This window comes from Hordeum vulgare, chromosome 6H, assembly GCF_904849725.1.
Source record: "Hordeum vulgare subsp. vulgare chromosome 6H, MorexV3_pseudomolecules_assembly, whole genome shotgun sequence".
In the NCBI taxonomy this organism is placed as follows: Eukaryota; Viridiplantae; Streptophyta; class Magnoliopsida; order Poales; family Poaceae; genus Hordeum; species Hordeum vulgare.
Window position 1 is genome coordinate 192,398,544 of NC_058523.1, and position 72,089 is coordinate 192,470,632.

Consider the following 72,089-nt stretch of genomic DNA (forward strand, 5'->3'; position numbering starts at 1 on the left):
CCCGAGCTCGTCTTCCTCCTACAAACCGGAGCAGGAGCGTGCCTCTATTCCTCGCCTCGTCATCGTCACTTAGCTACGTCCCCCAACATTGTCGTCGTGTCCAAGGTAGTGGGGGTACCATCCTCTCCTCCCCCTTTCCTTCCTTGTCGCATTAGCCGTCCGTAGGTCTCGCACTCGCCGCTCCATCAGCGTGATCTCAGTGATCCAGCCATAAATGGAGTGTCCGCGTACTATTTCTTTTCTGCTTTTGTTGTTGCTCCCCGCGCGCCATGTAGTTGTTCCTCGCGCATAGGCCTTTGGAGCGCACCCCCACAACGCCCCGCCGCACTCACCTCCCTGCCTCACGCGTCATCGCATGCCCCGAGCTGAGCAAGAGCTCGAGCTCGAGCGCCTCGGCCCCCCGCTAGCCTCCTGCGCATGCAGGTGCTCCACACCCCGGGAACGGGACCCCTAGGGATCCCACAACCCGCACCAGCAACCCCTGGTCGCATCCATCGTCATTCGGCTCATCGGCGTCGTCGTCTTCTTCTCTCTCTAGAAGAAGAAGGAGACCAGCCTCCGCTGGGGGCTAGCTCAAAAGAGGTCGAGCCCCCTTTAGTTCTAGTCCTCCCTCCTAGCCCAGTGGTAGCGCCCCTTTTCTCTGCCCTGGGAGACCTAGGTTCAAGTCCCCGTGGGCACAATTAATCCCCCCTTTTTTATCTTGTGCGCGTTGTGTTGCATAGAGGCAGGGCAGGTTTAACCTGCTTAATGCCCTACCTAGTGCAGACTACCCACTGTTAGTGCAGTGGCAGCAGAGCCCTGCGTGGAGGCACAGGTGGTGGGTTCGAACCCCCACCATGCCCCCTTTCAAATATTCTAGAAGAGCAATATGCCAAATCTGGTATATGCAAGTACAGCCCATGTTCTTGACATGAGCAGTTTTATGATTCAGGGCAGATTTTCTTTTCTGTTTTGTGATGTTTTTATGCATGGATATATAACAGTATAATATATGGTTTTGGGGTAGAAAAACCTCACGAATCAAATGGTGGCACTGGATTCCAGATTTGAGCAGTTCTGCATAAGTGTCACTTTGTGATGAGGTGGCACTTGTTTATCTATGTAGGATTGTTCATGTGTATATTTAGGAGTTGTGCATCCATGCATCATATTGATTGTTGCATTATAAATTGCTGGTGTTTATTTTTTGTTTGCTTCTTTTGGATAGCTACTGGGTTCGGAAACGAGTTCGAGGAGTCCGGTGAATTCATTCAGGAAGATCACGAGCGGTTCCACTCTGAAGATTGCACAGGCAAGATGATCGTGACCTTGACATCGTTTCTAGCTTTGTTATGCTTAGTTGATTCATTTCCGTCGTTATATCTACGCTGTCTACCACATGATATATAGGTCGTCAAACATTGCCATGAAACCTCAAACACCTCCCCTCCTAGCAAATATTGTTTGGCTAAGTTAGGCTTGCTCAACCATTATTATTAGCATTGCTAGTTGCAGGTGCCAGCTGGTCCATGTGATAACATGGGCATTTTATATCATCTTATTTAAATGTTATTTAACTAATGCACCTATATACTTAGTAAATAGCGGAAGGACTAGCCTTTTGCCAGGTGATTTGTTCTGATGTTGCCACCTTAGTTTCGGCTACCGGTGTTTTATTCCATAACTGGGCGCTCCTAACACGTTCGGGGTCGTTATGGGGACCCCCTTGGTAAATCGTTTAGTGTTAAGGATTGTCTGGCAAGACCCAACTTTGGTGTTAATTTGCTAACAACTTAATAAAAAGCATAGGGAATAGCTACCCCGAGGAACTTAATCAACCCCCCCCCCCTGGGCCAGTGCTCCTCATGAGTGTTGGTCCAACCCAGAGCAGCTTATTAACGCTCCCGGGGCAACTCGGTGTTTTGGCGTGGTGACCATCGCTCATTCGTCGTGTCCTCAAAACGAGATACGCGGCTCCTATCGGGAACGTCGACACGTCGGGAGGTCTTGCTCGACTTGTCTTAGCTTAGCGATATATCTTCTGCATTGGGATTCCAGTGAGACTTTGGGTCTTCTCGGAGTTGAGGTTTTCCTCTAAGGAATCCGACGAGATTGCGAATTTCGTGGTCGAGGATTACTATGCGGCCTGTGGTAATTTCTGATGGATTAGTTGGAGCACCCCTGCAGGGTTAAATCTTTCGGAAAGTCGTGCCCGCGGTTATGTGGCAAGCATGGATATTTTGTTAACATTCGGTTCTAGATAACTTAAATTAACTTAACTAAAACCTGTCAACTATGTGTGTAACTGTGACTGTTTCCTTCAGAGTTCCTTCTCTGATCGAGAATACGGTGGAGTTATGAATGATGTAAGTAGGTGTTTAGGATCACTTAGTGATTACTCTTAGTTAACGAACGTCTTGCGTAGACCACCATAACTTATTTGTGTTCTCCGTAAGTTAGCCATCATAAATCCTTAGGCTGCTGCAAACTCAAACACATACCCCATCCTTACCCAAGAACTTAGTTAGATTCGATGCCATGGTCATGAGATTGTTGAGTCCCTGTGGCTCATAGATTACTACAACCACCCATAGGTACAGGTACCCCAGATACAGATGCTTCTGAGGATACCCAGCTGAAGTGGGAGTTTGACAAGGACAGTGGCAGGCTGTACGTGACGTATCCCGAGGACTAGAGGCACTTGGCCGTGATCATGGCCTAGCAAGGAGGGATAGCATTAGTTTTTGTCGTTTATCTTGTCCGTAGTCGGACCCTGTTTTCAATGTGAATAATGAATAACTATGTACTCTGTAATTTAGCTTGTGGCGAGTGTAAGTCAGATCTTATTACTCTTCCATTTATCATGTAATGCAATCTTTATCCTGCTTGCGAAGCACTTAGATGCGACTCTTTCCCCTTTTGAGGCCTCGCCCCCAAATAAGGAAAGTGTCGCATCTTAGACGTTACACTCTTTTCTGCTTCCAAGCGAAGGGTCAGTACAAGGCACATGTTGACGCCAAGAAGGCGCACAGTCGTCATAAGATGATCATGCGAAAGATTGGCCTTGATGTCCAAAGCGTTTCAGAGGACAATATCACTGATGAGGAGGACTGGATGAAGGTCAAATGCGAGTGGACGGAGTGTGAGGAAGAGGTGTCTACTGAGGAAGTGTCTCCTGCTTCAGATGAGTCTGAAGGAGATGATGACGAGGCCTACTCAGATTCTCCGGTCTCCTCTTTTTGGTGCCTTGATGCCAAAGGGAGAGAAAGTATCTTAGATTTGCCTTGCTGAGTCACGAGTGTGTTTATTTGCATTTGTTTTCTCTATCTCATGAACTCATTTATTGCTTGTTTTGGTTTGTGTTCGCCCAAGACTTGTGTGAACTTATGCATGGTGTAAGACATATGCTACTCCATCTATCCTATTATGTCTTTACCTTTCTAGTGTGAGATCCCATGTCTCATATGCTTGCTTAACTGGTTTACTCTTATTTTGTTCACGCAAGTATATAGCCTTGTATATAAAATATAGGAGGGGTATTGTTTCTAGTGTGTGATCTTTGCATTTCAAAAGCGTATTCAAATAGAGCACACTCTAGGGATAGCCCGTCTATATTTTGTAGGTATTGGGAATGCCTAAGACTTCTTAGTTTATTCAATACACGATGAAAAAAATACATGTTGAATACTTTGTAAAAGTAGGCGATGCATAATTTTAAAATATATGGCCAACTTTTTTGTAAACGTGTTGAATATTTTTTTTCAATACACGATGGATCATTTGTAAACTACACATTGAACAGTAGTTAAAAATGTGATGGACATTTTTTATAACAAAAATGGACACTTTGTAAAAGAACGTGACAAACATTTTTAAAATGTGAGCCATACATTTTCTGCACCATGAACATTTTAACATATGTGAAAAAAAGAGATGAAATAACAGAAAACAAAAAGGAAACAAAATGAGAAAAAATAACAAAGAAATGGACATTTGTTGTAATGCCTTATAGTACAATACGGGGGAACTTTTTTTGTGGTTGCACACATGAACAATTTTTATGAAGAACATTTTTTAAAAACACATGAAGATTTTGTTACGCGCATGAACAAATTATTTTTGAAGCACATGGACTTTTCTTTTTCTATTTTGCAATAAAACTTTTAATATATTCATCTTCAATCATGATAGTATAATGAACACTAAAAATAACAAAAAATGCATCTAGATTCGTAGGCCACCTAGGAATGACTACAAGCACTAAAGCGAGCCGGTGGTGCACCCTCGTCATCATCCCTCCCTTGACGGAGCTGGACAAAAATTATTGTAGTAGACAATTTAAAAGTCGTCGTTCTAAGACCCGTTAGGACTAACGCATTAGAATAACAACCATCACCGACGAAGAGACACATAGATCAAGAACATCAAACTGAAGACACACGAACATCGACAAACAAAGACCGGATCTGAATAGATCCACCAAAGACAACCACCGATCGAATCATGTGAGACCCGCCGAAGACACGCCCACACACGCCCTCCGACGATGCTAGATGAACCACTTAGATGGGGTCTGGCCGGGGAAAAGCTTATCCCATTTTCAAAAAAGTCATCACCGTTTCATCTTCCTGAACAGGGCACAAGTCCTAACAAAACGAAAAGAAAAAACTAAAAACGAAACCTTCCGTCGGCAAGTGATAGAATCCACCACGTCTCCAATCTAAAATTGAACCTCCGGTCGTGTTAGGATCCACCATGTCTACATGGCCCTAGGACGAAGAGATGAGGTGGACCAGCCGGAGACAAAGGAACTTTAATTTTTTTGTAGGAGGCGACGGCAAACGCATGGACTATTCTTTTGGACAGTGGGAATATCTTTTAGCAAGAGTTGGACTAATAGCATGACAGGTTTAAGAACAATTGGCTCATATGAAAAAAAATCACATGTTCCATTCAAATAATTCTAGGCATAAATCCCTACATTCGTCCGGCAGTAATGGATAACTTAATTTCTCCACTCAAATAATTCTCGGCATAAATCCCAATGTTTGAAAAGCGGCTAGCAAGTTTAAATGGCACATCACGAGACGGTGTCGTTTTTTTGTTGTTGCTGATGTTTTAGCGTCTCACATGTAGCACACTGACATATCACTATGTGGACAAGATTGAACGTGTGAACAGCTTGGCAGGGCAGCATCATTAACATAGGCAAATACTATGCATAAATTGAGAATACTGTGTGTAGTAAAAAAGGTGTCAATGATATTATCAACCTTAAATTCCTCCTCCTCATCTTCCAAGAGATGTCGGTGCTCAAGATCAACCTCGACAAAAGTGAAGTGATGATCCTTGGCTATCCGCCCGACGAGGCCCAACTCATCGTCGACCGCCTTAACTGCCAGTTTGGGCACTTCCCCTACTCCTACTTGGGGATTCCCATTAGTGACTTGCGCCTCTCACTCGCTGACCTGAGGCCGACGGTGTCTAGGCTCCAACACCGGATTGAACCATGGCAGGGTCGATGGTTGTCCAAGGCGTCTAGAACCATGCTCATCAACTCCTCTCTGTCCAGCCTTCTCATTTTCGTGATGAGCTTCTACAGTCTCCATGAAATCTTGCATCACGAGATTGCCAAATACCAGTCCCTTTTTACTGGGCTGGAGAGGACGATAAGCAGAAATACCACATGGTGAGCTAGCCCGACATCTGCAAGCCCCACGACCAGGGCGGTCTAGGGATCATGTCGTCCAAGCGCATGAACATCGCCTTACTGACTAAGTGGCTTTGGAGGATCGCCAACGACAACGGTGGCCTCTGGCTCGACATCATTAGGAACAAGTACCTTTGGGGCCAGTCGCTCGCATTTTGCCAGCGTTCCGGCGGCTCTCAGTTCTGGCAATCGGTCATCCAGTTGCTCCCTGTCCTTCGCATTGGTTCTTCCATATTGATTGGATCCGGGTCCGCCACGCTGTTTTGGTTGGACCGTTTGGCTGGTGAATCGTCGTTCGCCACCCGATTCCCGGTTTGATTCGCCATCGTGGTGGAGACTAGGACCTCGATTGAGGTTGCGCTCCGGGATTTTGGGCACCTCGCGTTCCGTCGCCCTTTTGGGTCGCCCGAGCTCGCGGTCTGGGATGAGATGCTGCAGTGCATCGCCCTCAGCTCATCCGACGTCGATACTACCGTGGACCGCAAGTCTTGTGCCTGGAGCCCTCGGGCCACTTCTCCGTCCGGTCCTTGTACCGGGCCATCGTCCCATCAGCTACCCCGACGGCTCTCACTGACATGTGGGGCATTATGCTCCCCTGAAGATCAGGATATTCATGTGCCAATGGATTCGGGGCCGGGTTCCCTCTCGTGTGGAGGTGCTCCAATGCAATGGCCCGGGCGACGGGATCTGCCCTCTGTGCGACGTGCTCGAGGATTCCAATCACATCTTCTTCTCTTGCGTCACTGCTCAATTCCTGTGGAGTTGCTTTCGCGAAAGCAGTTGACGGTCAGTGGTGCCATACCAATGTACCCGACATGTTCACAGAGATTCAGTCCGCCCCCTCGTCGTCCCGCCACATTAGGTGGCCGACCATCGGGGTACTCACTGGATCATCTGAACTATTCACAATAAGCTTGTGATTCAGCATGTGCCCCTTTGACGTGCCACTAACGCAACGTTTAAAATGTATGGTTTTCTGCAGCTGCCACTTAGCCGTCCTTCCAATCGAGACGCCATCATCAACATCCTTCGTCTCATGGCTCTCTGCATGACGTCCCCGCTTCCTCCAGAGCACGATTAGTCTGTTATGGCTATCACACCACATCACATTCCCGATGTGCATCTATGTGTGTGTTGGACTTGCATGTGTTTAACTTCTATTGATCAGGACGAAAGCCTTTTTTGATAAAAAGAAAGCCTTTTTTGATAAAAAAGGTGTGAGATTAAAATACCTAGACGTAGAACTTAACTTGTCTACATACTTACATTTGTTAAGATATACTCCCCCCCCCCCCCCCCCCCCGCCCCGTTCCTAAATGTCCTAAATATTTGTCTTTTAACTTTGTTCCTAAATATTTGTCTTTTAAAATATTTAAATATGGACTACGTACAAAACAAAATGAATAAATCTATATTCTAAATTATATCTATATAATCTCTAAAAAGATAAATATTTAGAAACGAAGGGAGTAATAATTTGTTGTCGCCTATTCGAAACCCTTTGAATATATCAAATAAAAATTGCTTGACATGCCAAATGAAAAGGTTAAATCACATGGTGTGCAAACACACCCAAAATGGTTTGCTAGATTTATACGTTGAAACAAATCATAATTTACCATCATCGCTGAAAAACTAAGGTTGTCTCATTCAATATTTAAACGTTTCCATCTCATGTAAAGAATACACCCATTGATGTGCGGTTCACTTCCCGTCATTCTGTGTTCCCGATGCATCTTGTGGGGTTGCTCTTGAAATGGCAAGTCTCAGAAAAGAATTCTGAATTGCTGAGAGGATCTCAGTGAGTTTGCAGCTACAACAACTCAAGAAGGGAACCAAATTCTTGCCACTTCTTGGTGAGCCAAAAGAGAGTACAAACAGCACAAGCAGGAACTAATGCTTCTTTCGACTGCGTCCTGTGGGGACTGGTAGCAAGAAGGCAGTAAGAAGAAGCCCATCTGTGTCCATTAAATCTTAGAGCTGCCATATGCCAATGGAGCAACAGGACTAACAAGCCAGTGATTCCGGGCTGCCTGTGCACTGCTTGACCCCGGACGTTCGAGTACCCAGAGGGCCATACAACTGCAGATTGCCATCCGAGGCTTCTCAGTCATGGCTTACTCATGCTTCCCTTACTCATCCTTCCCGTTGTCGAAAACCCCAATATGATGTTTTCTCTTGTCAAAAACTGCCCTGAAGGATTGACCTTCATCGCGAAGTTGCTCACTGAATCGTCTTTTTGTTTCATTGTTTACTTTATCCTTCATGCCTGTGGAATTATCTTCAGCCAAGGGGTTGGAGACCTACAAACAATGATCATCAATATAGCAAACTCGCAGGAAGCAAAGACTTGGGACTAAATAAAATTGCCAAAGGGGGCCTCGGATAGGATAGATAAAACCCAACTAAAATAGAAGGCCTTTCAGAAAAATACTCCCTCTGTAAACGAATGTAGAACATTTTTGCAGTTTAAATTAAACTGCAAAAATGTCTTACATTTGTGTATAGAGGTTGTAGAAAGCAAGGGAATATATGCAAACAAGTGATTTGTACAAAATATTAGCAGGTATGTCAAAATATGCAGAGGATGAATAGCAGCAGAAAGTAAGGTGCTACTAACAGAACAGTGCAGTCATTTAACTGCCATAATGTTAGCAGTGGGTTAATACTAACCAAATTGTACCCTGATCCAGGTCCTATGATTAAAGATGAGGTGAATCTCCTTTTGGCTGCACCGATAGAAAATCCACCCTTTTCAAGCTGCAAAAGAAAGGAAGATTGAGCATAACAAAAAAGAAGTACATTATTTCCATTTTAAGCAAATAGTGTAACCCAGACTTGAGTGAAGGAGCATCACGTCGTGACTACAAAGAGGTAAACAACTGCACAGGTGCAGCCGATGTAACTTCTATTTTGGAATAATCAAAGTATCTACAAAGGTTCAGTAACTAAATACAAAGTATCCAACTAAAATCCATGTTTTTGTAGCTCAGAAACTAGAACTATATTTTAATAATGACGCAATTTTTCTTGCACTCCAGAGAAAAGTGCAGCCAAGGATCAAGCATAAGAGCCTGTTTGGGACTGCTCTGCTCCTTAAAATTCAGCTCTGCTCCAGAAAAGACAAGCCAAACGGGGTAGCTCCGCAAAAAAACTAGAATCTGTGGTACAACTTCAAAGTTTTGATGAAGCTCCTGAGAGGGTGCTCCAAAAAACTCTAGAAGCTGGAGTTGGGGGGAAATTACCCACCACTGCCACCAGTAAGTGGATACCCCTTCATTTCTTTCCCCTCAACCAATCAAATAGATTCTTCCCACCAAATTTTCTATTCTTAAAGTTGGAGCTAGATGGAAGCCAAACATTCTCTTGATAGTGCTATAGCTTCTGTATGAAACTGCTCCAAAGTGAATTTGATGAAGTGAAGCTGATTTTGGTGAATTGAAGCAGTCCCAAACAGGCCCTAAATAAAGCAATATGTTGAGCTTTCACTAAAGCAATTGTCATACCCGATCACCCCAAGTAAGTGTTTTTTGATGAGTGCCATATGTCTTGGACAGCCCAGAAAGAGTATGTGTACTTCCATCTGCATGCTTGGACTTCTCAGTATCGTCATCAAAATCTTTTGACCATTTGCTCTGTCCTAGCTCCTTAATGTCATCTAAGTCTTCTTCATCTGATGAGTCCCACTTGTCCCCTGGCATTAAGAAAACCAACCCAGAAGAAAGTATGCACTAAGATTCAGTAAAAATATAATGATAATAACATATATCGAGCTCAAGTGCGCCACCCTTGCCCATGTGGGAGGAGTTTGTCTGGCAGGGCAGAGGTTCCAACAACTATGTGGGCAGGAGACCCACAGTAGGTCAGGTTAGTTGGATCATAAGACTAAGTTGACAGATAACAAAAATGCCAGCATACTGACAAGGTGATGCCGTGATGGTGTTTGCTTCATTCCTATAAAGCCAGCTCTGGGTTGACATGATGTGGAATGACCATTCGACTACAGGGGTTTCTATCAACAGAAAAGAACATTCAACTACAGGAGTTTCTACACTTGGGGTGTATTTGGTTCGGGTCACAGGGTGAAATGCAACGGATCCATCCGCACCTAGGCCTCATCCTTGTGTTTGGTAGGAGTGGAGAACTAGAACCAACCTATTCCCCTGAATGGAATATTCAGCCCAGATGTGGAATGCACTCGTACCTCCAATTTGGAGAAATCACACGGAACGCCTCTCAGCTCTCACCTCTCCCCCGACTCACTCACCCCCAAACCCATCCCTGCACAGCGCCGCCACTCCCCCTCGATCTGCGACTGCGCCAGCCACTCCCTCATCTTTCCCTCTCCGGAGCCGCCTCTCCCTCACCTCCCTGTCATCTCTCCCTATCCCTCGATCTCTGGAGACGCCGCACTAAGGGCCGAAGATGGCAGCGGGGACTGCAAGGGAAGCAGGGGTGGTGGTCTAGCAGCGGCGTCGGAGCAACTGGGCTGGCTAGCGGCGGCGGAGGAGGAACAGCAGCAGCAGAGGAGCAGTGGCAGAGGCTCGTCGTGAGGCTGCGGCAATTTCGCCCTGCTGCTCGGCTCGGCGTGCAAGCTGCAGCGAGTACCTGAGTACTCTTCATGCATATGGTTACCCCGGCCCAGAGCTCGTCGTCACAGGCCCGTCGACAAGTCGCCGGCAGCCATCCGGAGCTCATTCCACCTGTCACCTGAAGGTAAACATGCCCTTCTGCCCCGTGTTTGTCTTATATTTATGATGCCATTGCATATGCAGATGATGTGCACATAACTGTATGCGAGTATATAGCCATGATGCAAAATTCAGTTTTATGTGTCTGGTCATGCTAGGATTGTTGCAAGAGTTGGTTACGTGAATTGTTAAAGATGAGCAATTTGTGTGAGTTCCAAATTTTGTGATGAATCCCAAAGCAAATTTGATGTTTCAAAGTTTGTAATGAGGAATGATGTGTCCTGTAATTGCGCATCGTTAGTTGTTTCTGATGCAAATGCAAGAGCAATGCTGTTGAAAATTGCAATAATATATTATTAAACATACTTTGCAGGGCTTCTTCAAAATTTTGATAAGCTTAAAGCATAAGATAAACTGTGGCCAAGGATATGTCATCAATATGTACTTCCTCCGTCTTTATTTACTTCGCATATTAACTTTGTCTCGAGTCGAACTTTGTAAATTTTGACCAAGTTTATATCTTTCCTACTTATAAAGGTTGGAGTTGGTGGTGAGTTCACATGTGGGACCACACAAATAAACAAATGTACTACCCACATGTGGGACTAGCAACCTTCCAAGAGATATAAATAAACAAATGTTACTTTTACTAGGTGTGAGACCTATCTCAAATAAACAAATACACTGCTATCCTAATATGGGAATAACATTCTTGTAAAAACACAAATTATAAATGCAAGTATGCCTCAAATTCAAAATCAAGGTCTTGATTTTAGGTTCTCCTCCCAACCAATTCTTTCGGTTCCATGTCATAGCAGAAGAGGGCAAACAAATTACAATTCAATGCGGCGACTCACGCCCATTCTCCTATGTTCCAAATTCAAAATGTATCTCACTATAAATATTACAATTCTTTCGGTTCCATGTCATAGCAGAAGAGGGCAAACAAATTACAATTCAATGCGGCGACTCACGCCCATTCTCCTATGTTCCAAATTCAAAATGTATCTCACTATAAATATTGTGAAGGACCTACTATGGTCGTTCGAGACTCTTTAGCAACTGCAACATGATCTTTTGTTATGTTCGCGCTCTCTTTTTAATGGTGAACCTTGCAACAGCCGCAAGACACCATCATCTTATGATGATCTCCTAAGCCAGTGGTAATTCCTTGTTTATTATGGCTTCGTAGCAACGCACGGGTATTGTGCTAGTATACAAAAAAATATTAACATCCACAATACCAAATCAATACCATTAGAATCATCACCCAATATATTAACTTCATGAAAATTTTGTTATTGTGGAAGTTCAGGTTGGTTTCGATAAACTTGGTCAAACTTTATAAAGTCTGACTTAGGTCAAAACGGAGTAAATAAAAATGGAGAGAGTACCTTGATCAGGTACATCATCTGCTGATTCAGGTATAGCCTTCTTTGAGCTTCCGGACTGGGTGTTAATTGCCGTATCATCGGCATCATCGGTATCCTCTGTGTCCATATCAACCTATTTGACATATAGAGTCATGAGAAAGTTGGTCTCTTCACAAATGACTGGTCCAATAGTTTTACCTCTTGTATAGAATGTTCATGAAGATTGTCACCATGGAATAAAGACTGAAGATAAAGGTGCAAATGATTAGAAACATCATTAACTATATGTATCTAATATAAGGTATTGCGAAACATAACAATACTATCAAGAGCATACATGTGTATCTAGTTGCAGATATAGTGGTGGAGCTTCCTCCCAGTCAGCTGCCATCTTTTTGATATCATCCAATGTAAACCCATGCACATTCCTAGCAGCACAGCCCTGTGTATTTCACAAGATATATAAGACATTCTACGACAAGGAATCTATTTTATCAGAATGTAGATCTCATACAACTACGTATATTTTCGACAAAACTACCGCAAAGCTACAGCACTAGGAGAAGTTTCACGAAAATGCACATACTTATCCTATCTATCATAAAACTGCATCTTCAAGGTGTACCTATTCTGCCTATGGACTACAGAAACATTCAAGTTGCACGCATTTGACTGAAAGCTTTCTACCTTGGCAACTACACCATATAGTTAACATATCATAAGCACCACAACTTCAGGTATGTATTTCATCTAAATCTGAGAATGGTTTTATCTAAACCGGGTATGCTGGGTCAGTTTTGCCTCATAGTTTTGTTTGGTTCAGGTATAAATTGGTCCAGTTTGAGAACAGGTGGGTTTAATTTGGTTTCTCGTGAGAAACGGCTGGGTATGGTCAGGTACGGGCACGGGCACGAACAGGTACAATTCCACCTTAGTTAAACCTACAGCTCTCACCTGGTTGGAAAACTGATTCGTAGGTCTCTCTCCCCAGATAGCTCTTAAAACAACCACAAGACGATAGGCCATGGCTCTCGCGCCCGCGACTGACGGCGCTTGAGAAGGCAGCGGCCTGTCGGGACAACGAATGCACAATACACCTATGGGACCGAGAGGATCCCTTACGGTTCGGCGGGGGGAGAGGGCTGCGCCAAGAGCAGAGCTAACAGTCAAGCGCGAGGGAGATCTACCCAGGTTCAGGCCGCTCGGAAGCGTAATACCCTACTCCTGCCTTGTGTGTATATTTGATGTCTTCTAGAGTTCGAGCTACAGGAGCGTTACGCCAAGCACAACTGCTACGTACTGAGGCTCTGAAACCCTAGAGGTTGTGTATGGGAAGCTATGCCAGTTCTGGGGGTGGCTAGCTGCGGAATGACTAAGTGCCGAAGTGCATGCCCTGGCCCTCCTTTTATAGGTCAAAGGGGTCACCAACGGTGGCAGCACAGGACACCCACGGGGTGCACAGTGAAACAGTGCACCCACGGGACGTACGGCCAAGTACAGTGTTATCGGCGTCTAATGACAGACGCAATAAATGCTTCGTCAGGCGTTCCAGACATGGAACAGGTACGCGTCTCCTCGGCGCTGTTCACCCCCAGATATCTCGACACGTATCCTGGAGGATTGACATGTATCAAGTTAAGAGGGGCAGCTGGCCGCTGCGCTGGCGCAGAGGTGAACTGGGACCTTGCCGGGAGCGGGTCGTATTGGTGCTTCGCTAGGTCCCCCGGCAAGGATCTTGTCGGGGCTTCGCTAGCCTCCCCCGGCAAGGATCTTGCCGGGGGCTCTGCCTTTGGTCTTCAGTCTTTTGGGCTTGGATGTCTCCGTTGTGGTCTTCCGCGGTCTCCCGGCAAGCCTTGCCGCAGGTGTGGCTGCAACTGCCCGTGCGCAAGTAAGGGGCGCTAAAGGCCCAAACTTTAGTGCACCAACACGGCCGCCGCCCGGATCGGCCTGCTCCGGCCACGTCCGCGACCACCACGCCCAGATCCGGCCTCCCCCGCGACCGCCGCGCCCGGATCCGCCCTGCTCCAACTCCTCCCTGGGGTCAGCGCGTGGGACTCTCGCGCCGTGCTGATCACTGTGTAGGCGGCGGCCGCTGGCCTCCACGCTCCGGCTGCCTCCGTGGCCAACAAGCCCAGACCTAGCTCCCGCGTCGACTGCTCTATCCTCTCCCTGGGTCTGCTGCTCTTGGATGGGCCTCATGCGTCGTAGCCCGCGACGGATGGGTTCACGCCGCGGCCGGCCGACCCTCCTTCTCCAACCTCTGCAGCCACTACGTCAGCTAGATCCGCGCGGCTCGCCTCGCTCAGCGTCAACCCGATGATGCCCGTCTCCCGGCGTCCCCTGCAGCCCCTCCCAATGTTATCAGCTCAACCCGAAGCGACATCTACCCGAGGCGTTGACCCATTGGAACGAATGGGTTCCTAGCCATTTTAGTAAATGGTTTAAACCCACAGATGGGCACTAGGTTCAGTTCGGTTTGGGTGCAAAGATTTGAGTGGTTTGGTTTTGGTTGGGCCGATGAAAATATTGTATGGGTTCAGTTTGGGTTGGGCTGATAAAAATATCGTGCGGGTTCAGTTCAGTTATGGTGCAGTTTATAAACCATTCTCAAGTTTATTTTCATCAGCACTGCATATGGACTGTCTCCCAATCCATATTCTTACGAAATGGTACAAAAATAGATAATTGGTAACGAGTTCTTAACATTGATGATCCATGACTTATTCAACAAAGATATAATTGGTAGCTGTGTGAAGTACACAATCACATATTTACAACAAGTTAGGTCTTTCTTATTATGTGATACTAGACGAACTTACTGTTGGATCCTTGTATGGTGCCTCGAGCAAGTAGACCTCATAGCCAGATCTCTATAGAAAAACAGAATCAGTAACCTACTATCAGAAAAACAATGATATTTTTCTCAGATTAGGAGACAACAATAATTCAGACAACCAAATTCCAAACAACGAGGTGGTGCAATAAAGTGCCTCCTCAAATGCATAAGATCTTATCCAGCAAGTTTTGGACCTCAACAGTTGATTCTCGATGTATACAACAGTCATTGATCAAACCCTTGCAACTGCATGTTTGATAGCTATTACGCAAACCATATAAAGCATGTCCCGGTATGTAGTTAACTGCATAGTGCATACAGAAACATGAACAGACCAGAAGAGAGAGAGTGCTCTTCTCCACAGGCATAAACATGTACACTCACATGAGAGAGAGAGAGAGGTTGAGCTCTTTGTGCCCAGGCATAAACACATACACGCAGCCAGAGAAAGAGAGAGAGAGAGAGAGAGCTATTCACACGCAGCCATAAACACATACACTCAACAGACATGGAGAGAGGGAGAGAGAGAGAGAGATGAGTGGGTTTTTATGCTTGTTTTTAGGTAAATCATTGCATAACATTATGTATGTCACATGGATATATGTGAAGGGGGCTGCCTATATGACACGAGAACAACTAGTATAGAGCAAAAAAACACTCAACAAAAAAGGAGGAAGAATAAGTCACTACTGTGGCAAACAAATTCAATTAAGACATGCAACATTAATATGCAAATTCAAAACAGTAATACATCTCGAGTACTGCCTGATTTGCAGTTGACCCTAAAACATGCTTTTTGAACAGGAATCCCCCTCTTGTTCTTAAGACAAAAATGGTGTGGTTTAAATATTTAAGAAAAGCTCCAGGTAAGCAAAATAAATTCTCGCAGTTGACGCAAAAGAGACTTGAGGGTTTACCTTCGCACTTGCCCAAAATTGAGCAAAATCAGCTACCCGCAGATTGCGGTCATCCACTAAAAACGGTCAGGGATACCAGCAATAAACATGTCAGTTACCACAATCCAGCATCCGCCATTGGTGAAAATAAAGGCATCGCCTGGTGCATTGTATGCCGCGACGACAGCTAAAATGTTGCTTAACTGAATGTTTTTGAACAATAAAGAATATAAACTCCCGAGACAAATGGGCACCCAACCACTGTCTAGAAAACCAATGTCATAATTCCCACAAACTAATCGCCAAAATATTTGATAATTAATAATGTGGAGAAAACCATTCGATATTCATATTAAGATTGGATGAATCTTGACAGGAAAAAAATAGGAATGGGACTCATTCAACACTCCATGAAACTTACAAGCAAAGACATAAATGAGGCAGACTATAAAATGCAAGGCAAAACAACCAAAGCAGTTATCACCAATGCGAAATAAACTGTTGAGTCATCATAAAGCATGTTGCATCATTTAACAATAATATTTAGAATAACTTCATACCGATCACAAATGTGAAATTCCCTTCATCAAGGGTCTTCTTAAACGCGTTTAACATGCTTGATCTGTAAGTCTGTCAAATGGAGAAGAAATTAGACTTCTTATGGTGGAGCTTTTCTTTTTAAAATGCAGCTGATAACCGACGCTCATATCCACAGTCCAGGTAATTCTTTCTGTAGGGAACCTTACATTATCCTTACATTTAATGCCAATTTCAGATACTATCTCGTTCTCTATACATGCATTGTAAACTCATGGGAAGGCGATATCCATATTTCAACAAATATGAAGAACATTTCTTTACATAAGGTTGCACTACATCAATGTATTAAATAATTGCCTGCTTGTTAATATCAACAGGCGATGCTACAGTTAGCTATAGCAGGTTCCCAATAATTGGCAGGTGCATTCAACATGACAAAAAGGAAGTAATAGACAAGAACAAATGAGATACATCACCTCCTCCATTTCAGGCTCATAACAATATTCGATCACTTTCTTAGTCAATTGTTTCCGTCCTTTTGATGCAGTAGAAAATTTAGATCCTTCGTTATCTTCGACCTTCTAAGAGCAATTTAGCACAATATCAGTTACAAGACAAATTATCCATAGAAAAAGCATGGCCATGATGAGCATTTCTGAAAGTCCGAGCCAAGAAATGAATGGTCGACAGTACACAATAAACTGTGTCCACTGTTCAGTTTCTACTGACCTTCTCAACCTCAATCATGAAATAATCATCCATCGAGTGAATTCTGGGTGCACTTCCACCACTCTCAACTTCAAGATCACGCAATGCCTTCGCAAGGTAGCTCTTTCCACTACCTACAAGTTCTATTACTTGTCAGAACTGTAACCGTTGTGAAGCGCTGACATGAAATGATTTGATCCTATCATAATAGATAATTATGTGCACCAAAATAAACCATAATACTACTCCTTCCCCACCCTACACATATGTCATTTTTGGGAAGTAATTGGTCATGAAGACTCAACTTAGGTATGTTAAGAAAGCAACTTATCTATATTGAAGGCCCAAGGGGCATATATATATTATTACATATGACTTGAGGTGCAAGGAAAGTAAACATAGACTAATAAGGACTCCTAGACTAATACTAATACTAATAAGGACTCCTAAACTAATATTAATACTTCCTAACACCCCCTCTCAAATGCAAAGCGTATGCAATAACATTGCATTTGAAGAAGTGTAATACTAAAAAAAAAGGATAATCCAAATCCGCGTCTTGAGAGTGTCGTCCTAGCATGAAGAGTCTTGAAAACTTGTCAAGTCGCCGAAGGAGATAACGAAGAGGTGGCACATCATAGGTAGACACCGCATCACTTGAAGATACAAGATAAGTATCAAGAGAAGATGGGTTGTCAAAAGAAGATGGCACATCAAGAGGAAGGCACCGAAGAGATGGCACATCAGAGGAAGACACCGCATCACTTGAAGATACAACAAAAGTATCAAGAGAAGATGGGTTGTCAAAAGAAGATAGCACATCAAGAGAATAAAACATTGTGCAGAAAATCATAGTCCTCGGCAACCGTCGGCAAAAGAAGCTCGGCGGATAAGACACGATGGACGTAGATCGACAATACAAAAAGAAGTCCAGACAATCCTATAGAAAACAACAAGGGCAAGTAGGCCACAAAAGTTGCATAGAAAGGATCAGGATCGGAGAAAGGCTGACGGACTAAGGTATGGTGGACTCGCATGGCATGAGAAAACACAAAATATCAACGGATTTGGTGGACGCAGCGGAAAACAAAGAAAACTAGAAAACACACACTAGATTAGGGATGATGGCAGCGGAAGAGAAAAAATAATATCATGGCGGCGAAGGCCAATTCCAACCAGAGTGTGCGTGAGACGGTCCTGACTATGTAGAAGGTGGTTGCTCAGTGCGGGAAGCCTGAGTCACAATACCAGCAGTACCCGTCGAGGAAGAACCTGAAGCAGCGAGCAGACGCTTAAGTCTCAGAATATCCTGCTCAGTCAAAGCGATGGCTGAAGCTGTCGAGGTAGATGACGAAGTCTCTGTAGATGATGATTGCGCCTGGCGCAAGTGAGCCTCCTCATAAGCCAAGACCTTCTCATCATAAGCACTCACAGCGGCCGCAAGCTCGTCTATATTGCATCAAGAGCTTCGACTTTGATTGCATTGCCAGCAGCGGATGCTTTCACAGCAAATGAAATACCAATTGCCGTTCTTTTAAGAAGTTCCTTGCCTTACTAATGTAATAGTTACAGAAAGCTCTTCCTTCCCCATCCGCCCTTTTCGGTTTAATTGAATAAGACCGGCCTGAGCCATACTTCTAATTATCGAGGATACACAGATGGCTGCTGCTTTTATTTTCACCTGCGGTTCTTCTTCTTATTTAAGGGATCAAAAGTATCTTCCTCAAAAAGGTCCTTAACCCCTTGACCTAGAATAGAACCAAATTTAGCTATCACCTACGAATCCATCTCATATATTCCATATTATGCCTTTCTCAAAGTAAAAAAGCAAAAGTTTCTAGCCTCCATCAAGGGAAAACCTTTCATATCTGCGCACAAAAGGCTTCCGGTTGTTTGATCAAGAGAGCAAGGAAGAGCCGGTGGGGTCGGCGGAGTAGGAGCCATGGGAGGAACCGGACGTGGCGGACAACAGACCTCGCCAGAGAGAACTCCCCAGAAACGGATGCCACGCATGTGAATGCGCATGAAGCCAGTGAACTCGGTGTAGTTAGTACCATCGAAGATCACCGAACAGCGAGGGACAGCAACATAGCCAGATGCAGTAGACATTTTTTTTACCTTTTTTTTTAGAAAGCAACTCGATCAACTAAAAGCAGACCAGGACCAAGCCTTCGATCTGGCAGAAGCACCTGCTCGTGCAGGCAAGGCGGACGGGATCGTGAGCAAAGAAGTAGAACGGGCAAAGCACTCCTTGGTAGCAGACTGGAAAAGAGACGGAGTCGGCGTCCTGGGCAACAGCAGCGGACGGCAAGAGCGCAGACAAGCAGCAGGAGATGGTGTCCGACGGAACGGCAGAGGACGGAACCCACCTCGGGGTAGCCTTCTCCTCTAGGCAGGTAGACGCGGCGGCAGCTGATCTGGCGAGGGGCGAGATTCGAAGAGAGGCGAGATCCAGCAGGGTGGAACGAAGATGACGGGATCCGGCAGAGGATGCCAGAAACCGGATCGGGAGCCAGCGGACGGGAGAGTTGCAGAAGACCTGCGGGCCTGCAGGAGAGGTAGCATCAGGAGGATCGGGGAGCAGCAGCCTCGATCCCGGCCAGGAGCGGGACGAGCTCGAGCGGGACCGGTAGCTGCGATCGGGGTGGAGGAGATCGGCCAGGGAGGCCCGCTGCGAGCGAGACAAGATTGGATCGGGAGGGCGAGTTGCGGTGCCCAAAAAAATAACCTAAGCTCTAATACCATGTTAGGAAAGCAACTTATCTATATTGAAGGCCCAAGGGGCATATATATATTACATATGACTTGAGGTGCAAGGAAAGTAAACATAGACTAATAAGGACTCCTAGACTAATACTGATACTAATAAGGACTCCTAAACTAATATTAATACTTCCTAACAAGGTAGTACCTTGTCTCAATATTTTCCCAGGATCTTATAAGATATATCACCATGCCACGATGTACTTTGTGACAAAGCCATCTATATTGTTTCATATAAACAGTGAAGATACTTCTATAAGTAGTATTGGTAGAGAAAGTTAAACAAGTTTGTTTATACCTCTCTAGAAGCAACATATATATATATAAACGGAGAGTAGGAAGTTCATCATGCATATTCATGTTTGTTTTCTATTGAAAATGCCATCAAATAGATTATAATTTGATCAAAAAATTCAGGAACTCCCAAGTAATGTGTCCGTGTTTCATGTATATGTAAGAAAGGCAATATGCACTCTTAAAGGACAACAGGAACACTGCAATGATAAGGTCACTGCTTATGGTAGTATCAAAAGGTTGAGCACTTCCCATGGCATATCAGACCTAATGTCATTTTACTGACTAGGATTGCCAACTTTGTTGCACTTAATAATTAGACTACTTAATGACTATGAAACGTTAACAACGGTATGAAATAACCTGGAAGCCCTCGCATGATGATAACAATATGATCAGGACGTGAAGCACGAAGGGGCTGCTTGAACAAGTCGCATGCATTAACAATATTGACTTCCGCATTGTTAAAAGGATGTGTGTCTTGTGTTAGCCTTCTATCTCCCAAATGCTGATCCGATTGTTGTCGATGTACGAAATCTACCCCCTGGAGAAACACGCACATATATAACGATTAATACTTTTGACTTCTGAGTGGCAATGATATATTATAAGCAAAGCATCCAAGTGCATGAAGAGAACCTCATTTTGGTTGGGTCCATTGTAATAATTTGCGTTCAGCATCAGGTGGGATTGATGCAAGGTGTTATCACTTGGTGGAAGTGATGTAGTAGCCGGAGAACTGCAGAGGACAGGAAACAACGACGAGTTTGCTGCCGGCAGAGGTGGCATTGCATGGTAATCTGGGGTAGAAGGCACTGGAGGATCTGGCGGTGGCGGGACAACACTCGCATGATGACGCCAACCGCGGGAATCATAATGCTTTCCTGCCTCAGCATGTTGAGGCACTAGAGGAAGTGGTGGAGCACCAGGCGATGCTTCAGGGCGAAACTGATGATGGCGATGGTGATCACGGTCGAAATACTTCTCCTGAGATCCTCCTACCGAATCTAAAGCACTATACCTATCAAACGGCATCGGCGGAGGTGGCATCCTTCTGACCAGATCGTAATCAGTGAAATTGCCTCCCTGCGCATAGGGGTTATTATAATTTTGATGGGGAGGATAAGCTCCATCTCCTCCATAGCCGAAACCATCGGGTGGATACGGTTCGCCATGCCACTGTGCAGGCGGCAGCTGAGCGCGGCCATGACCATGCTCCCGGACCAGCCCGAGCAGCCGCTCTCCCTCCACGGAAGATCTGCCTAACATTGGCGGGTAGGGAAGGGGCGGGCCGGTGAACGGAGGCGCCTCCCCCACGCGCATCCTCTTGTGGGGGCCTTCCGTGTCGAGGAGATCGTACGGGTGCGGCCCCGGAGGAGCCCACATCGGCGGCGGCGGGTAGAAGGGGGCGTGGTACTGCGGCGGGGGAGGAGGGGGCGGTGGGTGGAGATCGTAGGGAAAGGGGTGGGGCGGGAGAGGCGGATGCGGGCAAAAGGGGAAGTGGGGCGCGGTGCAGACGGGGCAGAGGTCGTTGCCGGCGCCGGCTGGGAAGCGCCATGGATGATCCATGAGGAAGTGGCCGCGTGGGTTTGGGGATCTAGGGTTTCGAGGGAATAATCAAGGGGTTGCTTCGAGAAGTTCTTTGGGGTTCTGCAGATGGCTTCGCCGATTTGGGGACGGGGCGAGGAGGCTCTGCGCAGCTGCTCGAAGGAAGATGAGCTGGTCCGATTGTGCCGAGGACCGTCGTAGAGGAGATAATTGCAAGTATCATCCCGAAAGCTGGCTGCCAGGTCCAATCCACTTGAGGAAGTTGAGAATTGCTTCAATACGATCCTCGTACACGAAAATACGTTATCAATACGGTTCTGGATCTTGGACAGCCAGTCCCCGCTTTGCGCGCCAGCTACGTCTCGCGAATACTCAGTATGACACGTCACCGCGTGGCCCACCCGTCAGACTTGACCCCACCCGTCAGCGCAGAGCTGTGATAATTTTGCACTCAGCTCCTTGTCTGTTCTCGATCCCTTTTCCTCTCTTCCCTGATTGAAAACAGAGAAGAACACAGAGTACTTCGAGCAGGCACGGCGGCGAATGGTCGACGACCCAACGACATTCCGATGGTAGTTCATGTGGTGGCGGAAGCGACAGCGACGGCGCCGCAACCCATGGGGTGGAGTTGGTCAACGATGGACCGCCGGCGAGGCGGCTCCAACCTACGGTATGATTCGTTGATAGCACATCATGATATTATATATGGAGATGAGATTGGAAGAGCTAGGAAGATTGCATATGATATTATATATGAAGATGAGATTGCACAATACAACTTGTTGTGGGACTATGCAATTGAACTGAGGAGATCAAATCCTGGAAATACTTTCTTTGTTGAGCTTCCAGATAAGGGGCAGTTTCAGAAATGTTACTTCTCATTTGATGCATGCAAGAGGCGGGTTTTATCTGCTTGTAGACCTATTATTTTTCTAGATGGTTACCACTTGAAGACACAATATGGTGATGTTCTATTAAGTGGAGTTGGAATGAACCCAAATGATTGCATATTTCCTGTGGCTCATGTAGTAGTGCCAAGTGAAGACACAAAATCCTGGAGGTGGTTTTTGACTGCACTAAAGCAAGATCTTGACATAAATAACACACAACTTTGGACCATCATGTCTAACAAGCAAAAAGTAATTTACTTTCATATTTTATTTTTCATGTACAATAAAGTATGTTATGTCAGTGCTTAGGAATTTCTAATGTTTGAAATGGCAATGTTTTTGCAGGGTTTAATTAAGGCAGTAAAGGAATTGTTCCCTCTCTCACCACACAGATTTTGTGAGGCATTTATGGCAGAATTTCAACAAGAACTTCAAAGGAGAGGCCTTAAAGAACCAGCTTTGGAAATGTGCTAGAAGCACTACAGAGGGCAGGTTTTGGGAAAATATGAACCATATGTTAGTGCTCAACAAAGAGGCACATGATTGGCTGGATGAGTTGGATCAAAAAACATGAGTTAGGGCTTACCAAAATGATTTCCCGAAGTGTGATGTCTTACTGAATAAAAATTGTGAAGTATTCAATAGGTACATTCTAGAGGCAAGGGAGATGCCAATCATAAGCATGTGCGAGAGGATCAAGGGCCAGAATATGAGAAGGAACTATGGAAAACAACAAGAGACTTTGAAGTGGCATGGGACTATTTGTCCAAAGATAAAAAAATGGATAAGAATATTGAATATATATTTGTCCAATTGTGAACTAAGGTTGTCTCTTTTGTGAACATGTTTGATGCACTAAGTTTGTCTCTTATGTGCTACAGATACAATATATATGCAAGCACACATTTTTGTTTTCATAACAATCATCACATTGCAACATACTAGTAGATAATTAGTGAATTACGTTCCAGGTTCACAAAAGAGGGACTACATTGATGATAAACTAAACAACGTAGATAGCCTAGAACACTACAGAAACTACAACATAATTAGTACATATAGATCAACCGTCGTTGTCGTCGACTTTGGCAAGGAGAGTGCTGAATTTTTGTAAGCGTGTCAGGTCCTCCCCTTCGTTTGGCAACCATTCATCCGGCAGGTCTTTGGCTAGCAGAGGACCACGATCAATAACCTCTTTCAAGTGATAGATGACAGGATAGACTAGCGTCTTCTTCTTCTTCGACGAGGACGACTCGTATGATGACGCAATTTGTGTAAGCGCGTCAGGTCCTCCCCTTCGTTTGGCAGCCATTCATCTGGCAGGTCTTCAGTTAGCAGAGGACCACGATCAATAACCTCTTTCAAGTGACAGATGACAGGATAGACTAGCGTCTTCTTCTTCTTCTTCGACGAGGACGACCCGTACGACGAAGCTTCTTCACGCGCGACCAACTCCTCAAGTGATTCCGGAGGAGGATCCGTACACAGCGCAAGCTTAGGCTCCGGTATCTCCACGTCCAGCACCTTGGCCACTTTGGATGGGTCACGGAGCCACGCCATTACCTCGAGCTCCCGTCGGTTATTTGGCGGTATCATCTCTATCAGGTCATCACCCAAATCCTTCAAAACACCTTTAATTGACTTCATCAACCAAGCTTGATCTGGAAGCCCTTCGAAACTTAACTTCGTCTTGTACTCCAGACCAGCCGGAGTGGCTCGAATGTCTCTGAACCAACGGTGAAATTTGATCCACCGGTGGCAGCACTTGAACTTCATTGATGATTGCAGCACCAGTGTGCACTTCTCCTCTGTTGACAAAAACAACCACAAGTCATGCGGGGGGCACGCTACCTGGATGCTCACCTCCGACCGCACGATGCCACGGCACACCTCGATGCTGGCCTAGAGAGCCGTCAGCGTCACAACCTGTTGGGCGTCTCCAACCGCACTGGCCAGGAGAACGAACTGGCGGTAGCGAGCCTCTGGTGCATCCATCGATGGCGTCCGTGCCAGCAGGACACGACTCCTCTCTGGACGGAGACACGGCTCACCATGACGCCAAACCTCCTGTGGGTAAGCCCTCTCCAGCAAGTTGCGGCTGGATCCATCACCAGCGACGACCGTCGCCACCGTACTTCGGTCGTCTTCGCTCTCCACATCTAGGGAAATGGTGGCGGAGGACACGCTCGACGCACTCATCACCACAGGAGAAAACTAGGGATTGCGGGTCGGATTTGGGGATTTTTTCCCCTCGAACTGGCTCACCTCCTTATCCACTCAGCACTAGGCTCTGCGCTGACGGGTGGGGTCAAGTCTAACGGGTGAGACACGCGGTGACGTGTATACGGAGTATTCACAAGACGTAGCTGACGCGTAGAGCGGGGACTAGCTGTCCAAGATCCAAGGCTGTATTGATAACGTATTGTCATGTACCAGGATCGTATTGAAGTAGTTCTCAACTTCCAGGACTGGATTGGACCTCGCCTCCAACTTCCGGGATGGTAGATGCAATTTTCTGCTCGTAAAGTCCTAATTTCTATCGTATACTCTTGGACATGGACCTCAGCTGATTTTGAATCATTTTTGAGCAATGAGAGGCTCTATTTTTTTAACACACTATATAGACGCTCATACATGCTTTGAAGAGTCTCATTCTTAGGGCATCTCCAACCATTCGCCCCCAAGGCCGTGAAATAGCGTCATTTCGGAACGAGCCGGCGCTAAAATCAACCTCGGGGCGTTCAGGTTCCCATCAGGACCCCACACGTCGTTTTTCAAATCAAAATCGGACCAAATTCGAAGAAATTTAGGTGCTTTTAGACGAAATTTAGGCGATTTCATTCAAATTTGCACAAAATTTAAAAAACTACGTCGCCGTCCTGCCGTCGCTAGCCTAGTTCATGTCGAGGAGCTAGTAGAAGGTCGTGTAGTCGCCGCTATCGTCGTCCTTCGCGTCGTCCTTGCTACAGCCTTGCCCTGGATCACCGATGTGGACAGGTCCAACGTATCTATAATTTTTTATGGTTTCATGCTATTATCTTGTCAAACTTTGGATGTTTTGCATGCTTTTTATTTATTTTCTGGGACTAACTTATTAACTCAATGCCAAGTGCCAGTTCCTGTTTTTTTTCATGTTTTGACCCCTTTCAGAGGAGATTTTGAAACGGAGTCCAAACGGAAGAAAATCCCCGAAAAGATTTTTTCTGGAACGGAAGAAGATCGAAGAACTTGGGAGCCAAGCCAGAAGAGCCCGAGGGGCCCCACAAGCCCCCACCCCGCGGCCAGGGGGGCGCACCATCCAGGCTTGTGGGCCCCCTGGAGGTCCCCTGACCTAGATCTTGCTCCTATATATTCCCAAATTTTCCCAAAAAAATAAAGAGACGATCGCAATCACTTTTCCGTCGCCGCAAGCTTCTGTCTCCGCAAGATCCCATCTAGGGCATGTCCTGGTGCCCTGCCGGAGGGGGGATTCGGACACGGAGGGCTTCTTCATCAACACCATGACCTCTCCGATGATGCGTGAGTAGTTCACCATAGACCTACGGGTCCATAGCTAGGAACTAGATGGCTTCTTCTCTCTCTTGGATCTTCAATACAAAGTTCTCCATGATCTTCATGGAGATCTATCCGATGTAATCTTCTTTTGCGGCGTGTTTGTTGAGATCCGATGAATTGTGGATTTATGATCAGATTATCAATGAATCTTATTTGAGTTTCTTCTGATCTCTCTTATGCATGATTTCATATCCTTGTAATTCTCTTCGAGTTGTGGGTTTTCTCTGGCCAACTAGATCTATCATTCTTGCAATGGGAGAAGTGCTTGGTTTTGGGTTCATACCGTGCGGTGACCTCACCCAGTGACAGAAGGAGTAGCGAGGCACGCATCGTGTTGTTGCCATCAAGGGTAAAAAGATGGGGTTTTCATCATTGGTTTGAGATTATCCCTCTACATCATGTCATCTTGCTTAAAGCGTTACTGTGTTCGTCATGAACTCAATACACTAGATGCATGCTGGATAGCGGTCGATGTCTGGAGTAATAGTAGTAGATGCAGAAAGATCGGTCTACTTGTCTCAGACGTGATGCCTATATGCATGATCATTGCCTTAGATATCATCATGACTTTGCGAGGTTCTATCAATTGCTTGACAGTAATTTGTTCACCCACCGTGATATTTGCTATTATGAGAGAAACCTCTAGTAAACACTATGGCCCCCAGGGTCTACTCCACACCATATTTTCAGCCTTACACTTTTTACTTCGTTGCACTTTCCGCCTTCAGATCTCACTTTGCAAACAATATTGAAGGGATTAACAACCCCTTTGAAGCGTTGGGTGCAAGCTTGTTTGTGTTTGCGCACGTACTTTGGACTTGACGAGGCCCTCCTTCTGGATCGATACCTTGGTTCTCAAACTGAGGGGAATACTTACTGCTCCTGTGCTGCATCACCCTTTCCTCTTCAAGGGAAAAAACGATGCAAACCAGAGAAGTAACAAGAAGAATTCCTACGCGTGAGGGAAGGACTTTTGTTGTCGTAGCAGAAGAATTTCTGGCGCCGTTGCCGGGGAGGAAGATCAAGTCAAGAACTCATCCAAGTAGGTGTCGCAAACTCGTCTCTTGCATTTACTTTGTTTGCCAGTTGCCTCTCGTTTTCCTCTCCCCCACTTCACCAATTTGCCTTTTTCGTTCGCCTTTTTCGTTCGCCCTTTTTCTCGCCTGCTTTTTGTTTGCTTGTGTGCTTGCTTGCCTGCTAAAGCGCGAATGGCCCCACTAAGGGATTTTGATGCTCGCTTTGCGAAGCTAGAAGAGATTGAAACTAGTGTTAAAGGCTTCATGTCTACACAGTTTGAATATAATAGTTACTTCCGTAGAGAGCTAAAGGAGCAAAATTCTTGTCTGGCTTTTATGAGTAGAGAAGTTGATGATATGGCCAAAGAATTCCTTGCGCTGAATTCCCAGTTTGCTCGTCTTGAAAAGCTAGTGGGCCAGATTTCTGATAAGCAAGCTACTTTAGTCAATAAAATGGCTGCTAAACCCGAAACTCGTGATGAGAATCACGAAGATCTTAAAGTGCTTGGTGTGACTCCCATTGAATCTTTGTTTTCTTGTGTCAAACCTAACGATTATGGGACTGTATATGAATCCACTTTGGTTGAATAGTGCCCCAAGGATTCGAAGTCCATCTATCTTGATGCTAAAAGCATTAAAAGTGGAGTAGAAGACGATAAAACTTTGAGTAGTAATGAAATTACTACCGTGGATTTCAAGGAATTCAATTATGATAGTTGCTCCTTGATTGAATGCATTTATTTGATGCAATCCATGTTGAACTCTCCACATGCTTATAGCCAAAACAAAGCCTTTACCGATCATATCGTCGAAGCTATGATAAAAGCTCTTAAAGAGAAACTTGAATTGGAAGTCTCTATCCCTTGAAAGCTTCATGATGAGTGGGAACCTACCATCAAAATCAAAATAAAAAACTATGAGTGCAATGCTTTGTGTGATTTGGGTGCTAGTGTTTCTGCGATTCCAAAGTCTTTATGTGATGTTCTGGGTTTTAATGAGATTGAAGAGTGTTCTCCTAATTTGCATCTTGTTGATTCTACTGTCAAGAAACCCTTGGGAAGGATCAACGATGTTCTTATTATTGCAAATAGGAACTATGTACCCGTGGATTTCATTGTGCTTGACATTGATTGCAATCCTACATGCCCTATTATTCTTGGTAGACCTTTCATAAGGACTATCGGTGCTATCATCGATATGAAGGAAGGGAATATTAGATTTCAATTTCCTTTAAGGAAGGGCATGGAACACTTTCCTAGAAAGAAAATAAGTTTGCCTTATGAATCCATGATGAGGGCCACTTATGGTTTGAGCATCAAAGACGACGATACGTGATTCTATCGCTCATATGCCTAGCTAAGGGCGTTAAACAATAGCGCTTGTTGGGAGGCAATCCAATGAATTTATATTTTTCTTTCTGATTTGTTGCATCCACACTTTCATAATTCTGTTGTGATTGTGTTTTTTGTGTTTCTTTTTGTGTTTGAGCCAAGCAAAACCTTTATGACTAGTCTTGGTAATGGTTGTTTGATCTTGCTAGAAAAAGACAGAAACTTTTCGCTCACGAGATGATTTTTCATTTTTATGAAGAAAGAGCTTTTGAGTTGATTATTTTTGCTGCTGATTGATATGCCTTTTCCCCAGACCTCATAATTTTTCAGATTTTTTGAGGTACCAGAAGTATACGGAGTATACAGATTGCTACTGACTGGTCTGTTTTTGACAGATTCTGTTTTTGTTGAGTTGGTTGCTTGTTTTGATGAAACTATGGTTAGTATCGGGGGTACTAGCCATGGAAAGGTGAGAATACAGTATCCCATCATCAATATAGATGGAATTCAAGTTTGCTACAGTACCAAAAGAAGTGGTAGTTTGTTTTTTTGTACTAATGTTATCACAAGTTTCTGTTTAAGTTTTGTGTTGTGAAGTTTTCAAGTTTTGGGTGACGTTCTCATGGACAAAGAGATAAGGAGTGGAAAAAGCTCAAGCTTGGGGATGCCCAAGGCATCCCAAGCCAAATTCAAGGACACCAAAAATCCTAAGCTTGGGGATGCCCCGGGAAGGCATCCCCTCTTTCGTCTTCAATCCATCGGTAACATTATTTGGAGCTATATTTTTATTCACCACATGATATGTGTTTTGCTTGGAGCGTCTTGTATCTTAGGAGTCTTTTATTTTTGTTGTGTCACAATCATCCTTGCTGCACACCTTTTTGAGAGAGAGAGACATGCACTCATCGTGATTTTGCTAGAATGCTCATAGTGCTTCACTTATATCTTTTGAGCTAGATACTTTTGCTCTAGTGCTTCACTTTTATCTTTTGAGCTATATACTTTTGCTCTTGTGCTTCACTTATATCTTTAGAGCACGGCGGTGCGTGATTTGGTAGTTGGCTTATGCTATGAAAGCAGTCCCAAATGTGCTAGGTACCCAAAGAGGATGCAAAAACTTCCATCTTCATGTGCATTGAGTAGAAAGAGAAGTTTCGATTCCTCTCAATTAGTTTTGAGACGTGGATTCGGTAATATTGAGAGTTATGTTAGTAGGGTGTTGTGAATCTAGAGATACTTGTGTTGGAGTTAGTGATTCCCATAGCATGCACATATGGTGAACCGCTATGTTAGGAAGTCGGAGCATAATTGATCTATGGATTGTCATCCTTTGTGTTAAGGTTGGGATCGCGCGATGGTTTACACCTACCAACCCTTCCCCTCGGAATATGCGTTTATCACTTTGTTTCGATTACTAATAAAAACTTTCGCAATAAGTATGTGAGTTCTTCTTGACTAATGTGAGTCCATGGTATAGATGCAATTTCACCTTCCACCATTGCTAGCCTCTCTAGTGCCGCGCAATTCTCGCCGGTGCACAAACCCACCAAATTCCTTCCTCAAAACAGCCACCATACCTACCTACTATGGCATTTTCATAGCCATTCCGAGATATATTGCCATGCAACTCCCACCGTTCCGTCTCATGACTTGTGCTGTCACTCTCATATTGTCATTGCATGATCATTAGATAGCCGGCGAGATGTTTCAACGTCATACGCCATGCTATATCGTTGCACATCCCGGTACACTGCCGGAGGCATTTCCTATGGAGTCATCATCATTGTGATCTTTGAGCTGTGACTAAATAAAAGTGTGATGATCATCATTATTAGAGCATTGTCCCATGTGAGGAATAAAAAAAAGAGGCCAAAGAGCCCAAAAACAAAAAAGGGAGAAAAGAAAAGAAAAAAAGAGAGGCCTAAGATCCCAAATAAAAAAAAGGAAATGAGAGAAAAAGAGAGAAGGGACAATGCTACTATATTTTTTCCACACTTGTGCTTCATGATTAGCACCATGTTCTTCATGATTGAGAGCTTCTTGCTTTGTCACTACCATATGCTAGTGGGAATCTTCGTTTTATAACTTGGCTTGTATATTCCAATGATGGGCTTCCTCAAAATTGCCCTAGGTCTTCGTGAGCAAGCAAGTTGGATGCACACCCACTAGTTTTCCTCTTGAGCTTTCACATACTTATAGCTCTAGTGCATCTCTTGTATGGCAATCCCTACTCATTCACATTGATATCTATTAATGGGCATCTTCATAGCCTAATTATACGCCGAGTCAGTGTGACCATCTCCTCCTTTTTGTCTCACAACCACCACCACACTCTATTCCACCTATAGTGCTATATCCATGGCTCGCGCTCATGTATTGCGTGATAGTTATAAAAAGTTTGAAAAGTAAGAGTGCGAAAACAATTACTTGGCCAATTCCGGGGTTGTGCATGATTTACATTAATTGTGAGAGGATGATGGAGCATAGCCATACTATATGATTTTGTAGGGATAACTTTCTTTGGCATCGTTATTTTGAAAGTTCATGATTACTTTGCTAGTTTACTTGAAGTATTACTATTTTCATGTCAATAGCAAACTATTGTTTTGAATCTTATGGATCTGAACATTCATGCCACGTGAAAGAAGTTGCAAAGGACAACAATGCTAGGTAGCATTCCACATCAAAAATTCATTCTTTATCACTTCCCTACTCGAGGACGAGCAGGAGTTAAGCTTGGGGATGCTTGATACATCTCCAACGTATCTATAATTTTTTATGGTTTCATGATATTATCTTGTCAAACTTTGGATGTTTTGCATGCTTTTTATTTATTTTCTCGGACTAACTTATTAACTCAGTGCCAAGTGCCAGTTTCTGTTTTTCCATGTTTTTGACCCCTTTCAGAAGAGATTTTGAAACGGAGTCCAAACGGAAGATAATCCCCGAAAAGATTTTTTCTGGAACGGAAGAAGATCGGAGAACTTGGGAGCCAACCCAGAAGAGCCCCAGGGGCCCCACAAGCCCCCACCCCACGGCCAGGGGGGCGCGCCATCCAGGCTTGTGGGCCCCTTGGAGGTCCCCTGACCTAGATCTTGCGCCTATATATTCCCAAATATTCCCAAAAAAATCAAGAGACGGTCGCAATCACTTTTCCGCCGTCGCAAGCTTCTGTCTCCGCAAGATCCCATCTGAGGCACGTCCTGGTGCCCTGCCGGAGGGGGCATTCAGACACGGAGGGCTTCTTCATCAACACCATGACCTCTTCGATGATGCGTGAGTAGTTCACCATAGACCTACGGGTCCATAGCTAGTAACTAGATGGCTTCTTCTCTCTCTTGGATCTTCAATAGAAAGTTCTCCATGATCTTCATGGAGATCTATCCGATGTAATCTTCTTTTGCAGTGTGTATGTCGAGATCCGATGAATTGTGGATTTATGATCAGATTATCTATGAATCTTATTTGAGTTTCTTCTGATATCTCTTATACATGATTTCATATCCTTGTAATTCTCTTCGAGTTGTGGGTTTTGTCTGGCCAACTAGATCTATGATTCTTGCAATGGGAGAAGTGCTTGGTTTTGGGTTCATACCGTGCGGTGATCTCACCCAGTGACAGAAGGGGTAGCGAGGCACACATCGTGTTGTTGCCATCAAGGGTAAAAAGATGGGGTTTTCATCATTGTTTTGAGATTATCCATCTACATCATGTCATCTTGCTTAAAGCGTTACTCTGTTCGTGATGAACTCAATACACTAGATGCATGCTGGATAGCGGTCGATGTGTGGAGTAATAGTAGTAGATGTAGAAAGTATCGGTCTACTTGTCTCGGACGTGATGCCTATATGCATGATCATTGCCTTAGATATCGTCATGACTTTGCGTGGTTCTATCAATTGCTCGACAGTAATTTGTTCACCCACCATGATATTCGCTATTATGAGAGAACCCTCTAGTGAACACTATGGCCCCGAGGGTCTACTCCACACCATATTTTCAGCCTTACACTTTTTACTTTGTTGCACTTTCCGCCTTCAGGTCTCGCTTTGCAAACAATCTTGAAGGGATTGACAACCCCTTTGAAGCGTTGGGTGCAAGCTTGTTTGTGTTTGCGCATGTACTTTGGACTTGATGAGGCCCTCCTTCTGGATCGATACCTTGGTTCTCAAACTGAGGGAAATTCTTACTGCTCCTGTGCTGCATCACCCTTTCCTCTTCAAGGGAAAAACTGACGCAAACCAGAGAAGTAACAAGAAGAATTCCTACGCGCCAAGGAAGGACTTTTGTTGTTGTAGCAGCGGTCTGCACCGGCTTCTCTTCGTGGCTATCATCGAGGACGATGATGCCGCCCTCTTCACGACCGCGACGCCGCACGGCGATCTTCTCCAAAGCGCGGCGCTGGCGCTCCATTTCCTCCCGAACGTAGCCGTCGTGCAACCACTTCATGCATGTGCCCAGGTCGGCGGCCATCTCGACGTGCTCCTGCTTGACGGCCACCGACGACGTCGTTGGCTCCTTCTCCTTCTTTGGCCTCACCAATTGAAGGTGGTCGGGGGGAGGCGAAGGTTGGCGGAGGCCCTTGATACGTCTCCAACATATCTACTTTTCCAAACACTTTTGCTCTAGTTTTGGTCTCTAACATGCATGGTTTGAGTGAAACTTACCCGGACATATGCTATTTTCAGCACAACTACCTTGATGTTATTTCTGTGTAGAAATAAAATTTCTCAACATTGAACGAAACTTTTTGTGAATTATTTCCGCCATTTATAAGGATTTATGGAGTGAAGACCCACTGGAGAAACGCTGTCAGGGGGCCACAAACCAGCAGGGCGCCCCCTTGGCCACGCCCTGATGGCTTATGGGGACCACATGGCTCCCCTGACCCTAATTCCAGACCTATAAAATCACATTCGGAGAGAAAAATAGGAGAGCAGTTTTCATCGTGTTTCACGAGACGGAGCTGCATCCACCTCGTGTTCTTCCTCCAAAGGGCTGATCTGGAGCCCGTTTGGGGCTCCGAAGAGGGGGATTCGTCGCCATCATCATCACCAACCCTTCTCCATCAACACCGCCATGATGCTCACTATCGGGAGTGAGTAATTCCTTTGTAAGATTGCTGGACAACGGTGGGATTGGATGAGATTGATCATGTAATCAAGTTAAGTTTGATAGGGCTTGATACCTAGTGTCCACTATGTTCTGAGATTGATGTTACTATGACTTTGTTATGCTTAGTTCTTGTCACTAGGGCCCAAGTGCCATGATTTCAGATCTAAACCTATTATATTTTCATGAATACGAGAGTAATTTGGATCTTATCTTGCAAGTAGTAGTTGCCTATTGCGTGTCTTGGTCCGCATATCCCAAGGTGACAATAATTGGGATTCTTTCCGGTGATTGCCGTAGTTTGAGGAGTTCATGTATTCACCATGTGTTAATGCTTTGCTCCGGTTCTCTATTAAAAGGAGGCCTTAATATCCCTTAGTTTCCAATAGGACCCCGTTGCCACGGGAGGGTAGGACAAAAGACGTCATGCAAGTTCTTATCGCAAGCACATATGACTATATACGGAATACATGCCTACATTATATTGATGAATTGGAGCTAGTTTTGTACGTGTCACCCTAGTGTGTAATTGTTACATGACCAATATCATCTAAATCATTATCCATCATTGATCCATGTGTCTATGCTTTACATGTAATGAATCTTGCTAAGTTACTATTGTTGCTGCTACTGTCACACCTGCTACTCAATTGCTATTGTTACTACCATTACTAATGTTGCCAAAATTGTTGCTATCACTGTTAATGTTACTACTATCATTTGTTGTGCTACTAAATCCTTGTTGGAGAGAGATATCCCAGGTGTGTTTGAATTGACAACTCAACTGTTATGGCCAATAAATATTCTTTGCCCCCCCTTGTGTCGAATCAATAAATTAGGGTGAAATACTACTCATGAAGACTATTGCGGTCCCCTACACTTGTGGGTTATCAAGACCTTTTTGTGGCGTCGTTGCGGGGGAGCATAGCTTTATTTCTTATATTGGCTTGAGGATATCCAATTGCCACCATAAAGAATCTGAAAGATGATCGAACTAAGATTGTCCCCTCTCGCATGAGAGGAGGTAAGGAACTGTCATCTAGCTCTACTTTTGATTCACCTACTATTTTGAATCAGCTTGTTACACCACCACCTGTTGATCATTCTGATATGTCCCATGAACTTGATGATGCTACTTCTAAAATTAATCATGATACTATTCCTACACATGCTGAAACTGAAACTGTGCCACTAGAAGAACTACTTGATGCTCATATTGCTAGAGCTAGTGAACTTGAAAATGTTGAAACTGATGAAGATCTTGAATCACCTATTACACCTCGTCCACCTAATAGATATGAGTTACCTTACGTACCTGAAGGTTATGTTATGGATGGTGACGTAGGTAGAGACTTGCTTGCTTGCAATGATAGAGATGATTTGAAAAGGTTACTATGCAAACTAAAAGAAAAATCTATGATGGAGAAAATGAAACATGATCCTATATTTGCTACTTCTCTTATATTTTGTCACTCACAAGGACTATGAACTTGCTATGGACCCCGAATTAATTCCTATAGTAGAGCCTGATCCTTTTCATGGTTATGAAAATAAAATTACAGTTGAACACCTTATGAAACTGAATGATATTGCTCTTTGTTCACCAATGATGAAAAGATGCACTACTATTATATCCTTAAGCTTCTTCCTTTCTCGTTGAAAGGCGAGGCCAGGGAATGGTTTCTTTCTCTTGCTCCTGGTTATATTCCTAGTCCCGAGAATATGCATTATTACTTCTGTGGGAAATATTTTCCTGCTCACAAGAAATAAGCTACCTTATAGGAAATATTTAACTTTGTGTAAATTGAATAAGACAATCTCCCTCAAGCTCGGAGGAGCACTACTAGGAAAAACCTTATAGGTAGGAGCCTATTAGTAGTGCTGGAAAGTAGAAAGCGCTGCTGCTACTTAGCAGTAGCGCTGGAACATACTACGTGCTATTGCTAATGTCCTTAGCTGTAGCGCTGGCCTTATATTCTGCGCTACTGGTAAACAGGGACCAACGAGGCCACCTGCAGTAGCTATAATAGCAGTGTCGTTCCTAATCCAGCGCTACTACTAAGTTCCATAGTAGTAGCGCTGCATTGCATCCAGCGCTGCTGCTAAAAGGGGCCCAACGAGGTATTGACAATAGCTGTAGTAGTAGTGTTGGCATGGTAAAAGCAGTACTACTAAGTACAATAGTAGTAGCGCTCCTCCGGAACCACCGCTACTGCTATGTTGAGTTAACACCCCACGACGTGCCTAAAAAATTCCTAACTCTCCCCCACTCCCCCACCCCTTCTCTGCTCGATCTCAATCCATCGCCGCCTCCCTCGTCGTCGTTGTTGCCGCCGCCTTCCTCACCGTCATCGTCGTCATCATCGCCCCCTCCCCTCCCGCTCCGGTAAGCCCCCTTCCCCTCCCGCTCCGGTAAGCCCCCTTCCCCTCCCGCTCCGGTAAGCCCCCTCCTCATCCCACTTCGGTAAGCCCCCCACCCCCCTCCAGGTGCCACCGCCCCCTCCCCTCCCGCTCCAGGCACCCCAAGGCTGCTGCCATTTTGATGTTAGGGCCATCGGTTCAAGATGTCATCTTGAGATGCATGTTAATAAGAAATTCAAGATATGTTTGTTGAAGATCTTTTGATGGGCTAACTAGAAAGAAGGAAAAAAACATATGGTTCACACTTGAATATTATGTAAAGAATGTGAAATAAATCATTCCTGTTTGTAAATTTCATGTAAGTAGGCACATTAGGTTTGAATTAGACAACCAATGGTTTCAAACAACTTATTTAAACTTTGGAGAGGAAAAAGGGCACATACATATTTCACCAACCTACAACACTTGCATGACATGTTGGACACTGTTCATCCAAGGGATGGAAATACTCACACAAATACTACAAATATCATCCTTTTGTTGGTGTTAATGCATAAAACAATAGTGAGTTTCTCACTTTTGCTTGCTAAGTTGTGCTAAGTTTTGCCGGAATGTCCGAGTGGCCTATGTTTTTCCAGAATGTTGATTCATTTCCGTTCCGGCAAATTTCAGGCGCTCCATATGTCCACTATTTAGCAAAGGTCATGCTGAAAGTTTCCGTGAATTTCGACATGACTAGTGCTAGAAACTAGGACATATGGAGTGCTTGGGAATTGCCGGAAAGGGTAATGAATCAACATTCCGACCAAATATAGGTCCCTTTTTATTATTCATGCTTTTGTTTATATATAGATGTTCAGTTCTTTCGATATAGTGTCACGGTTGTTGTTTACACATTTACAAACATGCTCCATGGATTATAAGTTAAATTACCACATTAAAACAGGAAATGTGTGACGATGAATATTGGGAGTGTGAATATTGCGACGACTGTTGGGGTATGTGCGACACACCTCACCTGCGAGACGATAGGTTCTTCAGCATGAAGCTTGACGAGAATGGAGATATGTTCCTCCCTTGCCATGCAAGAAGATATGTGTTGGAGAGGCTCGGTTTCGAAGACAACGAGAGAATGGAGACGAAGAGCGCTAACCTGAGGACTATACATGGTCACACATTTGTTATCAAATTATTTAATTCAGTTTTTCACACAGAATTTGGGTCCCCAAATTGGGAAGATCTTTGCAAGGCATATGGATTTCAGGAGGGTATGGAAATAACCTTTGATCTTCGTCCTCAAGATAATATGCCAAGCAACATCGACATTTGGGTGGTTGTCCATATGCTTCCTGTTTTACCTCCATGTGAGTTCCTCAACCATATTTGTCAAGTAATTTGCATTCTATATTTAGAAATAGTTGGTGTTCATCCATATACTAAATTTGTTAAATTATAATTTACATCTTATTTCGTTTCTTCGAGTGAATTACGGAAATTAATTGACACGACACACTACACGTGTGGATCACATCTAACCTGGCAGGAGAAGGATGTTCTTCTCTACTTTATTGTTGGTGTTCTGGTTTCTAGGGATAACTTCCCGTATAATTTGGGAATTGGTCAAAATTATACATTTTACATGCCACTAGTGCATAGGTTGAGGACGGATGACATTCGCCGAAATATCTTGGTAAGAGTTTCCTAATTAAGTACGCTCTACTATTGCATAAATGGTGTTGATTACATTGCTAACTAGGTTATTATTATGTTCTTCAACAACAACTGCCACATGATGTAGTGCCTCTGTTGATGCACCCAGAAGGTAATATGAAAATTAAAAGCCCGCTGAGGGCTGAGTTCGATGCTCCATACTCGAGTAAGCGCAAATCAAAATCAAAAAGGCTCTAAATTGAAGCATGGAGAGAAACAAAGAAGGATCACAAGCCACAAGTTGGAGACCGTTGGATCTCTGTGCTTCATCATGGAGACATAGGTGTTATTCTGTTTTATGACATTATACCTAGGAGTGGGGACTAGGTCTTATGAGAGACAAGTTATTCTGGTTTATATTAACTTGACATGATCGATTAGGATGCATGCATATGATGACTATTATGACATTTTTCTGTTTTACTTTATGTGTATCATATGATAACTTGGTATATGATTAAGATGATGATGAGTTGTTACATGAGTGCGTAAGATGGTGATGAGTTATATGACATGATACCCCCTCTGTCCCAAAATTCTTGTCTTAGCTTTGTCTAGAAATGGATGTATCTAAATACTAAATTTGACTAGATACATTCGTATCTAAACAAATATAAGACAAGAATTTTGGGATGAAGGGAGTACTTTATGTGTATGATGTGATGCAAATACGTAGGGGGACATAAATACGTAGGGGGACATAAATACGTATGAGTGAATTCGTATCTAAATATGCATGTTTATTATGATATGATGAAACCACTTTATAGAGCATGCACAAATACGTAGGGGGACATAAATACGATGTGAATTAAATATTAAAAGCAAGAATATTAGCAGTAGCGCTGGAATATTAACAATAGCGCTGGCTTAGCAGTAGTGCTTTATTTATTCCAGCGCTACTGCTAACGTAGATACCAGTAGTGCTTTCAATAACGCGCTACTGCTAAGAGTTAGTTGTAGCGCGTTAGCAGTAGTGCTCGCCCGAGCGCTACTAGTAAGGGTAAAACCAGCGCTACTACTAGGGTTTTCCCAAGTAGTGGAGGCTTCTCCAGCTACTTAGAGCTTTGCCTAATTGTCCTCTTAAGAAGAATGAAATTCTTGATATCTTTTATAATGGACTAACCGATGCTGCTCCCAACTACGAAGCTCTTTTCTAGAGCGAGTCAACAATTCGTGGATCCATGGTTTGGATGTCAAGAAATTACCACCGATTGAAGAAATACATGGACTTGATACCCTAACACAGGTAGTAGAGGTAAACTCTCTCCGATCCTTTACTGAGAATGATATACCTTATGCTAAGACTCTCGATCAATGCATGGATGAATTTGACAACTACATTGTTAAACAAGAACACTTCAATAACTATCTTAAGAATCAATTGAATAATAATGCCATGATCATAGACCGCTTAAGTGACTTGATGTTTAGAATTGCTAATGATGTGAAAGGTCTAGGTAAGCATGCATCTATGGTTCACACCCAACTAGATCAAGTAGCCAAGTCACAAAATGATATGCTTGCTAAAATGAATAATTTTAATGTGACGCACTGACGCCCAGATCCTTATTTTGGCTCAAGAGCCTCAACAGGGATAGAAGCACATCTCATCATTTTGCAAGAATGGATATCGTTATAAGTACATGTACAAAATAGATGAATATATGGAATTGGCTTACACTCGCCACAAGCTACACCATAGACATCCCAATACAACAATATATTAAATCACCATGTGGAAGAGAAGGGTCTGACTACGAACGACATCAAACGATAAAAGAACGACATCCATCCTTGATATCCCAGGCTGCCGGCCTCGAACCCATCCTAGATCGATGAAGAAGAAGAAGAAGAAACTCCAAATAGAACAATCATCGCGCTCACATCAAATTATCGCTTTACCTGTACCTGCAACTAGCAATGCTATAAAAAGGTTGAGCAAGCGGTAACATAGCCAAACAGAGGTTTGCTCGGACGTGGAGGGGGTTAGGGCTTTCCATGGCAATGTTGGGAGGCTGACATTTAAGTGGTAGGGAGCGAGACATAACGATAGAAACAAGTCAACTAGCATGGCAATGATAGTAATGGTATCTAGGGGAATGGTCATATTGTGTGTGATCTCGCTTGGAAGAAGAACAAATCCGTGAAGCAGACGAACCAATCGTAGTCGAACGAATCCTCACACTTCAAAGTGGTTCAGAACTCTATCGAGAAGAAACAATCCAGAAACAACAATCAACACGTGATAGACACCACAACATATGCAAAACATGATTCACAATCGAATATGATGCATGTCCATTTAATTATGCATGCATGGCAAAGCTCAACAATCCACTCCAACACATTAAATGAATCTCAATATGCAATGAGTTGCATATTGACGAAACTCCATATTTGGATTACTTAGTTCACTCCCATTAAGGTACACAACAATATTAAATGTTGTTAAACATGGCAAGAGGTGAAGCATAACAAACTACACTATCTAGGCATTTTAAATGAGGTCGGAAACTACATATAACATTTCCGAAACGACCCCATATGTTAATTTCGAAATTAGTTCAGATCTGTACTAAACACATTTTATATTTCTTAAACAGAAAAATAAAGTGGACCATGTTATTCAACACGTCATTCTAGTCGATTTACATATATGGATCATCTAAAACGGAGCTACGGTCTAAAAGATATGAGCAACACAAGATGATATGTCATGAATGCAAATATATGCAAATGACAGCCACAAGCATGTTAAAACATGGATGAGAGAAGATATTATGAAACTACATGAGATTTTAAGCAAGTTTCATATATCGCACGTTCAAAACAGAACAACGGTTCAACATATACAACCAATACAAGAAATAGCTATAATCTGCCAAAAACAGCGACATGGCATTTTATACACAACAAAACAACAAACTAAAGGAATCTAAAATGTTCAAAAAAAATATGAGGCAATAGTGAGCAAGATGCACAACAACCATCTACAAATGGAAAATTGCATAGAAGCATGTATCACTAGGAAAAGAGCTCACAAAATGGCAAATCGAACACAATTTCAGACTTAGTGAAATTATCAATTTAACAGTGCAGTTTTTAACATGATGGCATATTGTCAGCAACAAAAACATATTCTACAGGGCTTATAATGGCATGAAAGTTTACAGCATGGTAGCAGGGATGATGCACTTGATTTCTTTCCATACTAGCAAGGTCTAAATATGCACACATTCATAGCTAGCATCAACACAACATGGCGTGCTGAAATATCAGATTCCCAGACTTAGAAATATTTGAGCCTACCAAACAGCAACATCAACATAGCATGTTGACATGATGAAAACTACATCTAAGCATGGCATACATGGCATGGCGACCTACTAACAGCAACTAGTCATAGCCTACCGCAATTCACTCCATTTCACACAATCAAAGAGGCATGGTTTGCTTAATACGGACTCCGCAAAATGGAACTTGTCGTTAATAGATTTCAGTTTTAACATGATAGCAACTTGAGAGAAATAAATAGACATTATAATGAACTTCTACCTAGCAACCAGAGGCATGGCATCAAAGTAGACATCACATAGGGCGATTTTTATGAAGACACCGCATACAAAAAACCTATGGTTTACTTGCAATCATCTACGCAACTTAAAAAAACACATTTGCCAAGTACAACATAATGCACTTTTGCAACAGAGTTTAGGGCATGTAAATAAATTCCTATATGCATGCAATTGATGCTATCACGTAGAGCACAAAAAATAGATCAATTTTCATGTATAGCACATTTCATTGGATGTGCGGTTTACTAGATATAGCTACTCAAAGATGTTGTCATGCTGGAAAAAACATACACTTGGGGACTTAGAGAAAAAATATGCCCTCTCAGAAACAGGACGGGGAGATCGAGCGGGACACATGAGGGACCCGTTTGGATGGGAGGACGAGGGCGTTCCGGGACCGCGCTTTGGAGATCTGGCCGAGGCGGAGGCGGTCGGCTGGTCGGGCGATGACGACGCCGGCGGTCGCTGAAGGAGGCCAATGAACGGACGCGGGGGGCAGATGTCAGTCAGATCCCCCGGATCCGAGCTGGAGATGGCCGGCGAAGGCGCTACATTGTTGTGCGGGCAGCGAGCTCGGGCTGTGGGCGCAGGGCATGAAGATGGTGGCGGAGGCGAGGTCGTGGTGCTCCGGCGAGCTACGGGAGGAGGCGAGCAGGCGGCGCGAGCGGACCAAGGCGACAGGGTTGGAGTTGTAGGAGGCCCTGACACGAAGCAGACGGTCGAGCTCCGGCGGGCGGCGTTTGTGTGGGTGGCTGGTGCGGCGGCCGTCATGGGAGGAGGTCGGCGTAGAGGCACACGGGGGTGGAAGCCTCAGGCTCGGGCGGGCTAGGGCATGGGCTGCTTCGGGCCTCGGGGGGCTGCTTTGGGTCCAAGCAGGCCGGGGCGGAGGGGAGGGAGACAGGGGTGCTCGGAGGGTGGCAATTGGCTGGCGCACGGGCCGAGGCGACCACATGGCGGCGCCCGACGATGCGGTTGGTCATGGCTTGCCAAGTGGCGGCGGGCATGGGGTGTGGCATGGAATTTGAGGAGGCAGGGGCTTCCATTTTGGACAGGGGTGTGCTTAAGTAGGCAAGGTGTCTAGGGTTGGAGTTTTGCTCCGTTTTTGGACCGTACGATGTCGATCGAACGGCTTCAAACGCGAAGGGGCTTAGGGTTGGCTTAGGTGGGCCAATGGGCTGTGTTAGGGAGGCTAGGTGTGGAAGAGAGGGAAGTTGTGAGGCCCGTGACATGTTTTTGAAACACCAAAAAACGTCCGATAAATAAACCAATGATGGTGCCGCTACGGTTGACCATTCGGACATCAAACGACCTCCGATTGCGACAAAATTTGGCAGGCGGTCTACCTACCCGATAATAAGACCGCACGCCAAGTTTCAACCCAATCCGAGAAATTTTTATACACACTTTTAAAAACAAGAATGAAAACGATGCCATGAGCACGTGCATGTGTGGTTGGTCTCGAAATGGTCAACGACAACACGGAGAGAACCGACAACTAATAACGGATGCAAGTTTTGAAAAACAATTGACGGCAACGGAGTGCCGATGCAATGCGAATGATGCGATGATGAATGCGACAACCATATCAATCACACGGTGTCAATGAAATAAAAGGGGAATCTACGTAGCGTTAGTTCCGGGTTGTTGCAACTCTCCTACACTAACAAGAGATCTCAACCCGAGATCTAAGAATGAAAAAGGGGAACAGGAAGACAAGAGGTAAAACTTAGTTGCTTCTTTGACAAACGAGTGAAACCAACAAAACTTGGAGGTTGCAAAGAGGTGAAGAATGATATGAGAAACAAACAAGAATTCAAAAGAAATTTTGGCAGCACTTCGGTAGGAAAAGAGGGAAAATTTGATAAGATGGAAAGATCTTGAAAATATAACACAACACTCTGGTTAAATGGATAAGCAAGAAAAGAACATGATCTTGATAAAACTAAATAATGGATAAAAGGGAGCAATATCACAACGCCTCCTAAACAAAAGAATAGAAACTAGAAATTGGGAAGAAAGAATGGATAATAAAATGACAACTTCTACCACAATTGAATTTGAAAAGAACAACCTTACAAAGAAGGATTGAACGGACTTGTTGGAAAATCAACAACGAAAAGAAGAAGCTTGTAGTGGACTTATGAACACCATCTCAAATAATGAGGTGGCAACCGGCTCATGGGTATATGTACCTAGGGTAGGGTCATAGGCCTGACCTACATGTCCTACCTAAGGACACGACATTAAGGACTTAAAGATTTCAAGGAAGACTCCGACTGACTCGTCATGATACATGGGTCACTCGATAGAACATCCACTCAAAAACTTTCTCCATCCACTCGACGGGAGACTTTCACTCGGAAGAACTAGAATCCAGTCGACCGCAGAAGATCAGAAGCCACTCCCGGGAGGCCAACAAGCAGGCATTCGACTGGTCGTCATAAGTAACATTTATTACGTACATTATCAGTAATATACGCCTTTATCTCTATTAATAGAACCCTTGGTTGTGTGGCCTTGATGAGGGGTAGAGCATTCTATATAAGCTACCCCTCCCCTCTGGCACAAGGGTTCACACCGCTTGTAACACACACATTCCACACGATAAGAGCTCCAGAGCACTGAGATGTAGGGCTATTACCTCCATGAGAGGGGCCTGAACTCATACATCGTGTGTACAAACTCGTCGTAGCTAGGACTCTGCTCTCTCCTTATGTACCCCTCACCTCTACTGTCAGGTTCGTTCCCACGATAGTTGGCGCCCACCATGGGGTCCGCGTCTAAGCGACTTTCGGCAAGTTTGTGATTTTCTTCTTCGCCGTGTCTTCCGACGGTGATTTGTTTTTGGGTTGCGAGATTCATATCGACGCGCTCACCTTCATTGCCGATGACTTGGCATGGCTTCACAAGGCGCCTCTCGATGTTGAGGCGCTCCCGATCCGCGAGGCGACACACTTCCGTGCAAGTTCCTGCGGCGTTCTTCTTCGGCATCCGTCGACTCTGCTGTCGATTGCCCTCCTCATTGTTTGTCGCCACAAGTGATACGGTCGCTTGCGACTTCAGCAAGGGTGAAGCATGCAGTGGCTCGCCAAGCATCGTCTCCGCAGATTGCGGCTATCGAGCCCGCCGAATCACTTTGCAGCGTGTTCGACTCGGCATGAGATCAGTCTGACGTCCCTTTCGGGTGCGGGAGCTGCGATCGTGCAACTGAGGTCTTCATGGAGGGTTCGATGCAAAGCCCACCTGGTTCGGCCGCGGCGGACACGAGGTTGGAGAGTCGTCGAGTGGGCACGCCCGCCATTGTCCTCCAGTTTCTGGTCGACATCAACAACAGTAGTTTCCGAGTGGATCTCAGAACAACCTTGAGGTATTCCGTACTCCATATCTGAATGTTGCAGCCGCCGCTAAGATAGCAGATTCCATCCAGCCATCAAATTCAGAGGCTAGCAGAGGCTTAGAGCAGATTCGTACATTACTTCAGGCAGCGCAGCAACAAAATTCGGTTGTATCACAATCGCTCAATAGATTGCACAGTATTTCACCCAGGGTAGACACAGTTCGGTCAGTTTATAGTCCACGGTCACCTCAGTGTCGCGGGGGCAGAGGTTACCATGAGGACCAGTACAGAGATCGGGGGTGAAATCAGTTTGCTCCCCGTTATCACCCTGATGACCGCCGTCGAGTGCATTCTCCCCCGCGGAGTGGTTCGTATGTGTCTCGACACTATGACGATAGGCGCCCATTCGGGGATGAGCGGAGTCCTGGGTTTTATGTGAGGAATGTACTCGTGCAGAGGCGAATTGACAAGGGCAAGTCTCATAGAGATGGTTCTGACAGAGATCATCCGAGTGGAAGCGGCACCGTTGTCTCTGGTCCCGAGTGTTTCAGTAGGGCAATTCAATTTGCTGATATTCCCCCCAGCTTCAGGTTGGCGACTAGAATAAGCAAGTTTAGAGGAGAATCAAATCCTGAAACATGGCTCGATGATTACCGAGTGGCAGTGCAGATTGGCGGAGGAAAGGACAACGTCGCCATGAAGCATTTGTCTCTGATGTTGGATGGTTCGGACCGGGCATGGCTGAATCAGTTGGCTCCTTCTAGCATCTATTGCTGGGAAGATCTTGCCCAAGTATTCATTAAAACTTTCGAGGGCACGTGCAAACGTCGTGCTGGTTTGTCCGAGTTACAACATTGTGTTCAGAAGCCGAGTGAAACTCTGAGAGATTACATCCAGCGGTGGACCACCCTTTATCACATGGTGGAAAACATTTCTGAGCATCAAGCAGTCTGCACTTTCAAGGCTGGAGTCAGGTACATGGAACTTTATCTGAAGTTTGGTCGAAAGGGAGACATGTCCATGAGCAAGATGATGGAGATGCCACTCGGTAAGCCAATGTCAAAGGGGAAGATCGCCTCCGTAGTGGTAAGGGAAAGGTAGTCGACAATGATGCTGGTGGTGGAAACTCCAATCGGAAGCAGAAGCGCAAGGTTGATGGTTCTGCTTAGGCAGAAGCGGCCACTCTGGCGACACAAGGAAAGAATAAGGGGAAGCCCAAAGGGCAGTTTCCTCCCAAAAAGTCGAAGAATCAGTCGAGAACAGATGTCCTAGATTTGCCGTGTGCAATCCACACGAAGAAAGATGAGGATGACAATTTGATATTGCCCAAGCACACCACTCGGCAATGCAGATTGCTCATTCAACAGTTCAAAGAAGATCGATCGAGTGAGAAAACTCTTGAAAAGTAGGATGAAGAAGATAAAGATGATTTTCCAGAAGTCAATGCCACTTTGATGATTTTTGCTGATGTAGAAAGCAAAATTTGATTAAAGGTTATAAACAAAGAAGTCAACATGGTTGTTCCGACCACCCCCACATACCTCAAGTGGTCTCAGACCCCCATAACATTTGATCAGTCGAATCACCCTGCTCACGTCGCTACCCCTGGTCGACAAGCTCTAGTGGTGGATCCGGTTGTGGAAGGCATTCGCCTCCGCAAGGTTTTGATGGACGGAGGAAGTGGGATGAACATTTTGTATGCATAACCCCTCAAGGGGATGGGCATTCCGATGTCTCGACTCAGCAACAATAATATGTAGTTCCATGGAGTCATTCCTGGAAAAAAGGCCAAGTCACTCGGCCAGATAGCGTTGGACGTGGTGTTCGGCACTAACAAGACCTTTCGTAAATAAAGATTAACATTCGAAGTTGTGGACTTCCAGAGCGCATATCACGCCATCCTTGGCCATCTAGCTTACGCTCGTTTCATGGCCCGCCCATGCTACATGTATCTCAAGCTGAAGATGCCTCGACCCAAGGGTGTGATCACAGTCACACGGAATCTACAGAGAACTCAAGAGTGCTTACAAAAAGGCTCTAAGATTGCCGACCAGCAAATGGCTGTGGTTGAGTTGGAAGAATATCGGAAGAACACTGATCCTGATGACCTGATGCACTCCAAGAAGCCCGCTTCTGAGTCTGCTTTTCAGTCGGCAGGTGAGGTGAAGAAAGTGAGCATTCACCCGACAGATCCTGATGCTGCCCCGACCAACATCTCAACGACACTCGATGGCAAATAGGAAGTCGCGCTCATCCAGTTCCTTCGTGAGAACTGGGACATCTTCGCATGGAAGACCTCTGACATGTCGGGTGTGCCTAGGGAACTCGGTGAGCACCGTCTGAGGGTCGATCCAAAGGCAAGGACCGCCAAAGAGCATTTGCGTCGGTCGACAGCTGAAAAACGGAAAGCAACCGACAAGGAGGTGGCTTGACTCTTGGAGGAAAAGTTCATACGCAAAGTTTACCACTCTAAGTGGCTCGCGAACATCGTCATGGTCCCCAAGAAGGAAAAGTATCTCCGCATGTGTATTGATTTTAAGAATATCAAAAAGGTCTGTCCGAAATATCACTTTCCGCACCCCCCGCATCGATCAGATTATTGACTCGACTGCGGGATGCGAGCGTTTATATTTTCTTGATGCATACTCTGGTTACCATCAGATCCTTCTGTTTGGCCGAGATGAAATAAAGACGGCCTTCATCACCCCTTTCGGGTGTTTCTGCTATATCAGCATGCCTTTTAGTTTGAAAAATGCTCGCGCTACTTTCATGCGTATGATTCAGAAATGCCTGCTTGATCAAATAAGTCGGAATGTTGAAGCTTGTATGGATGATATCGTAGTCAAATCTCGCAAAGGTTCCGACCTGCTGACTGACTTGGCAGAAACATTCGCCAATCCGAGGAAATATGACATCAAGTTGAATCCGGCTAACTACACTTTTGGAGTTCGTGGTGGCAAGTTACTCGGTTTCCTCATTTCCAAACGGGGGATCGACATCAACCCCGAGAAGATCAGTGCCATCGTCCGAATGAAAAGCCCTGAGCATGTGCACGATGTACAGAGACTCACAGGTTGCCTGGCGGCATTGAGTAGGTTTACTTCTCACCTCCGCGAGAAGGCATTGCCTTTATACCGACTCATGAAGAAGTCTGATGTGTTCGAGTGGGCTCCCGAGGCAGAAGCAACGTTTGTCGAGCTAAAAGCCCTGCTTTCCACCCAGTCGGTGCTTGCTGCTCCGCACAGCAAAGAGCCCTTGCTCTTATACATCGCAACTACAAATCAAGTTGTCAGCACAATTCTAACTGTTGAGCGAGAAGAAGTGGGCAAGGCTTACAAAGTCCAACGCCCAGTCTACTATATTTCTAAAGTGTTGAATCCTTCGAAGCAAAGGTACCCTCATTATCAGAAGCTCCACTATGGCATATATTTATCAGTGAAGAAGGTGGCACATGTTGGGTAACGTAGCAAAAATTCAAAATTTTCCTACGCCATATTCAGATCTTCCTATGAAGAGACCAGCAACGAGAGAGGGGTGAGAGCATCTTCATACCTTTGAATATCACTAAGCGGAAGTGTTGCTAGAACGCGGTTGATGGAGTCGTACTCGCGGCGATTCAGATTGCGGTGTGATTCCGATCTAGTGCCGAACCACGACACCTCCGTGTTCAACACACGTGCAGTCCGGTGACGTATCCCGCACCGTGATCTAGCAAGGAGGAGGGAGAGGTTGGGGAAGAGCTCCGGCAGCACGATGGCGTGGTGGCGATGGAGCGAGGTCTCCCGGCAGGGCTTCGCCAAGCACCGTGGGAGACGAGGAAGAAGAGAAGCACGGCTGCGCCGAGAGAGAGATGAAATTGCGTGTCTCCAATGGCCAAAACCCCCACTATATATAGGGGAAGGGGAGGGTGGCGCCCACCTTAGGGTTCCCACCCCTAAGGGGTGCGGCATCCCTAGATGCGAGGCCAGGGCGGCGGCCAGGAGGGGAGGAGGGGGGTGGCGCACCCCCTGGTGGGCCTAAGGCCCACCTAACTTAGGGTTTCCCCCCTTTCTCTCTCTTGGCGCCTTGGGCTGGGTGTGGGGGCCGCACCAGGCCACCCAGGGGCTGGTTCCCTCTCACACTTGGCCCATGTAGCCTTATGGGGCTGGTGGCCCCTCCCGGTGGGCCTCCGGAACCCTTCCGGTGGTCCCCGCACGTTGCCCGTGGTGCTAGAAACATTTTCGGCGTCGAAACCCATCCATCCTATATATCAATCTTCACCTCCGGACCATTTCGGAGCTCCTTGTGACGTCCGAGATATAATCCGGGACTCTGAACAGCCTTCAGTAACCTTGTATAATAATTCCCTATAACCCTAGCGTCATCGAACCTTAAGTGTGTAGACCCTACGGGTTCGGGAGGCATGCAGACATGACCGAGACACCTCTCCAGCCAATAACCATCAATGGGGTCTGGATACCCATGGTGGCTCCCACATGTTCCACGATGATCTCATCGGATGAACCATGATGTTAAGGATTCAATCAATCCCGTATACAATTCCCTTTGTTTGTCGGTATAGAACTTGCCCGAGATTCGATCGTCGGTATACCTATACCTTGTTCAATCTCGTTACCGGTAAGTCTCTTTACTCGTTCCGTAGCACATCATCCCGTGACCAACTTCTTAGTCACATTGAGCTCATTATGATGATGTTCTACCGAGTGGGCCCAGAGATACTTCTGTGTCACACGGAGTGACAAATCCCGATCTCGATTCGTGCCAACCCAACAGATACTTTCAGAGATACCCGTAGTGCACCTTTATAGTCACCTAGTTACGTTGTGACGTTTGATACACCCAAAGCACTCCTACGGTATCCAGGAGTTGCACAATCTCACGGTCGAAGGAAAAGACACTTGACATTAGAAAAGCTTTAGCATACGAACAACACGATCTAGTGCTATGCTTAGGATTGGGTCTTGTCCATCACATCATTCTCCTAATGATGTGATCCCTTTATCAATGACATCCAATGTCCATGATCAGGAAACCATGATCATCTATTGATCAATGAGCTAGCCCACTAGAGGCTTGCTAGGGACACATTGTGATCTATTTATTCACACATGTATTATTGTTTCCTGTTAATACAATTATAGCATGAACAATAGCGATTATCATGAACAAGGAAATATGATAATAACTATTTTATTATTGCCTCTAGGGCATATTTCCAACAGTCTCCCACTTGCACTAGAGTGAATAATCTAGCTACATTGTGATGAATCCAACACCCATAGCATTGTGGTGTTGATCATGTTTTGCTCGAGGCAGAGGTTTAGTCAACGGGTTTGCAATATTCAGATTCGTGTGTGCTTTACAAATATCTATGACTCCTCTCTGGACCTTGTCCTGGATGGAGTTGTAGCGGCGTTGGATGTGCTTGGTCTTCCTATGAAATCTGGGCTACTTGGCTATGGCAATGGCTCCAGTGTTATCACAAAAGAGTGTCATCGGACCTGACACGCTTGGAACCACTCCAAGGTCGGTGATGAACTCCTTCATCCAGATCCCTTCATGAGCCGCTTCCGAAGCAGCTATGTACTCCGCTTCACATGTAGATGCTGACACGACGTCTTGCTTGCTGCTGCACCAGCTCACCGCCCCACCATTCAAAACATACACGTAGCCGGTTTGTGACTTGGAGTCATCCGGATCTGTGTCAAAGCTAGCATCGGCGTAACCCTTTACGACGAGCTCTTCGTCACCTTCATAAACAAGAAACATCTCCTTAGTCCTTTTCAGGTACTTAAGGATATTCTTGACAGCTGTCCAGTGTTCCATACCGGGATCACTTTGGTATCTCCCTACCGAACTTATGGCAAGGTTTATATTAGGTCTGGTACACAGCATGGCATACATTAGATAGCCCACGACTAAAGCGTAGGGGACAATACTCATCTTCTCTCTACCTGCTTCCGTGGTCGGTGACTGAGTCTTACTCAATCTCTTACCTTGCAAAACTGGCAAGAACCCCTTCTTGGAGTTTTCCATATTGAACTTCTTCAATATCTTGTCAAGGTATGTACTTTGTGAAAGACCTATGAGGCATCTCGATCTATCTCTATAGATCTTGATGCCTAATATGTATGCAGCTTATCCAAGTTCCTTCATCGAAAAACTCTTGTTCAAGTAGGCCTTTTTGCTCTCCAATAACTCTATATTATTCCCCATCAATAATATGTCATCCACATATAGTATGAGAAAAGCTACAGAGCTCCCACTCACTTTCTTGTACAAACATGCTTCTCCATAAACCTGTATGAACCCAAACGCTTTAATCACCTCATTAAAGCGAATGTTCCAACTCCGAGATGCTTGCACCAGCCCATAGATGGAGCGCTGGAGCTTGCATACCTTGTTAGCACTCTTAGGATCGACAAAACCTTCTGGCTACATCATATACAACTCTTCCTTAAGATACCTGTTAAGGAACACTGTTTTGACGTCCATTTGCCAAATTTCATAATCATGAAAAGCGGCAATTGCTAACATGATCCGGACTGACTTCAGCTTCGCTATTGGAGAGAAAGTCTCATCATATTCAACTCCTTGAATTTTTCGAAAACCTTTGCGACAAGTCGAGCTTTATAAACAGTCACATTACCGTTTGCGTCAGTCTTCGCGTCAGTCTTCTTCTTGAAGATCCATTTATTTTCTATGGCTCGCCGATCATCAGACAAGTCCACCAATGTCCATACTTTGTTCTCATACATGGATCCTATCTCGGATTTCATGGCCTCAAGCCATTTGTTGGAATACGGGCCCGCCATTGCTTCTTCATAGTTCGAAGGTTCACCGTTGTCTAACAACATGATTTCCATCACAGGGTTGCCGTACCACTCTGACGCGGAACGTACCCTTGTGGACCTTCGTGGTTCAGTAGCAACTTGATCTGAAGCTTCATGATCTTCATCATTAACTTCCTCTTCAGTTGGCGTAGGCGCCACAGGAACAATTTCCCGCGCTGCGCTACTCTCCGGTTCGAGAGGGGGTACAATTACCTCATCAAGTTCTACTTTCCTCCCACTTACTTCTTTCGAGAGAAACTCTTTCTCTAGAAAGGATCCATTCTTGGCAACAAAGGTTTTACCTTCGGATCTAAGATAGAAGGTATACCCAATAGTTTCCTTAGGGTATCCTATGAATACGCATTTCTCCGCTTTGGGTTCGAGCTTTTCTGGTTGAAGTTTCTTCGCATAAGCATCGCAGCCCCAAACTTTTAGAAGCGACAGCTTAGGTTTCTTGCCAAACCATAATTCATACGGTGTCGTCTCAACGGATTTAGACGGTGCCCTATTTAAAGTGAATGCTGCAGTTTCCAATGTGTATCCCCAAAATGATAGCGGTAAGTCGGTAAGAGACATCCTAGATCGTACCATATATAATAAAGTGCGATTATGACATTCAAACACTCCGTTACGTTGCGGTGTGTCAGCCGGCGTCAGTTGTGAAACAATTCCACATTTCCTTAGGTGTGTGCCAAACTCGTGACTCAAATATTCTCCTCCATGATCAGATCATAGACACTTTATTTTCTTGTCACGTTGATTCTCAACCTAACTCTGAAATTCCTTGAACTTTTCAAACATTTCAGATTTGTGTTTCATCAAGTAGATATACCCATACCTACTCAAATCATCGGTGAGAGTGAGAACATAGCGATAGCCACCGCGAGCCTCAGCTTTCATTGGACCACACACATCAATATGTATTATTTCCAATAAATTGGTTGCTCTCTCCATTATTCGCGAGAATGGAGTCTTAGTCATCTTGCCCATGAGGCACGGTTCGCATGTGTTAAATGATTCAAAGTCAAGAGACTCCAAGAGTCCATCATTATGGAGTTTCTTCATGCGCTTAACATCGCCATGACCAAGGCAGCAGTGCCACAAGTATGTGGGACTATCATTACCAACTTTAAATCTTTTGGTATTCACACTATGAATATGTGTAACACCACAATCGAGATTCATCAAGAATAAACCATTCACCAGTGGAGCATGACCATAAAACATATCACTCATATAAATAGAACAACCATTATTCTCTGACTTAAATGAGTAGCCGTCTCGCATTAAGCAAGACCCTGATACAATGTTCATGCTCAAAGCTGGTACTAAATAACAATTATTAAGGTTTAAAACTAACCCCGAAGGTAGATGTAGAGGCAGCGTGTCGACGGCGATCACATCAACCTTGGAGCCATTCCCGACGCGCATCGTCACCTCGTCCTTAGCCAGCCTCCGTTTATTCCATAGTTCCTGCTTTGAGTTGCAAATGTGAGAAACAACACCGGTATCAAATACCCAGGAGCTACTACGAGCGCTGGTAAGGTACACATCAATAACATGTATATCACATATACCTTTGACGTTGCTGGCCTTCTTATCCGCTAAGTACTTGGGTCAGTTCCGCTTCCAGTGACCTTTTCCCTTGCAATAGAAGCACTCAGTCTCAGGCTTGGGTCCATTCTTTTTCTTCCTCCCGGCACCTGTCTTACCGGGCGCGACAACGGCTTTGCCATATTTCTTGAAGATCTTCTTACCCTTGCCCTTCTTGAAACTGGTGGTCTTGTTGACCATCAACACTTGATGCTCTTTCTTGATTTCTACTTCTGCAGATTTCAACATCGAGTACAACTCGGGAATGGTCTTCTCCATCCCTTGCATGCTGTAGTTCAGCACAAAACCCTTGTAACTTGGTGGGAGAGACGGGAGGATTCTGTCAATTACAGCATCATCCGGAAGTTCGACTCCAAGCTGAGTCAGACGACCGTGAAACCTAGACATTCTGAGTATATGCTCACTAACAGAACTGTTTTCCTCCATCTTACAGCTAAAGAACTTGTCGGAGACTTCTTATCTCTCGACCCGGGCATGAGCTTGAAAAACTAGCTTCATCTCCTGGAACATCTAATATGCTCTGTGTTGCTCAAAACGCCTTTGGAGCCCCGTTTCTAAACTGTATAACATGCCACACCTAACCAGAGAGTAGTCATCACTCCGCGTGTGCCAGACGTTCTGAACATCTTGGGCTGCCGCGGGAACACGAGGGTCACCTAGCGGCGCATCAAGGACATAAGCCTTATTGGATGCAATGAGGATGAGCTTCAAGTTGCGGACCCAGTCCGCATAGTTGCTACCATCATCTTTCAGCTTGTTTTTCTCTAGGAACGCATTGAAATTAAGGTTGACAGGTGCGTTGGCCATTGGATCTACAATATTTGTAAAGACAACTTTTAGACTAAGTTCATGATAATTAAGTTCATCTAATCAAATTATGGATGAACTCCCACTTAAATCGACATCCCTCTAGTCATCTAAGTGATACATGATCCATGTCGACTAACCCGTGTCCGATCATCACGTGAGACGGACTAGTCGTTGATGGTGAGCATCTCCGTGCTGATCGTATTCAACCATACGACTCATGCTCGACCTTTCGGTCTCTTGTATTCGAGGTCATGTATGTACATGCTAAGCTCGTCGAGTCAACCTAAGTGTTTCGCGTGTGTAAATCTGGCTTACACACGTTGTATGCGAACGTTAGAATCTATCACACCTGATCATCACGTGGTGCTTCGAGACAACGATCCTTTGCAACGATGCACACTTAGGGGAATATGTTCTCGAAATTTTTATGAGGGATCATCTTATTATGCTACTGTCGTTCTAAGCAATAAGATAAAAACATGATAAACATCACATGCAATCATATAGTGACATGATATGGACATTATCATCTTTGCTCCTTCGATCTCCATCTTCGGGCATCGCATGATCATCATCGTCACCGGCATGACACCATGATCTCCATCATCGTGTCTCCGTGAAGTTGTCATGCCAACTACTACTACTACTAGTACTACTACTACAGCTAACCGTTAGCAATGAAGTAAAAGTAGTAAACACATGGCGTTGCATCTCATACAATAAATTAAGACAACTCCTATGGCTCCTGCCGGTTGTCATACTCATCGACATGCAAGTCGTGAATCCTATTACAAGAACATAATCATCTCATACATCACACATGTAACATCACATCCTTTGGCCATATCACATCACATGTCAAACCCTGCAAAAACAAGTTAGACGTCCTCTAATTGTTGTTGCAAGTTTTACGTGGCTGATTTGGGTTTCTAGCAAGAACACCTTCGTACCTACGTGACAGCCACAACGATGATATGCCAAAGCTATTTACCCTTCATAAGGACCCTTTTCATCAAATCCAATCTGACTAGAGTGGGAGAGACACACTCCCGCTAGCCACCTTATGCACCGTGTGCATGTTAGCCGGTGGAACCTGTCTCACGTAAGCGTACGTGTAAGGTCGGTCCGGGCCGCTTCATCCCACAATACCGTCGGAAAAGAATAAGACTAGTAGCGGCAAGCAATTGACAAAATCAGTGCCCACAACCTTTTTGTGTTCTACTCGTGCAAAGAATCTACGCATAGAAAACCTGGCTCGGATGCCACTGTTGGGTAACATAGCAAAAATTCAAAATATTCATACGCCATATTCAGATCTTCCTATGGAGAGACCAGCAACGAGAGAGGGGTGAGAGCATCTTCATACCTTTGAATATTGTAAGCACAAGCGTTGCTAGAACACGGTTGATGGAGTCGTACTCGCGGCGATTCAGATCGTGGTGTGATTCCGATCTAGTGCCGAACCACGACACCTTAGCGTTCAACACACGTGCAGCCCGGTGACGTCTCCCGCACCTTGATCCAGCAAGGAGGAGGGAGAGGTTGGGGAAGAGCTCTGGCAGCACGACGGCGTGGTGGCGATGGAGCGATGAGGTCTCCCGGCAGGGCTTCGCCAAGCACCGTGGGAGACGAGGAAGAAGAGAAGCAGGGATGCACCGAGAGAGATATGAAATTGCGTGTCTCCAGTGGATAAACCCCCCCACTATATATAGGGGGAAGGGGAGGGTGGCGCCCCCCTTAGGGTTCCCACCCCTAAGGGGTGCGACAGCCCTAGATGGGAGGCCAGGGCAACGGCCACGAGGGGAGGAGGGGGTGCCGCACCCCCTGGCGGGCCTAAGGCTCACGTGACTTAGGGTTTCCCCCCCTTCCCTCTATTGGCGCCTTGGGATGGGTGTGGGGGCGCACCAGTGAACCTAGGGGCTGGTTCTCTCTCACACTTGGCCCATGTAGCCTTCCGGGGCTGGTGGCCCCTCCCGGTGGGCCTCCGGAACCCTTCGGGTGGTCCCGACATGTTGTCGGTGGTGCTCGAAACATTTCCGACGTCCAAACCCATCCACCCTATATATCAATATTTACCTTCGGACCATTCCGGAGCTCCTCGTGACGTCCGGGATCTCATCCGGGACTCCGATCAGCCTTTGGTAACCTCGTATAACAATTCCTTATAACCCTAACATCATCGAACCTTAAGTGTGTAGACCATACGGGTTCGGGAGGCATGCAGACATGACCAAGACACCTCTCCGGCCAATAACCATCAGCGGGATCTGGATACCCATGGTGGTTCCCACATGTTCCACGATGATCTCATCGGATGAACCACGATGTCAAGGATTCAATCAATCCCGTATACAGTTCCCTTTGTTTGTCGGTATAGAACTTGCCCGAGATTCGATTGTCGGTATACTACCTTGTTCAATCTCGTTACCGGTAAGTCTCTTTACTCGTTACGTAACACATCATCCCGTGACCAACTCCTTAGTCACATTGAGATCATTATGATGATGTTCTACCGAGTGGGCCCAGAGATACTTATGTGTCACACAGAGTGACAAATCCCGATTTCGATTCGTGCCAACCCAACACATACTTTCGGAGATACCCGTAGTGCACCTTTATAGTCACCCAGTTACGTTGTGACGTTTGATACACCCGAAGCACTCCTATGGTATCCGGGAGTTGCACAATTCACGATCGAAGGAAAAGATACTCGACATTAGAAAAGCTTTAGCATACAAACAACACGATCTAGTGCTATGCTTAGGATTGGGTCTAGTCCATCACATCATTCTCCTAATGAAGTGATCCCGTTATCAATGACATCCAATGTCCATGATTAGGAAATCATGATCATGTATTGATCAATGAGCTAGCCAACTAGAGGCTTGCTAGGGACACATTGTGATCTATTTATTCACACATGCATTACTGTTTCTTGTTAATACAATTATAGCATGAACAATAGACGATTATCATGAACAAGGAAATATGATAATAACCATTTTATTATTGCCTCCTGGGCATATTTCCAACAACACACTACTTTCAAGATCATTCAGTCTTAGTCGTCAGTGATGCTCCGTTGTGTGAGATCCTCAACAACCGAGACGCGGCTCGTCGAGTGGCCAAATGGGCCATCGAATTCCTATACTTTGATATCAAATTTGTAGCAAAGAAGGCAATCAACTCTCAAGCGCTCGCTGATTTCATGGTCGAGTGGGTAGAACAGCAATATCCGACTCAAATTGACTCGACACACTGGACCATGTTCTTTGATGGCTCTAAAATGTTGAATGGGTCTGGTGCCGGCGTGGTTTTGGTATCTCCAAAAGGTGACAAGCTCAGCTTCGTTCTCTAGATTCACTTTGATTCCTCCAATAATGAAGTTGAATACGAGGCACTCCTCTACGGGTTACGTATGGCCATCTCACTCGGCGTCCGACGCCTAATGGTATATGGTGATTCGGATTTGGTGGTCAATCGAGTGATTAAGGGATGAGATGTGAGGAACCCTGCCATGACTGGGAATTGCAATGAAGTGAGAAAGCTTGAGAAGAAGTTTGAAGGTTTGGAACTTCATCATATTCCCCGAGTGAAAATCAAGCAGCCGACGACCTAGCCAAGATTGGATCCACTCGGAAACCTGTACCTAGCAACGTGTTTCTAGAACACTTACATTCTCCTTCGGTACAAGAAGATCCCTCCATTGAAGAGCCCCCACAAGCGACAAGCACTTCCATCCTGACCGAGGTTGATGTTCCGGCAGTTATTGATCTGTTCATGGAGATTCTGGTGATTACGCCCGATTAGACGGTTCCATATATTGCGTACATATTGAGACAAAAACTCCCAGAAGACGAGGTTGAAGCTCGACAGGTTGTCCACAGATCCAAGGCATTTACTGTAATGAACTGATAGCTTTACAGAGAAAGTGTAACTCGCGTAGCTCAGCGGTGCATCTCTCCCAAAGAGGGTCGATTGATTCTGGAGGAAATTCATTCTCGGGCCTCTGGTCATCATGCGTCCTCTCGGACAATTGTTGCCAAAGCATACCGAGCTGGTTTTTTCTAGCCACATGCTAATTAAATGGCTAAGGAAATCATGGATCACAAGGAAGGATGCCAGTTTTACTCGAATTTGTCACATAAACCCGTGTGTGCCCTGAAGACTATTCCACTCATCTGGTCGTTTGCCGTGTGGGGTTTGGATATGTTCGATCCTCTCCGAATGGGCCATAGTGGATTCACACATTTGCTTGTAGCAGTCGACAAGTTCACCAAGAGGATTGAAGCCAAACCCATAAAAAAGCTGGATTCACGCACTGCTATCAAGTTCATAAAGGAAATAACGTTCCGGTATGGAATTACCCACAGTATCATTACAGACAATGGTTCCAACTTCGACTAGGAAGAATTCAGACACTTTTGCTCCGCCCATGGTACTCGGGTGGATTACGCATCCGTCGCGCACCCCCAAACTAACGGTCAAGCTGAACGAGCAAATGGCCTTATCCTTCAAGGGTTGAAGCCTCGACTCATGCGAGATCTAGATCATGCAACTCGAGCTTGGGTTTCTGAATTACAGTCAGTTCTGTGGGATTTGAGGACGACTCCCAACAGGTCGACTGGACGTACTCCTTCCTTCTTGGTATATGGAGCTGAAGCCGTTTTGCCGAGTGATCTCCTTCAAAATTCTACCCGAGTAGAGCTTTATTCCGAGGCTGAAGCTGAGCACGCGCGACTGGACGGTGTAGACCTTCTCGAAGAAGAGCGCGAACTGGCCTTGATTCGGTCTATAGTATACCAGCAGGAACTGTGTCGTTTCCATGCAAGGCATGTTAAGTGTCGAGCGTTCCACGAAGGTGATCTGGTGCTCTGAGCGGATCAGCAACAGCCTCACAAGCTAGCCTCCGCATGGTGTCGTGGTTTTGTCACGACATATGTCCTCGTGCAAGGACTTAGGTGTGAGGCCATCGCAACCATGTGGCGGCTTGAGAGGGGTTGGTTGGAATCGAGAGAAGCGAGTTTACCCAGGTTCGGCCCCTCCGATGGAGTTAAAAGCCTACGTCTTGCTTGTGTTTCATTGATGAAGATGATGATCTCGATTACAAGGGTGCAGACTCGCCACCTCTAATCTTGTGGGTGTCTAATCTGTCTATCTCATGATTTGTCTTGTCTAGACCTAAGTTGTGAATCTTGTCCCTCTTGGGGCGCCTTACCCCTCCTTATATAGGTGAAAGGGATAGGTTTACATGCAGAGTCCTACTAGGAGTAGGAATAGGACTAGTCTCTCTTGAATCCTAATCCGGGTCTTGTTTCCTTCTTGTGAGAGTCTTTCCTCTTCTTGGGCCTTCTCTTGTGAGTCGTCCCTCTTGGCCTCTCTATGAGCCGCCTTATGCTAGGGTACATGCTGAGCCTTGTGCCTTTGTCTTTTGTGTGAGTCGCCTACCGAGTCATGTGTGAGCCGCCCGCCAGGTCACTAATGAGTCGCCATTGAGTTGCCAAGTCCCAGCCGGGTTACACCGCGGGGTATATCCCCGACATTAGCCCCGAGGTTAGCTTGAATTTATTCATGGTAAGCTCCTGAAATAAGAATAATAAATATGTGAAGGGGCCAACTTTCTCCACTGGCCGGCTTGATTTAGTGAAGTGGCTCCTTTGAAAATCCGGGTTTCTTCTGCATATTAACGAGCCATCTTCACAATCATTTCGTAGGTATGTGTCCTTTGCAGTAAAATATATACGCCGTTGAGTCGGCCTCCAATGCTTTGGCTTGATGTAAATTTATGGAATACGAAATCCACATAATGTTGAACCAGCTTCTCTTGCTTTGGCGGGTTATGATTGATAATGGCGGGTCATGATTGTTGGTAATGCCCCGTCAAACAACTGAACCCCAGTTGACTTGATCAAACTATTGGGGATAAGGAAATCCATGTAATGTTGAACCGGTCTTTCGATGCTTCAACTAGATAAAAATATGTTGAGTCGGTCTTGCTCATAATTGACATCTTGAAAGTGCTCTTCATTTTTTTGATATATCCATATTACCTATAGCCCCCAAGCTCCAAGTTTAGCAGCTCATGATGACTTGGATATTTGCAATAATATCTTTGACCATGTAGCCCCCAAGTGCCGGGTTCTCTTGCCTGCAGCAGCCTGGGACTTGTAATCATATTATACTTATGAAGCTTCAGCTGGTGTAGCCCCCAAGGGCCGGGTCATCAGTGTGTGATGGGCCGGGTCTTCAATTTGAACCTCATGATCTATGAAACAACTGAGTACTATAGCCCGCAAGGGCCGGTTCTTGTAGCCCCCCAGGACTGGCTTATCTCCTTGAGGTAGCCGGGTCTGTTGATGATGTGATGATTTGGAAAAGGGATTGCATTAGCCCCCAAGTGTCATGGTGCATGCTTGCAGTGACACGGGACTTTCATACTTTGATGTAATCTTGATTTGAATATGTAGCCCCCAAGTGCCAGGTTGTGTGCCTGCAGCGAGTTGGGACTATTCCTTCCATTATAGAATAAAATCATATCCACTCTGTGAGCTGATGATGCCTTTGTGATAAAAGAAATCCTTGACCGTGGTTTGCAATGTAACCCGACAAATATATCCTTGAGAAATCCATAAGTGTTGTAATTTACTACAGAGCACAAGTTGAAGAAATCCAAGGGCTGGTCAATTAGATGACTCGACATTATATGTGATAGGGCGGCTCTTCGACAATAGTTAATTCTTCTGAGTTGGCTTAAAACCCCCCAATCATTTAACACTAGTTATGATAAACCATGATGCAAATCCAACCAAATTGGATATTCAAAGATTTATTTGCACCTGCAAGAATTTATGCTTTGACCCGGTTTGAAGACCGACATGATATGCATGTATGATGCATGATGCAATGCAAGATGATGCATGTATATGACAAAATAGTACTGATTTATGACTTGAATCTTACTTCAATGAAACTAGCTTGATAGCCACTGGTTTATCCTCGCTCTGTGTAAGCCAGAACTCACGACCAATCGATGTTCTAACCTGGAAGTCAGGGCCAAATGGATGACTTATGGAGAGCACACGGGGTTCGGAGTAGCATCATGCATACATGCATGTTTTACCAAGTTTCAAAGAAGGCGGCTTAATAGCCCATGGAATATCCTTGCTTTCTGTAAGCCGGCACTCACGACCAATCGATGTTTTAACTTGGATAGTTCAGGGTCCAACTGGATTGACATATCGAGAGTACACGGGGTTCGGAGTAGCATCATGCAGACATGTAGGGTTGACCAAGAAGGCGGCTTATTGGCAAATGGAGTATCCTCGCTTTCTGTAAGCCGGCACTCACGACCAATCAATGTTTTAACCCTGATAAGTTCAGGGTCCAACTGGATTGACTTATCATGAAACAGAGTACACGGGGTTCGGAGTAGCATCACGCAGACAGGCAGGTTTAACCATGAATTCTTAGCATTAAGCCGGGCACCCATGTTTGAACTGCGCATCGTGGCGACTCGTCCTCTTGGGCGACTTTAAAATACCTGCCAATGAAGCAGGGCACCCATGTTTGAACGGCGCATCGGGTCGACTCATCCTCTTGAGCGACTTTTAAAATTCCTGCCAATGAAGCAGGGCACCCATGTTTGAACGGCGCATCATGGCGACTCATCCTCTTGGGCGACTTTAAAACGCGTGCCAATGAGGCAATAGCGCTCGGGGCCGGGTTATCTTGCCTGCTCCCTCTCCGAGATATAAAACCACTTTTTGTAATGAAGAATTCCCCTGCATAAAAATATTGCATCCCAAAGTAATTGTTCTTGGACAAATAACATGTACTAAAAAGTAGATAAGATGAATAGCACCTGATGTGTTTTTCACGGATGAGTGTTAGAAAATCTTCTGACATATTTTGATATAACCCACGGAGCGGAGGCGACGGCTCAAGTGCGTCTGGTGGGTGGCTCACACTGGCGTACACTACACCGGTGGGTTGATGTTGTCCGGACCGTGAAGGCGATGTCTTGTAATCTGTCTTAGTCGTGCGGACGTGAAAGTTGGTCGCGTCATTGTAAGTCGCCTTGATCGTGCGGACGTGAGAGTTGGCCGCTGCATCACTGTAAATCGGCATAGATGGTGAGTCTCCAATGACGTTGATTGACACGAGCTTCGTACTCGCAATATGACGCTGTTTTTGAAATGAACAATTGTCCTGCATAGTAAAATATTACAAGCCAAAAATATTTGTTTTCACAAAAAATAATATATGCTATATGTCGTGGGTGTAAGCCTGACAGTAGATGTATAGGGTATGAAAAGGATGGGCAGAGCCTTAGCTACGACGAGGTTGTATGAGTTCGGGCCCCTCTGCGGTGGAGGTAATAGCCCTACGTCTCAGTGCTCTGGGAGCTTGTTGTCGAGTGGAATATAGAATACAATGAGTTGCTAACCCCCGCACCAGTGGGGGAGGGTGGCTTATATAGAGTGCGCTACCCTCTACAACGGTTCGGTGCGCAGGGGTGGAGTAGTGGCGAATAAATGCCTACGTTACACGTAACGTGCGTCTTAAATGCTTATAAAGGCGTGTGGAAACGTACGACCATTTCCCTCCTGGGGGGTTACGATGTACAGAGTGGAATCCAGTCGGTCAGTTCACCATGCTCCGAATGCTCGTCTTCGACTGGATGGTCGACGGTCTGTTACCGATTGGATGAAGGGAACTTCTTAGTTCAGTCAGAACTGACTAAGGGCCATGTCCCTTATGAAGGGTAGTCCTTGGGTAGGACCTATAAGGCAGGCCTATGACCCTACCCTAGGACTATAACCCCATCATTAGTCCCCGAATGGATTGGGGTTGGAACGATGAAGTGACGCTTGAAGTTTGGATCCGACTGGCACGGATGTGACTTTGGCGTTGCTTGCCTCGATCCATTTTATCTTTTTTGATCAACGATCCGAGTGGAAGTATTTGTGAAACCGACTGTCGGAAACCGAGTGCTTCCACGGTATCTTCTGACGTGACCGGTCAACTGACAGCGGCGGATTTTCCGGGATCCTCAAATTTCGGTTATCGCGCGCTCAGCGGGGATGACGCCATCGCGCTCGAGTAGCGCCCGACGCCTCGATCCTCGCGCCTTCAACCTCTCCACTAATATCGCCGTGGTTGGTTGGGGATAAGGTTTCGGGGCCACCTGCCAGCGTCCCAGTCGGAACCCTACTTAAATCTTGGCGGCGAGGGTTTTTCGTTCCGCTCGTCGAATCTCTTGCCTTCGCTTGCTCCGTCCTTCTCGTCACCTCCAGCGCACCTACACTTCTTCCTCCTCCTTCCTCCTCGTGGATCCGCAGCTTTCGCCATGACCATGGGTCAGACCAGCAAGATGGAGGCGAGGAAGAAGAAGGGGAAGGCGGTGGCTCCTCCTCAACGGCGGCAGCGACCGCTGCCGACGGGGTGGATTCAAGGCGACTTCCTCCCCTCCACGGTGACGGAGGGGGATCTGCTGCACCTGGTGGAGCACGAGATGATCGTGCACAAGTCTTGGAGGCTGCCGGTAGAGAATGAGGTCGAGCCGGCGCCCCGGGAGGGGGAGTGCGTCCTGCTGCTCAGCCACGTCTATCGAGGTTTCTCCTTGCCCCCGCATCCTTTCTTCAAGGGCATTATGAATCACTTCGGGGCATAGCTCCACCACTTTCCCCCGAACGCTATTGCCCATCTCTCTGCTTTCATAGTTCTGTGCGAGTGCTTCATTGGCTGTCCTCCCCATTGGGGGCTGTTCAAGCACATATTCTCTGCTAGATCTCAAACCATCAAACGACTCAGCCAGTCGGACGATAAGACACATCTTCTCCAGCTCTGCGGGGGCTTAGGTTTCTAGAAAAGGAGTCGGAGTAGTTATCCTGCCCTTCAGCTAAGTGAGTCGGTCAGGAACTGGCAGTCGACGTGGTTCTACTGCCAGGACGTTGCCTGTCCGAATGCCACGATGGGGCTGCCTCCCTTTAGTTAAGATCGGCCCGCTCCGCCTAAGCAGCTTGCGCTCACGAAGGCGGAGAAGAACGACATCCAGCCTCTGGTCGAGGCACTCGTGGATGTCGTCAGAAGGGGGGTCACCGGCATAGACTTGCTGGAGGTCTTCCTCGGTGGGCGCATCCAACCCCTGAAGGCTCGCGACCACGCCATGTGACACTATACGAGGCCCGAAGATTCCACTCGGACCATCGTTGTGGGCGTGACTGAGGAGAAGGTGACCTCATGGGTGCTCCAGATCACAGGCCCCTGCGAGAATCCCAGAGGATCCCGGCGAGTGAGGCCTTTCTGCGCGGATAACCCTCCTCCGAATCAGGTGAGTCACATTTGTCGAGTGCAGGTAACTGTCTTAATCTTATTGTTTGCTTGAATCTATGTGTGACGTCTGATGTCGCCGACTGAATTTTATGCAGAAGTGGACCAACTGGTTTTCTCCCGTCTCGAACGGGAACCCGGCCGAGGAGGAGGAGGAAGGCAGCCAGGAAGGCAGCGTGGAGAGCGCTGAGTATGTCTCTGACAGTGGGGATTCGGAGGAAGAGACCAGCGAGGAAGAGGAGGAAGACGAAGAGCAGGACTCACCGCCTCCGTAGTTAGAGCATCGGACCAAGCGCCGACACGAACCTGCAGTTCCCTCGGTCCCTCCGGCATCCTCGAGTGCTCCGCCCACTGCCCCCATGGTCCCGAGTGCTCGGAGCACCAAGAGGGCCAGGGATGTTGCTGCTGAACCTGCGGGTCAGTCTTCCAAGGCGGCCAAACCGAGTGGGTCTAAACCTCGGAAGGCTTTGCCGCAGATGAGGGTTACTGTTCCCGTCACCTCCACGTAAGTGCCATAATCTTCTAATTTCTTCTGATATCCGATTGGACTCCTGTTTATTGGTCGAATGGATTTCACTCGACAGAGTTGCTACCTCCGCCACCTCTCCGGCCCGCCAGGAGGATGACCCCATGGACACGGACAACGTCGTCTCGTCCCAGCCAGGTGCGTTGTAGTGACCCCGAGAGTTTTATATTATCGCGTCGCGAATTCTATCTTAGGCCTTGCCTCTTTCTTTTTCTGAGATCCCGTGCCGTTCGGTCTGTCAGGGGTGATTTGCGTGGACGAGGGTGAGCAGGGGAGAGCTGAACATGCCGCGGAGCCCGTTCTTGAGGTTGCTCCACCAGTCACTACTCTCGCCGCAGACGTGCTGCTGACTGAGGCGACGCTGCCGACTGAAACGGCGCTGGTGGCTGATGAACCGACTGGAGCGGGTCTTGGGATGCCCCAGGAACTCCCAACGATGCCAGGCTCGTCGAATGTCGAGTTCAACATCCAACGTCTCCCGGAGGAGCAGGTGGGAGCGGCCAAGGGGGCCATGGTGCAGGCGGAGCTGATGGCGGGAGAAGCCAAGAAGGCATATGACTCCATCGCATCTCTGTACCAGCGGAGCTTGGAGCTGCGGGATGATATCCGAGTAAGTGGGCTAGTAAGTATTTACTTTTCTCTTGTAACCCACTGGGTGTTCTCGGATACCGTATGACGTTTGCAATGGGTTCACTCTGAGTGAACCCAGTGGGTGTAGTCCCCGAGACTTCTGTCGAGTGCTTGCACCGGCAGTTGTCTTTATACATATTGTCTTTGCTTTGGTCAGATCTGTAAACATATGGCCGACTGCGAACAGTTGTGGCACTCGGGGTGCACTTACTGTAAGAGTCCCCGAGAGTAATTTGTACCCAGGTCGGGTAGTATTAGCCTCGTAAGCGTAGGTGGTAACATGTATCTCAATAGGGCGGGCCTGCTTGAGTTGCATGTGAGTGGGGTCACTCTTAGTGAACCCACTGGGTGTAGTCCCCGAGACCGCTGTCGACTGCTTGCGTCGGCAGGGGTCTGAAGAACTTAACTTTTATTGTTGAATTGTGTGATTGTGTGTTGGTGTTGGCTGGCAGAAAACTTGTGAAATGGGGACAGCCTATGAGACTCTCAGGGCGGAGAAGATTTAGTTTGCTGGTGAGCTGGATGCGGCACTGCTTGCCATGGCTGGTATGAAGGAGGTTCTGGCGGAACGGGAGAAGTCGTTGGAGCAGGATCGTGAAGCAAACAAAGTGCTGACCGAGGAAGTTGAGAAGATGGGGAAACAGAGGACTGCTCTGATGGGACAGATGGACGTGTTGAACAAACGGTGCATAGCTTAGGAGAAATACGTCAGCGACTGGGCTCGGCAGATGATGATGCGTCTGGCTGGTAAGTCCTGCTTTGTCCGAGTGCTTGTGGTATGTGCGTCACACTCGGCGCTTATTGTTTGCTTGTCCTTTTGTTGCAGATTTTTGCATTGATGCTGAAGCTGAAGCAACTGACGTGGAGCGGTCGATTCGCGAGAACGTTCCACTCGGCGAGGACGCCAATCGAGATCTGCTCCGAGCGCACATCCGCGTGGGCAAAGTTGGCCCTTTCATCGGTCGACTGAGAGAAGTCGTCGGCCGAAACGACTAGGAGCTTTGGCCAGAAGATGAGTCGCGGCAAGAGATGGAAAACTTGATGACTCGACTGGAGGAGATCCCGAACCGAGTGCAGTCATGGAAGAAATCTGTAGCTCGTTGTGGTGCAGATGTTGTTCTGTCCATGGTCCGAGTTCATTGCAAGGAGGTGCGCGAGGAGAAGCTGAAAACATTGAAGGTCGCCAACACGAAGAAATTTCGATTCGAAGACTTCATGGAAACTTTCCTTGAGAGTGCCACCCGCATCGCCGACGGTATCGATCTAGACACGTTCGTAGAGCCCTCCTGTCCTGGTGCTAATCCAGATGGTGCGTAAGAATTCTTTATCCTCGTTATGCCGAGTGTTGATCTGTAAGGAACTTTGGCCACTTCTGTTGGCCATCACATTCTTGGATCGGTGCGGGTAAGCTTGATCCGCACCGAGTGAACTATCTTTGTTTGAACTTTGAATCGAATCTTTTGCTCTTCTGTTGCAATTTTGACTCGAGTTTTTGTTTGGCGCTTCTTGGCGAAGCCAAAGGCAAAGATTCGGAACATGTCAGTTGTCTTGACATCTGCATGAGTCTCATTGAGAGTCCGTGGAATTTCCGAGTGTACCTGTAGGATACAATCGAAGGCATGTGGGTGCTTAGGTGATTCTGCATCGCATCTAAGTCCCCGAGTGTGGCGTTAAGTGCACACTCGAAAAGTTAATACTTAGGCAATTCGTGATCGCATCTAAGTACCCGAGTGTGACGTTAAGTGCACACTCGGAGAAAGTTAATAGTTAGGCGATTCTGGATCGCAGCTAAGTCCCCGAGTGTGACGTTAAGGGCACACTCGGAGAAAGTTAATACTTAGGCAATTCTGGATCGCAGCTAAGTCCCCGAGTGTGACGTTAAGCGCACACTCGGAGAAATTTAATACTTAGGCGATTCTGGATCGCAGCTAAGTCTCCGAGTGTGACGTTAAGTGCACACTCGGAGAACGTTAATACTTAGGCGATTTTGGATCGCAGCTAAGCCCCCAAGTGTGACGTTAAGTGCACACTCGGAGAAATTTAATACTTAGGCGATTCTGGATCGCAGCTAAGCCGCCGAGTGTGACGTTAAGTGCACACTCGGAGAAAGTTAAGACTTAGGCGATTCTGGATCGTAGCTAAATCCCCGAGTGTGACGTTAAGTGCACACTCAGAGAAAGTTAATACTTAGGCGATTCTGGATCGCAGCTAAGCCTCCGAGTGTGAAGTTAAGTGCACACTCGGAGAAATTTAATACTTAAGCGATTCTGGATCACAGCTAAGTCCCCGAGTGTGACGTTAAGTGCACACTCGGAGAAAGTTAATACTTAGGCGGTACGGGATCGCAGCTAAGTCCCCGAGTGTGACGTTAAGTGCACACTCGGAGAAAGTTAATACTTAGGCGATACGGGATCGCAGCTAAGTCTCCGAGTGTGACGTTAAGTGCACACTCGGAGAAAGTTAATACTTAGGAGATTCGGGATCGCAGCTAAGTTTTTTTTTTTGAGACCGGAGTCTGCGACCGCAGAAGAACTTTGAACCTGCAAAAAACTCGATCTGCTTTATATTATTTCACAAATACTTGTTCTTTACATTGCTTCAGTCGACGGTCACGTGTAGAAACGCTTCAGGAGATCTCCGTTCCATGCTCGCGGCTCGTCTATCTCCCTGTCGACGTTGTAGAGTCTGTATGCACCATTGTTCAGCACCTTTGAGATGATGAAGGGTCCCTCCCAGACAGGAGCCAACTTGTGAGGTCTTTGCTGATCCACTCGGAGCACCAGGTCGCCTGCTTGGAACGTACGACTCCTGACGTGTCGTGCGTGAAAAAGCCGCAGATCTTGTTGATAAATGGTTGAGCGGGTCAATGCCATCTCGCGCTCCTCCTCTAGAAGGTCCACTCCGTCTTGCCTTGCTTGTTCTGCTTCAGCTTCGGAGAAGAGTTCGACTCGTGGAGCATTGTGAAGTAAGTCACTCGGAAGGACTGCTTCCGCTCCGTAGACGAGGAAGAACGGTGATCGCCCTGTAGATCTGTTCGGGGTTGTGCGAAGACCCCAAAGCACTGAAGGTAGCTCGGTGACCCATGCACCAGCGGCATGTCCCACCTCTCGCAGGAGTCGGGGCTTCAAACCTTGCAGAATAAGTCCGTTCGCCCGCTCTGCTTGTCCATTGGACTGAGGATGCGCCACGGAAGCAAAATCCACTCGGATACCTTGGCTTGTACAGAAACCTTTGAATCTGTCCGAGTCAAAGTTTGTCCCGTTGTCTGTGATTATGCTATGAGGTACACCGAATCTGGAGATGATGTCCTTGAGAAACTTGACGGCTGTTGAGGCGTCGAGCTTCTTGATGGGCTTGGCTTCGATCCATTTCGTGAACTTGTCGACTGCCACCAACACATGTGTGTATCCCCCTTGGCCTGTCCTAAATGGACCGACTGTATCTAATCCCCATACTGCAAATGGCCACACGAGAGGGATTGTCTTCAACACAGATGTCAGCTTGTGGGATTTGTTGGAGTAGAACTGGCAGCCCTCACATCGGTCAACCAAATCTTTAGCCATCTCGTTTGCCTGTAACCAGAAGAAACCAGCCCTGAATGCTTTGGCGACGATTGCTCTCGAAGAGGCGTGATGACCGCAGGTTCCCGAGTGAATATCCTCCAGGATCAGCTGCCCCTGCTCTGGGGAGATGCATCGTTGAAGAACGCCTGAAACGCTCTCCTTGTACAATTGGCCATCAATGACAGTGAATGACTTCGACCTGCGGACTATCTGCCTGGCCTGGACTTCGTCTTCTGGTAGTTCCTGTCTCAGGATATATGCAATGATCGGCACAGTCCAATCGGGGATGACAGCAAGAATCTCCATGACCAGATCAACGACATCAGGTACATCGACTTCAGTTGGATCTGTTGAACTCTTTGGTTGTACCGGTTCCTCTGTAAAAGGATCTTCTTTGACTGAGGGAAGGTGGAGATGCTCGAGGCAGACGTCACTCGGGACTGGTCTCCGAGTGGATCCGAGTTTTGCCAACTCATCAGCTGCTTGGTTCTTCAGTCTCGGAACATGGTGAAGTTCTAGACCTTCAAACTTCTTCTCAAGCTTCCTCACTGCATTGCAGTATGTGGTCATGGTGGGGTTCCTGACGTCCCACTCTTTCATCACTTGATTGACCACCAAATCCGAATCGCCGTGGACCATCAGGAGATGGACGCCGAGTGAGATGGCCATGCGCAACCCGTAGAGGAGAGCTTCATACTCTGCCTCGTTGTTGGAGAAATCGAAGTGTATCTGTAGCACGTACTTGAGTTTGTCGCCTTTTGGCGATATGATCACAACGCCAGCGCTGGAGCCATTCAACATCTTGGACCCATCGAAGAACATTGTCCAATGGGCCGAGTAGATGTGGGTCGGTTGCTGTTGTTCTACCCATTCTGCTATGAAGTCAACCAGAGCTTGAGACTTAATAGCTTTCTTGGCGTCGAACTTGATATCGCAGTACAGCATCTCCATCGCCCACTTCGCCACTCGGCCTGACGCGTCTCGATTGTGGAGAATTTCCGACAACGGAGCATCAGAAACGGCAGACACCGAGTGGTCTTGAAAATAATGGGCCACCTTCTTCGCAGTCATGTAGATCCCGTAGATAAGTTTTTGATAGTGGGGATACCTCTGCTTGGAAGGAGTCAGGACTTCGGAGACGTAGTACACTGGCCGCTGAACTTTGTATGCTTTGCCTTCTTCTTCTCGTTCGACTGTAAGAACAGTACTGACGACTTGATTTGTAGCCGCGATATACAGAAGAAGGGGCTCTTTACTGAGTGGAGCAGTAAGAACCGGCTGGGTGGAAAGTAGGACTTTGAGGTCGTCGAATGCGACTTGGGCTTCGTCTGTCCACTCGAAAGTATCTGATTTCTTCATGAGTCGGTACAGAGAAAGTGCTTTTTCGCTGAGTCGACTGATGAACCTGCTCAAAGTCGCTAGGCAACCTGTGAGCCGTTGAACATCGTGTATTCTGACCGGCCTCTCCATTCGGACAATGGTTTCGATCTTTTCGGGGTTGACATCGATCCCTCGTTCGGAAACAAAGAAACCGAGTAACTTTCCGCTGGGAACACCGAATGAACATTTGGCGGGGTTGAGCTTGATATCGTACCTACGAAGGTTGGCGAATGTTTCTGCCAAGTCAGTCAGCAGGTCGGAACCTTTGCGTGACTTGACTACGATATCATCCATATACGCCTCCACATTCCGACCGATCTGGTCGAGGAGGCATTTTTGGATCATGCGCATAGAGGTAGCTCCTGCATTCTTGAAACCGAATGGCATAGTGATGTAGCAGAAGCACCCGAATGGGGTGATGAAGGCTGTTTTTAACTCATCGGGACCATACAGACGGATCTGATGATATCCTAAATAGGCATCAAGAAATGATAGACGCTCGCAACCCGCAGTCGAATCGACAATTTGATCTATGCGGGGGAGAGGAAAATGGTCTTTCGGGTAGACCTTATTGAGATGCTTGAAGTCGATGCACATCCGGAGCGACTTATCCTTCTTGGGCACCATGACCACATTGGCGAGCCACTCGGAGTGGTGAACCTCGCGAATGAAGTTGGCCGCCAGCAGCTTGGCCACCTCTTCCCTGATTGCCTTCCTCTTATGCGCGGCGGACCGGCGCAGGCGCTCTCGGACGGGCCGAGCGGCGGGATCCACATGCAGTCGGTGCTCAGCCAACTCCCTGGGTACACCTGGCATGTCAGAGGGTTTCCATGCGAAGATGTCCCAGTTCTCACGGAGGAATTGGGTGAGCTCGGCTTCCTATTTAGGATCGAGGGTGGTGGAGATGTTCGTCAGGGCAGCAGTGTCGTCCGTCGGGTGGATGCTGACCTTCTTCGTCTCTCCCGCCGACTGGAATGCAGACTCTGAAGCTGGTTTCTTCGAGCGCATCAGGTCGGCGGGGTCGACCGTTTTCTTGTACTCGTCGAGCTCGAGGACGGCCATCTGCTGGTCGGCGATTCTTGATCCCTGCTGCAGACACTCTTCGGCTCGCTGACAATTGCCCGTGATGGTGATCACGCCTTTCGGGCCTGGCATCTTCAGCTTCAAGTATACGTAACACGGACGGGCCATGAAACGCGCATACGCTGGGCGGCCCAGAATTGCGTGGTAAGCGCTCTGGAAGTCCACCACTTCGAACGTCAGCTTCTCCTTGCGGAAGTTCTTGTCGGAGCCGAAAACGACGTCCAACGCGATCTGGCCGAGTGACTTGGCCTTCCGTCCAGGGACGACTCCATGGAACTGCATGCTGCTCTCCCTGAGTTTGGACATCGGAATGCCCATCCCCTTGAGTGTGTCGGCGTACATGATGTTCAGGCCGCTGCCGCCGTCCATGAGGACTTTGCGCAATCGGACTCCTTCCACCACCGGGTCGACGACCAGAGCCTGTCTCCCCGGGGTGGGTACGTGTGCTGGATGATCCGACTGGTCAAAGGTGATCGCAGTCTGAGACCATTTGAGGAACTTGGGGCTGGTAGGCGTGGCCATGTTCACCTCCCTGTTCACCAGCTTCAGTTGACTCTTGCTCTCAACGTCAACAAAAATCACGAGAGTTGCCTGGACTTGGGGGAACGGATCCTCCTTATCCTCCTCATCTTGTTCGTTGTCTTTCTCACTCGGTTGCCCTTCGCTGAACCCCTGGATCAGGAGGCGACACTGTCGAGTGGTATGCTTCGCATATATGGGGTTACCCTCTTCATCCATCTTCGTATGAATCGGGCATGGCTGGTCCAGGATGGGGTTATTGAACTGTTTCTTCTTGGGGCTGAACTGAGCCTTCCCTTTTCCCTTGAACTTGGCATTGGTTACGGCTGCAGCCTCTGCTTGTGGAGCGGTCGGAGCTTTCTGCTTCTGCTTCCGAGTGTTGCCCCCATCCCCATCGGCGAGTGTTTTGTGCTTGCCGCTTCGGATGCGGTCCTCTTGTTCGCCATTTGCATGGCGTGTTGCTATCTCCATCATCTTGCTCATGGAGATGTCGCCTGTTCGGCCGAACTTCAGGTACAGATCCCTGTACCGCACGCCTGCCTTGAAGGCGCAGACTGCTTGATGCTCGGTG

General features: G+C 46.2%; 1 protein-coding gene across 3 annotated transcripts; it reads right to left on the minus strand.

Annotated features, from left to right (window-relative positions):
• Window positions 1–7,227: 7,227 nt before the first annotated feature.
• On the minus strand, window positions 7,228–21,589 carry LOC123403840. 3 transcript variants are annotated; one of them, XM_045097761.1, is made up of 13 exons: window positions 20,430–21,576; window positions 20,154–20,334; window positions 16,755–16,867; window positions 16,502–16,603; window positions 16,046–16,115; window positions 15,507–15,562; window positions 14,573–14,623; window positions 12,091–12,195; window positions 11,952–11,996; window positions 11,775–11,886; window positions 9,196–9,383; window positions 8,363–8,449; window positions 7,228–7,992 (listed from the first exon to the last, which is right to left on the minus strand). In XM_045097761.1, exons 1-13 carry the CDS (start codon window positions 21,357–21,359, stop codon window positions 7,822–7,824), a joined length of 2,211 nt encoding a protein of 736 aa, XP_044953696.1. In that variant the 5' UTR covers window positions 21,360–21,576; the 3' UTR covers window positions 7,228–7,821. The 3 variants fall into 3 exon arrangements, with proteins under 3 accessions (XP_044953696.1, XP_044953695.1, XP_044953697.1); XM_045097760.1 differs by having other exon boundaries at window positions 16,502–16,606; window positions 20,430–21,574; XM_045097762.1 differs by lacking the exons at window positions 7,228–7,992; window positions 8,363–8,449; window positions 9,196–9,383 and adding an exon at window positions 11,151–11,590 and having other exon boundaries at window positions 16,502–16,606; window positions 20,430–21,589.
• Between the last annotated feature and the right edge of the window lie 50,500 nt (window positions 21,590–72,089).

Coding starts and splice junctions, on each gene's coding strand:
- LOC123403840 (XM_045097760.1), bottom strand. CDS start 21,359: ATGGATCATCCATGGCGCTTCCCAGCCGGCGCCGGCAACGACCTCTGC. Junction 11,887..11,951: donor ATGAACATTCTATACAAGAG/GTAAAACTATTG, acceptor TATGTCAAATAG/GTTGATATGGACACAGAGGA. Junction 8,450..9,195: donor CACTTACTTGGGGTGATCGG/GTATGACAATTG, acceptor TTTCTTTTGCAG/CTTGAAAAGGGTGGATTTTC.